The 60,024-nt window shown below is 40.3% G+C and overlaps 4 protein-coding genes across 9 annotated transcripts; 2 read left to right on the forward strand and 2 right to left on the reverse strand.

Annotated features, from left to right (window-relative positions):
• Nucleotides 1-7,902: 7,902 nt before the first annotated feature.
• sele (selectin E) lies at nt 7,903-15,005 on the reverse strand. Its single transcript, XM_072695972.1, has 22 exons — nt 14,948-15,005; nt 14,790-14,850; nt 14,309-14,695; nt 13,861-13,968; nt 13,466-13,657; nt 13,137-13,328; nt 12,845-13,024; nt 12,475-12,654; nt 12,194-12,385; nt 11,902-12,081; nt 11,533-11,712; nt 11,252-11,443; nt 10,903-11,082; nt 10,622-10,813; nt 10,252-10,431; nt 9,971-10,162; nt 9,623-9,802; nt 9,240-9,419; nt 8,995-9,114; nt 8,812-8,830; nt 8,599-8,682; nt 7,903-8,445 (listed from the first exon to the last, which is right to left on the reverse strand). The coding sequence occupies exons 1-21, from the start codon at nt 14,948-14,950 to the stop codon at nt 8,625-8,627; spliced, it is 3,348 nt and encodes a 1,115-aa protein (XP_072552073.1). The 5' UTR covers nt 14,951-15,005; the 3' UTR covers nt 7,903-8,445; nt 8,599-8,624.
• Nucleotides 15,006-21,621: 6,616 nt separating this feature from the next.
• On the forward strand, nt 21,622-23,127 carry LOC140575972 (14 kDa phosphohistidine phosphatase). Its single transcript, XM_072695973.1, has 3 exons — nt 21,622-21,801; nt 22,589-22,713; nt 22,868-23,127. The coding sequence occupies exons 1-3, from the start codon at nt 21,660-21,662 to the stop codon at nt 22,946-22,948; spliced, it is 348 nt and encodes a 115-aa protein (XP_072552074.1). The 5' UTR covers nt 21,622-21,659; the 3' UTR covers nt 22,949-23,127.
• Nucleotides 23,128-34,560: 11,433 nt separating this feature from the next.
• Nucleotides 34,561-49,626, forward strand: firrm (fignl1 interacting regulator of recombination and mitosis). The gene is made up of 23 exons (XM_072695974.1): nt 34,561-34,600; nt 34,787-34,875; nt 34,973-35,077; nt 35,452-35,592; nt 36,519-36,681; nt 37,748-37,832; nt 37,978-38,116; nt 38,753-38,842; nt 38,930-38,994; nt 39,136-39,284; nt 40,278-40,407; nt 41,031-41,217; nt 42,506-42,588; nt 43,140-43,191; nt 44,386-44,475; nt 44,675-44,860; nt 46,944-47,060; nt 47,489-47,584; nt 47,883-47,996; nt 48,077-48,181; nt 48,371-48,451; nt 48,535-48,666; nt 48,877-49,626. Exons 1-23 carry the CDS (start codon nt 34,564-34,566, stop codon nt 49,081-49,083), a joined length of 2,643 nt encoding a protein of 880 aa, XP_072552075.1. The 5' UTR covers nt 34,561-34,563; the 3' UTR covers nt 49,084-49,626.
• A 152-nt stretch (nt 49,627-49,778) lies between these two features.
• scyl3 (SCY1-like, kinase-like 3) lies at nt 49,779-57,777 on the reverse strand. Of its 6 annotated transcripts, none has more exons than XR_011979761.1 (15): nt 57,531-57,777; nt 56,319-56,513; nt 56,002-56,187; nt 55,102-55,215; nt 54,739-54,795; nt 54,526-54,628; nt 53,759-53,870; nt 53,499-53,576; nt 53,240-53,379; nt 52,906-53,093; nt 52,453-52,624; nt 52,165-52,338; nt 51,016-51,969; nt 50,769-50,815; nt 49,779-50,614 (listed from the first exon to the last, which is right to left on the reverse strand). XR_011979761.1 is itself a non-coding variant. In XM_072680847.1 (15 exons), the coding sequence occupies exons 2-14, from the start codon at nt 56,481-56,483 to the stop codon at nt 50,801-50,803; spliced, it is 2,235 nt and encodes a 744-aa protein (XP_072536948.1). In that variant the 5' UTR covers nt 56,484-56,513; nt 57,531-57,777; the 3' UTR covers nt 49,779-50,614; nt 50,769-50,800. The 6 variants fall into 6 exon arrangements, 5 of the variants coding, with proteins under 5 accessions (XP_072536948.1, XP_072536926.1, XP_072536918.1 ...); XM_072680847.1 differs by having other exon boundaries at nt 51,239-51,969; XM_072680825.1 differs by lacking the exon at nt 50,769-50,815 and having other exon boundaries at nt 51,239-51,969; nt 57,637-57,777.
• Between the last annotated feature and the right edge of the window lie 2,247 nt (nt 57,778-60,024).

The following is a 60,024-nucleotide window of genomic DNA, read 5'->3' on the forward strand; positions in this document are numbered from 1 at the left end:
TTATGGATGAGGGGAGAATTAACGTTAGCTTGGTCCCTCCCTTCATGAGGACAAAAGGTTGAATAGTGTAAATGGTATTTCTAGCACCATATTGCTTATATGAGTGGACTGATTGCTTTTATTGATTTCTTATGCACTCTTATATATTACTATATAACTTATACTAAATATACTAATATATATATATATATATATATATATATATATATATATATATATATTTTTTTTTTTTTTTTTTTTTTTTTTTTTTCTTTGTTGTTGACTGTAAGGCTACTTACCTAGCTGCTGAGTAGCACAAATATATATAGGAGGAGACTCAAGGAACTAGGAGGAAAGACCTAGCAGACTTTCACACAGTTCTACACATTTATTGAGTAACATCAGTAAGGAAAGGCTGATTATAGCCAACACCAGAACGATTTCAGTGTAACAGTATTCACATACGACATCAGCTTCTCTAATGAGGGGGATGAGCACAATAAACTAAACATCACACGCTCCTCAGGGGATCCTCCAGCAGTGCTTCATCTCCGCCCTCATAGGCCAGATTCCTCATTACTTCCTGACTTCTGATTAAGGGAAATGAAAAGACATTGTCATTATAGTTTTGATATTCATGATTAGGTAGATTTCACAGAAACTGTACTGAAGACTTCATTTCTTTACCTTGTGACTGCCTTTTTTCCTACATTAAATAACATGGGAGAAAAGTGATTAAGGAGGATACATTATAAGGCAAAAAATATAAATCAGAATAGAACAATTCATATATGCATATAAAGAGATGCAGAAACCACACTCACTCTTTGTACAGTAGGAGCAGCAGAACATACAGTAGCAGACAGCTGAAAGGATGCTGAACATCGTCAAAGCCATTAACAAATGGTCATGACCTGAGGACAGCCAAGCACAGAGCAATGATCAGACACTTTCATTAAGTTCCAGAGGGACTTATATGTCACACACAATTCCCATTCCCAGCACAACTGGGATTTTTTCTACATTTTTGTGTTTCCCCCTAATCTAACACACCTGATTTACCTGCTCCACTAATGTTGAAGGTGCTATATCCATTTCCATCTATATCCAAAGGTGCATGCAATCCGCTCTCTGTGTACCGCATTGAAATGTAATTGTAAAATTTACCACCACGGGGAAACATGAGAACCCTGCTAGAATTATAATTACATTATAACTTACTAGTACTGATACACGCCGATATTTGGGAGCCTTTATTATCAAGAAGAAATCTTTTTTAAAGATTTTATTAAGGATGTGGAGAAAGTCACTCAGAGTGGTCCGGTGTGAAATGCTCTGTTTGTAGAGAAACTCACACAGTCAGTATTGTTCATGGCAGGGGTGATAGGAAGCAATATCTGTACAAGTTACACAATGGTAGACATTTCCTATTGACAGTGTCCTGGCCACAATATTTCACATTTTGACCACTAATAATGCAGAGTCTGTAGCAGGAGTTCCCTACACACTCACATAACATAGTTATCCATCATTAATAACAAAACAACTGCTTTCACCCTTCTCTGCCAGACCCAGAGCCTTGTTGGGTAGCCGGCAATGAGGGCTGGGTTAGAAAAATATGAATTTACTGGCAGTGCTGATAATAATAATAATCGTTTAAAAAAAGCAGTGTACCCTGTTTGAGTGCCAAAAAATAATTACAATCACAAAGTTAATATTGAAGTGAAACAATCTGTGTGGAAGAACACACAAAAGCAGAGCCACAAATTTCAACTTCATGCCTGTTCCAGTTCAGTGATCATCAGCCCTACCGATAAAACGCCTGCAGATGGATAAAAATCTTCAATCTGGATTGACAATATTGTGAAAAATTGCCATCCATTCAATCCATTCACACCCACTCCTGATTAATCTCTCCTAATTTCATATTTGTCTACCCCAGAACCTACGTCCTAAGATGTTACCACGGATACATTGCCTATTGTTTTACAGTACTGTTTATATAACCTGTTTTTTTGTCAAACTTAAATACTTTAATATGCACTACATGCCATCACAAAGTCTGAGCAGTTGGTGGTGTAGGTGTGTTCTTACTTGCACACAGTGGTTGGAAAGGGCTCCATGAGCCATCCGGTTGGCAGCTGTATTCCCGAGGGCCCAGCAGCAGGTGACCTGGGAGGCACTCCACTGTACAGAAAGGGCCATTGTCCTTAGAGCAGTTCACTTTCCCACCGCCAAACACAGAGAGCGGCTTACACGGTGCAGTGACTGAAAAGAGGGCATGAGCTTTAATCCAACAGAAAGGAACCTGATAATAAAATATTGATGACTTGCCATACTGTGTCAGAAAACACATAAGCAAGTTTGAGAATGCTTAACTCAATCCAGTGCAGTTTACATAAATGTTCAACCCTTGCCCAGGGTTGGCTTTAGGTCACAGGAGGCTCTAGGCAAGACTGTATTTTGAAGCCCCACCTCTTGTTTATTTAATCAATTATTTAAACAAGTGTAGCTGTATATGAAAATATTTGAGATACAAGATATGACAAATTGGTACAGTATATGATTATTTTAGTTTATTTAGTTATTTAGTTTAGTTAGTTGTAAGTGTCAGTGTCCTAAATCCTTCATAAAAGACCAGCTAGAAAAGATTGACTAAAGGAGGTTTGAGGTTTATGGTAACTGCATGCATTACAGAAATAAAATGTATAAATATTAGTATTATACAAAATTATGGAGCGATATTAAAAGTTCACTGAGGTAAAGCTGTATAGCTTAGCTGTTCATTAATATAAACATAATCAAACACTTTAAAATGTTGATCCTGCAAACTGCAAGATGCAAGAAAGTTGATTATTAAACCTTTAACCACATATGATAACAACACCAGCTGCGTAAACTATACTCCACAACTGATAAGGAAACGTAACCCTTTTCGGGGGAGGTTGCTAGTGCTTATGATGTGCACAGTGGTGTGGGTAGCTTGCGTGTAGCATGATGTGTGTTTTAACAAATTAAGAGGAGGTATAAAATAACTGAATTTTGGTAGGATGAGGAACATGCATGAGGCCATTCCTCCCTAACATCCTATAAATCCCACCTCCACCTTGTCCATGTATCTATGACAAGTCATAGACCCTCCACCGCCCCGTCACCTACCCTTTAACCTTGTCATCTATCATTCCTGCCTCCACATATCAGAGAGTCTCTGGCCTCCTACCACAAAACAGAAGCCACTTGAACTCCTGCCCAAATTTCTCCCACCTCTCTTACAGTCTTCTCCCAAATATATCATAAGCTGAAGGCATGATCCCATCTAGCCAACTAACAATTCAAAAGAATCTACTGACATTCAGGAGAAAGATGTATGAGTAACGTTGGTGACCTGTTTAAGCTTTTCATTGTAAAACTGCAACATATGAAACTGACAACTGAAAGTTAACACTGCTTTGCAGTCCTCAGTGTGGGTTGAGCAGATCTCTACATTTATTAGAAGGGTGGTAGAATCAGTGGCATTGATTGGCATATATGACCAATGACAGCCAATCAGTTAGAATACTTATTTACACTTGAGGCCCTGACGCACGTATAGCTGGCGTCAGCCCCTGGCCTTGAATTTTGCAGCTTAAGCAGTGTAGCAGTAGATTAGATCAAATCTAGCTATGGTAGATTTAGCATAGCTTCAAAAAGGCTAAACCAACTGAAAGGACCTTTGTTTTAGAGAGAAAACCTTAAAAACAGAGAGTAAACGGGGTAGAGGAGCTCTGATTGGGGACCAAAGTCCAGCTTACAGGTACAGTTGTAGCTGTTGATAGTCTCCTGACATTCTGCTCCATTGACACACGGGTTCGGCTTGCAGTGTGCTGCAATTGAAATGGCAGATTTTGTTGTAAGTTGCACACATGAATATTTCACACTTTACAAAATGTACTTTTACACATCTACAGATCTTGACAAAGGTATTGGCATGCCTGCCCACTCATTGTTTCTTCTGAAATCAAGAGTTTTCAAAAAGTAAGAGTAAGAGGAGCATTGCTGTGAGGTTTGATTGACCACCTCCTCAACTCATCCCAGGAGCACCATGAATTCAGAGAACACAGTTCCACTGCTCCACAGCTCAATGATGCTTCCTCTAGCTCACGCCTGGCATTAGGTAGCATGCTGTCCAATTCTATTGGCAGTACTTCTCTACAGGAATTAGACAAGCTGTGCGTGTGCATGTGCACATCTGTGTCGGCAATGGGTGCGACTTAAAGTAGCTGAATACATTTATTAGAAGGGGTGTCCACAAACATTTGGACATATAGTGTAGCTTATTTATAAGCTATACATACACAAATATAGATCTTGTTACCTGCCCTTACCTGTATAACACAGGGCATACCTCTGTCCATCACATTTTTCGTCATTCCACTTGCCATTTGTCTGAGGACGTTTAGGCCTAATGTACATTTCCACACAGTCCTCATTGTCCTTTATATTGTTGGGTTCATTATCAGCCCATGATTCATTGCTCTCAATTGGCTTTAAAGTTCCCTGCCACATCCATTCGCCAGAGGTCTTTCTGAGTCCAATCCAGTATTTCTCCTCTTTGAGGTTAAGCCTAAGATAATCGTGCTGCTCTTTGTTCTGAATGACCATCAGGCCTGTGTATTTCTCAATACACCAGGTGTTGGCTTTGAACCAGTCCATCGTCTTATTGGAGACTGAGTAGCTCCAGCACGTGACAGCCACTGTCGAGTTATGCAAGGACACAAAAACAGAGTCTGATGTCAAATAATGCTGGAGGTTTTCAAAATGTGGTAAATGTGAGAATATTGGACACACAGGACACTCACCTGATGTCAGTCTGAGATACAGCAGAAGATGCATGTGCACACCCATCATACCTCCAGCCTGAACATCAAACAGTGTTCAGTAGCCTGACTTTGTACGTTATGAAGAAAACATAATAAGCGCTAGTCCAGATCAGTCTAGCCTCTGTTCACTACAGCCCAACACAGCCCAGAAATCTGCACAGTCAGTACCTACCAGGATCTGATGACTGCCCCGTTGGATGAACTGGTTCTTTGCTTTCCCAGCAGGTTTCATATAAGCACAGAGTCACCCGTACTAGAAAATGGCAGGATGTGTTTTTATGACACTTTTATACATGAGCACAATGTTATTGTCAAATGACCTCTGGCCTAGCGATAAACGCTCATTCCTGGCAGGAGCGACAAAATGCATTAAATGCCATTTTCATTTCCTTTGTTTTTCTATTCCACTGAAGTATGTTGTTGGGAATTAGTGTTATACTAATAGATAACTTCTTAGACTATTCAAATTTATTACAACATTATTAACAAATGACTGCATGCATAACATTTCTTTTATATGTTTGAAATAAAGCTGTTTATATTCATTTTCGGTCCGGGAAGACCACTAGTGTCCAGCACACTTTGGTAATTTGTCTGTTTTAACAAATGTGATTCAACTTTCATTGTTGGTGGATGTTTAAAGCTGGAAACAGTTCATGTCAAATATTTAGAAAATATATTCTATGTATTTTTATATTCCATGTTTTTATATTTAATCCTGTGTACTTTTGACCTCTTTTTGTAAAACAGTAGGCAAAACATTCACAACACTCAATACTAGCAAATGGTATTGAAGGCCCATGCTTTATTTAGGTCATTCATTTTCTGGAAAAAAATTTCTTTTATCATAAATAAACTTTATTTATGATTATGACCTGCCTGTTTTTATATTTATCTTTAAATCATGAAATATTGGTACATTCATCATGAAAGTCACACAGTGTAAGTGCATTTTTGTTTATGCATGACAGCAATGATGTGCTACATGTTATATATATATATTATTTATTTATTTATTTATTTTAAAATTTTCGCTCTTTCCTATAGAATGTTGGTGAGATGTTTTAGGCAGTGTGTGATACTGGTGTTAGCATTTACTCTTTCATGCATGTTGGACTATTTCTGTTTTTGCATGAAAGGAGAAAAACTCATGATTGAAATCTTAAACAAAAGTCCTCTTTTAAACACAAAAAGCACAAACTGATATGATGTCATCACAAATATTGCGCATTAATGTGGCTAATTTTGCTTATTTTTTAGATTAAATAATCAAGTCACCACCACTGTGAACTGTGACTGTATTCTGACTCTATTCAAGGATTCAAGAAGACTTTATTGTCATTCGCATTGCATGTGGTAAATTACGCAATTATGAATAAATAATAATTATAATAATAATAAAATTTTAAATATAAGAGGGATAGACATAAACAGGAAAAGAAAATGTAAAAAGTAGCAGCAATTACAATATGAGTTGAAGCAGTAGCATAATAAAGTGGCCAGGTGTGGGTAAAGAGTCTCACTGTCCTCAAAAGTGTCAGTGCAGTGTTTTCTGAATTCTGTACATTTCTACAGAAGGGCTTGTGGAATTCCACTTTTCCCACAGGTCTGAAGGGGGAACACAACGGTGCATTAGATTAATGTTTCATAATGAATAAACTGCTTTATACAATAACCAACATGATGTGAGTTGTCTTTTAGAACAGAAAGTATTGCCAGAACCTTCCCACTGTCGCTGATTAACACACTGGAAACATTTTGTGTAACATTGCCTGGAGCTCAGTATTCTAGGGTCACAACCTGTCCATCAGTGGCAGCAACAGTTGCAGGAAAAGGCCAGGTCTGAGCAGATAGGTCATCTAAACAGTAACTCAGTGCATTCAACACTCTGACACAAAGATGAGGGGAAGCGGGACAATAAATAAATACCTCTATAAGATTGGTTTTGATTCTAATCAATATGTGGCCTTAGGCATTTTCACCTTTTGGCAAATCCTCAGTGCAGGGAAAAACGAGAGCTTTAGTATATGTTGTATAGTAGTAGTAGTATATGTTTGTATTTGTGTTACATTAAAATGTGTTTTATGTATTTATTAAATGTATTTTGTTGTAAAGTTAGTTTATAGTCATTTCTGTTGAGAGTATAATGTTTGATTGCCCCCCTCCCTGTTACACAATAGCTCTCTCTCTCTCATTGTTGATTAGTTTAGACTAGTAAAAACCCTATTCATCCACACCCACGCTACCCACACAACTGCAAACGATAACAACTAATTACATCACATTAGACAGTAAAAATGAAAACTCTGCACACCCACAGCTTAGATCACCTCAAGGGGAAGTGGTAGAAAGAACTGAGGGAGGGTTTTAGTGTTAAATCTGTTGTTTTGATTTCATTTTGATTTAAAATTCAACTTAAAACTTTCACATAGAGCAGTGTTTCTTAAACCTGCCCTTTGAAGTATTACCTGACACCTGATGCAGCTCACAATGAGTTGGATTGGAATACTTGAATCCAAGCAGTTGAGCTGAGTAGTTATAATGACTTGGATTTCTCATATAGACTGAGCACATTATGGATAAAAACCACTTGTTCAAATTCCATATATATATCTCCGTCAAGTAAGCATTTATTTGTCCAGGAAAATCACTAATATAATGAATATACATTATATGAACACAACAAGTTTGTTTATCAGTGTGTTATTTCAGCCAATTTTTAAAAATCGTCCCATGGCTACTCTTTTCCGACATATTTGCAGGTGTTTTTTTATATTACACATAACACTTACACTATTGAATATCTTAAGCAGTCTGCTTAAGACTTCCCCGCATGTACAGAAATGTATACCTTTGTATATCCACTATAAATTTTAAAAAGTATCTTTGTTCATCACTTCTTCATGCATCCATTGCAGGTGTTCAAGTATACTTACATACACTTGATCTCTGAGGAAATGTGGAATGAGCAGGTGTTCATTCAGGTGTATTTGATTTCATTTCTGTTTTGTTATGAAATAGAAAACTAGGCATGGATTGCATGATATATGTTTATTATTGTCATTTCAAGCATTTAATGCCCTATTTATTACCAAAAATCTAAAAACACACAAAACAATAATATATATTATAGTTATTATGTTTATAGTTACATATGCATGCAGTGTCAATACATTATCCAGAATGTACTGATAAGGCCTGCTTTTAAATGGTTGAATCACATTAGCTTAAAAAAAAGACACTTCACAATTCTCGGGATAAGGCACAGTAACCATAGTAACCAGTGTAAATATATTCAGAAACACTACAGTCCTTCATAATGCACAACAAAAACAGGCATAAAACTATACATCTCTTCTCAGACTCTTCTTCAAGTCTACTCACAAACGACACAGAACAATATGTTCAATAAATAACACAATAAATACTTCCGCTGGGAAGATAATATAATAAATAGTTAAAAATGTCCAGTACAGTCAATTCATTCACGCACAGTACAGAGTACCAAGGATCAACCTCAATTCATTCCCCCCCGATTCTGACTATATTTATTCCTTCCGAAGACGATATCCATGTGCAACAGCCAGAGTGACATTGGTAGAGGCCACTGTCAAGAGAAATATGAAAAAGATTAACTTAATACTTTACCCAATACCTTTAATCTGTTTTAATAAGCAGTAACAACTCAATTTAACTGTAGCAACTCAATTTACATACTTGTATGTTTTAGGCTTTGTCATTATTATATTCATGTACTCACATAGATGCTGTTGTCATCATTGATCTCTAAATTAGACTGTCAATGCTCTTGTATACTTGGGGGGGCACATCGATGTCTGAGTTACTGTAAAAATAAACACACGCACAACAATATTAGTCGGTTTCAAACCCCAGCACAGTACCCATGTAGTCAGTACATATAAGGACATCATGCAGAAGAAAAGTTAAGGTTGTAACAGAGGACATAACTCACCTTACATCAAACTTTTCAGCTGTAAGCAAGACACAAATGAACATAACATTAGCTTTACATTCAAACACAATAACAAACAATATGATATATATGATATAAATGAGCAATTTATGAATATATTTAGGCGTACTGACTAAGAACTTGCAAAGCGATGCTGTGAAATTACAGCGTTGATCTGCTCACCTTTCTGTTTGAGTTTCCTTAGTATCCAGAAGGCCAGAGCGAAACTGGAAAAAGCAGTCGCGGCTCCTGCTACGGTCAGGCCAGTCACCACAGGTGGACTCAACAAGGGCTCCGAATGTGCTGGATAACATAAGCAACAAAAATTTAGATATCAACTATGGGCTGTTCTTCATTTTGTGCTATATGTCAATATTTACTTTTTTTGTCAAATAAGAAGTCAAATAGCATTGCTCTGACTGCTTTACCTTGGCACTCAGCTACCTCCCCAGACCAGTTGCCATTGAGGTTGCACTTCACCACATCATCTCCATATAGATGGTAGCCACTAAAACAGCTGAAAGAACAGGTGGTGCCGAAGACGGTCTCTTCAGAGGAACAGGTCATGAGGCCGTTTTCTGGCTCCTGTAGGAACGGGCATGTGACTGCTGTGGAGCGCAAAGAGAGAGTGAAACTTCATGAAGAAAGTGTTGTACTGACTTTACTTGTGGTTTTCTTTAATAGGCCATAATTGTGTTGATATAATGTCTTATTTGATCATATTAAATCAAGTAAGTTCACTTTGGAAATGTTGTATGTATGTAATTATGTATATCAACCTCTAAGGTGTAAGCTAAGTATAGCTTCTTACCTTCACAGTAAGGCATCTCCTGGCTCCACTGTGCAGATTCAGTGCAGCTCATTTCTGGTGCCCCCTTAAGGTAGAAACCATCATCACAGCTGAAGCTGCAGCTGCTGCTGTAACTGGGACTATCTCCACTGCAGACCATTCTGCCATTCGCTGGACCCTCAGGAGTTGGGCAACGGATGGCTAGGAGGAATTAGAGATTAAGTCAAGATGATGTGCATCTAGCTTGAACCAGTAATGTCTCGTAGTAATCTGAGGATGTCATCAAATGAGGGTGTCACCTTCAGATTTATAGTAAACGTAGAAGGACACAGTGTATCTCTAAGGTGTAAGCTAAGTATAGCTTCTTACCTTCACAGGTGGGCTTTGAGTCATTCCACTGTCCAGTGGCTTCACACGTCAGCTTGCTGGAGCTTGAGCTGGTTAGTGTGTATCCCTTCTCACACGAAAACTCACAGGTGGACTGATAGCTGAAGCCTCCTAGCGGATGATCACACTGCATGGTGGCATGGAGAGGCTCGACCAGCTCAGAGCACTGGACAGCTGTGACAACAACAACATAACAGAGGTGTATGAGCTGAGGTTTCAGTCTCAAAATATAAAATGAATCTTGTAAAGGATCTGCCTCTTACCTTCACAGTAAGGCATCTCCTGGCTCCACTGTGCGGACTCAGTGCAGCTCATTTCTGGTTCCCCCTTAAGGTAGAAACCATCATCGCAGCTAAAGCTGCAGCTGCTGCCATAACTGACACTGTCTCCACTGCAGGTCATTCTGCCATTTACAGGGCTCTCAAGAGTTGGGCAACGGACGGCTAGGAGACAGAAATGACAGATTTAGTCAAGTTGATGTACATCTAGCTTAAAAACAGTAGTTTTTTTGGGATCTAGCTGTTTGTTTGTCATTTAGAAATCGGAGGGTATCATCATAGCACCTTCAGCTTCATAACAAATTAAAGAACACACAGTGTAGCTCTAAGGTGTAAGCTAAATATAGCTTCTTACCTTCACAGGTGGGCTTTGAGTCATTCCACTGTCCAGTGGCTTCACACGTCAGCTTGCTGGAGATTGAGCTGGTTAGTGTGTATCCCTTCTCACAGGAAAACTCACAGGTGGACTGATAGCTGAAGCCTCCTAGCGGATGATCACACTGCATGGTGGCATGGAGAGGCTCGACCAGCTCAGAGCACTGGACAGCTGTGAAAACAACAACATAACAGAGGTGTATGAGCTGAGGTTTCAGTCTCAAAATATAAAATGAATCTTGTAAAGGATCTGCCTCTTACCTTCACAGTAAGGCATCTCCTGGCTCCACTGTGCAGATTCAGTGCAGCTCATTTCTGGTGCCCCCTTAAGGTAGAAGCCATCATCACAGCTGAAGCTGCAGCTGCTGCTGTAACTGGGACTATCTTCACTGCAGGCCATTCTGCCATTCACTGGACCCTCAGGAGTTGGGCAACGGACGGCTGGGAGGAATCAGAGATTAAGTCAAGATGATGTGCATCTAGCTTGAACCAGTAATGTCTCGTAGTAATCTGAGGATGTCATCAAAGTGAGGGTGTCACCTTCAGATTTATAGTAAACGTAGAAGCACACAGTGTCCCTCTAAGGTGTAAGCTAAGTATAGCTTCTTACCTTCACAGGTGGGCTTTGAGTCATTCCACTGTCCAGTGGCTTCACACGTCAGCTTGCTGGAGCTTGAGCTGGTTAGTGTGTATCCCTTCTCACACGAAAACTCACAGGTGGACTGATAGCTGAAGCCTCCTAGCGGATGATCACACTGCATGGTGGCATGGAGAGGCTCGACCAGCTCAGAGCACTGGACAGCTGTGACAACAACAACATAACAGAGGTGTATGAGCTGAGGTTTCAGTCTCAAAATATAAAATGAATCTTGTAAAGGATCTGCCTCTTACCTTCACAGTAAGGCATCTCCTGGCTCCACTGTGCGGACTCAGTGCAGCTCATTTCTGGTTCCCCCTTAAGGTAGAAACCATCATCACAGCTGAAGCTGCAGCTGCTGCCATAACTGACACTGTCTCCACTGCAGGTCATTCTGCCATTTACAGGGCCCTCAAGAGTTGGGCAACGGATGGCTAGGAGACAGAAATGACAGATTTAGTCAAGTTGATGTACATCTAGCTTAAAAACAGTAGTTTTTTGGGATCTAGCTGTTTGTTTGTCATTTAGGAATCGGAGGGTATCATCATAGCACCTTCAGCTTCATAACAAATTAAAGAACACACAGTGTAGCTCTAAGGTGTAAGCTAAATATAGCTTCTTACCTTCACAGTAAGGCATCTCCTGGCTCCACTGTGCAGACTCAGTGCAGCTCATTTCTGGTGCCCCATTAAGTTGGAAACCATCATCACAGCTGAAGCTGCAGCTGCTGCTGTAATTGGGACTATCTCCACTGCAGACCATTCTGCCATTCACTGGACCCTCAGGAGTTGGGCAACGGACGGCTGGGAGGAATCAGAGATTAAGTCAAGATGATGTGCATCTAGCTTGAACCAGTAATGTCTCGTAGTAATCTGAGGTGTATCTCTAGGGTGTAAGCTAAGTATAGCTTCTTACCTTCACAGGTGGGCTTTGAGTCATTCCACTGTCCAGTGGCTTCACACGTCAGCTTGCTGGAGCTTGAGCTGGTTAGTGTGTATCCCTTCTCACACGAAAACTCACAGGTGGACTGATAGCTGAAGCCTCCTAGCGGATGATCACACTGCATGGTGGCATGGAGAGGCTCGACCAGCTCAGAGCACTGGACAGCTGTGACAACAACAACATAACAGAGGTGTATGAGCTGAGGTTTCAGTCTCAAAATATAAAATGAATCTTGTAAAGGATCTGCCTCTTACCTTCACAGTAAGGCATCTCCTGGCTCCACTGTGCGGACTCAGTGCAGCTCATTTCTGGTTCCCCCTTAAGGTAGAAACCATCATCACAGCTGAAGCTGCAGCTGCTGCCATAACTGACACTGTCTCCACTGCAGGTCATTCTGCCATTTACAGGGCCCTCAAGAGTTGGGCAACGGATGGCTAGGAGACAGAAATGACAGATTTAGTCAAGTTGATGTACATCTAGCTTAAAAACAGTAGTTTTTTTGGGATCTAGCTGTTTGTTTGTCATTTAGGAATCGGAGGGTATCATCATAGCACCTTCAGCTTCATAACAAATTAAAGAACACACAGTGTAGCTCTAAGGTGTAAGCTAAATATAGCTTCTTACCTTCACAGTAAGGCATCTCCTGGCTCCACTGTGCAGACTCAGTGCAGCTCATTTCTGGTGCCCCATTAAGTTGGAAACCATCATCACAGCTGAAGCTGCAGCTGCTGCTGTAATTGGGACTATCTCCACTGCAGACCATTCTGCCATTCACTGGACCCTCAGGAGTTGGGCAACGGACGGCTAGGAGGAATCAGAGATTAAGTCAAGATGATGTGCATCTAGCTTGAACCAGTAATGTCTCGTAGTAATCTGAGGTGTATCTCTAGGGTGTAAGCTAAGTACAGCTTCTTACCTTCACAGGTGGGCTTTGAGTCATTCCACTGTCCAGTGGCTTCACACGTCAGCTTGCTGGAGATTGAGCTGGTTAGTGTGTATCCCTTCTCACAGGAAAACTCACAGGTGGACTGATAGCTGAAGCCTCCTAGCGGATGATCACACTGCATGGTAGCATGGAGAGGCTTGACCAGCTCAGAGCACTGGACAGCTGTGACAACAACAACAAACTTATAGTCATTTAATTATAGACTTTCAAATTCAAGGTACTATTAAAGGTAATATCTACGACAAGCATCTTTAAATGTCTTTTTAAGCTTAAATAGGGATCATACTAAATATACTCACGTTCACAGGTTGGTGGCCTGCTTGACCAAGTTGCCGAACCATTGCACTGTGTTGTTTGTGAGCCAGCTACCTGGTAGCCCTCATCACAGGTGTACCTGCACTGAGACTTGTAGGAGAACTCTCCATTAGGGTGGACGCAGTCCACTCTGCCGTTTTCCGGATTCGCTATGTTCTCCGCTTGGCATTTGACAACTGCAGATAAAAAATGATCAGTTAAAATTTTGCTGTATTAGATTCCAGGTGTGTTGTCATTCAGTTTGTTTCTATGATTAGGATCACAGGTATCTCTAAGATTATCAGGCAGTTATGACTAATAACACTTTGGATAAAAATGTTGGGTCAATGTAGAATCAATGAGAAGGATCCACAGTATAGTTCGGACCGATCCCACGTACCGTGCTCACACTTTTCACCATAGAAGCCCTCAAAGCAGTCACATCTGTGGCTGTTGATGGTCTCCACACACTCTCCATGATGGCTGCAGGAGTCTGTCTGGCATGATGCTAAAGAACAGAATGACTCTGTTATTTATTTTTCATACTTTTTTCTTCTTTGCTAACACACACATATCGCACACACATAGCTAGGCAAGTTCAGCAAAGTATGTCTTAAAATCCTGAAGCTGACAAATATCATAGAAGCAGGTAAATCATTATTTAGTCATGTAAGTCATAAATAAATATGCCAAAAATGGTTCCTAGAGAGATGCCACAAAAGAAACAACTTAATTGAAACAAATAAAAAGTTTTTTTATGGAACCAAATGTGCTTCTTTTATGTCTCTGCCTTAGATTCTCTTTTTAGCACTTTTCATTTTAGTCCGGTATATCCACATGTCACATACCAGTGTAGCAAAGTGCAGTCTTCGACTTTTTGCAAGATTCGTCATTCCATTTCCCCTCGTCCTTATCTCTCTTAATGTAGATCTCCACACAGTCCTCATTGTTTCGCCCATTATTGGGCTCCCCCTCTGCCCAGTTCTCAGCCTCAGCTGTCAGCTTCTTGTTGGTGCCCACCCAGGTCCAGCTGTTGTTGATCTTGCGGATGCCGATCCAGTAGTATCCCTTCACTCGGGGAAGGATGCTGTTGAGATGCTTGATTTCTCCATGGTTTTGGATCGCCACCATGTCTGTGAAGTGGTTTCGACACCATTTTCGAGCAGTATCCCAGTTCATGGTGGAGTTAGAGTAACTGTAGGACCAGCTTTCTACTGTGGCCCACTCAGACAGCACTGTTACAGGAAGAAAAGACATTTGCATTAAGGTTCATTAACAACATTGTAATTCCAACACTGTAATCTTTCCATGGTTAAATTTATAGCTTACTTGAAATCAGAAGGAACAGTGAAAACTGCAAAGTCTTGGAGCTAAGTGTCTTGTGAAAGTCCTGTAAAAATGAGACAGAGTTTCAATGATCGTTCTATTAACCTTGAATGTTCTGAACGTCCTGCAAACATGATCAAAAAGACATTCCATGTACTTACCATTGTAAGTGAAGTGATCCCTTTAGTTTAATATAAGAGTACAGGGGATGTGTCTTTATCAGAGGATCGAATGATACTGAGGTTAGAGCTGTTGTGATGCTGTATTTAAATAGGCGGTCCACCTACAGACAGGCCTGCGTCCATTTTTCCCGGAATCAGAGGTGATGGAGTCCACTAAGAGTTCTGGAATTCCACCCACTGGAAATACCCTCCTCTGGTGCCTTCTCTACTTCTCACTTTCATTTTTTTTCCTTTGCGGGCTAAGCAGAGGAAGCAAGCAGCATGTCAGGAAGCTTGCATCCCCCCCTTCTCCCATGTTTTTCAAGCTGATACGCCAAAGGCCACAAAGGTTTCCAGACGCTTTTTTTTATTTTTTTTCTGTCTTATACTCAAGCAGGGAATTTTTCCTTCTAGAAATACGGTTTGATAAAATGATGATGGTTTATATATAACAACGCCCACACAATACATTTTATCCAGTAGTGAATTCCATTTCTTTTGGAGTGTAGAAAAAAATCTCATTTGCTGGTTTTTATTAATGTATACAATATTGTGTGAAAGCCTAAAGCAGACAATGAAATGAACATAAATCCAGCAGTCAGAATTAGATGTTTTCAGTAGTTCTAGATATGTTGGGTAGAAAAAGAAGACACTGTATGGTCAACTATGGTTTCACCAGCAGCTCACCTGATTGACCTTAACAAAGGCCTAGGTAAATAAAACAGTACAGTAACAACACACACACACACACACACACACACATATATATATATATATATATATATATATATATATATATATATATAGAATAATGTACATTATGTTCTTAAAAGGTAGAACGTTTATAAAACTCCAGCACTTGGTTATTCATGTGCAGTGAATTACTCAATAAAATAAAAAACACAGGCCAGAACTCCCAGGATTTGCATAACCTTGACAAACAATACCGCTCGTTTTTCTAATTTTTGCACTTGTGCTAACTGACACCGCCTGACCTTGGCTTCCTGTCAGGTTAACCTAAGGAGCCTCTAGGGGGACGTGGAGCAAGTCTAGGATGTGACACATGAACACTACTACGGCGCCAGTGCTGCTGCATCCATTTGGCAGACAGCGTTTCTCCCCACACTTCCCTATGCCTGAATATCTGTAGTTTCCACATGCTTTCTCAGAATACTAACATGGCTAAATGAAAGGGTTGATGGACCCCTGAAGCACTACTGGGATTTGTGAATATTAGTAATATTAATAATATAGTCTGTTGTGAATATTAGAATTACGCTGGCTTTGGTTAATTGTGATGAATTCAAGTAAATCAAGTAAAAATGTTAAATAGCTGTTTTACTGACAAAATTGAGCTTTTTAGCCCTAGAAATGTCATGCAATTTCCTCTACTGCTTGGTAAACAAGGGGAACTGTGTAGAAATGATATTATTTTCCCATGCAGAGTTTTTGTTAATTGTTATTTTTTTCATTTTGTTATTGAAAGATGGCAGTATTATACTTTTCTAATCCACATTATTGAGCACTAACAAGATTTGATCATTTTGCTAATTATTTGGCTTTTTAAAAGTCATTTATTTTCTTTTTTTATTAGTGTTAATTGACATATTTAATTAGGTCTTTGTTACCATTTTACTATAAATCTAAATGTTTTACACTGTGAATAGAACCTTAGCACCCCTACTACTGCTACTACTAATGAATCTGAATAGGGCAACACTGTTATGCTCTCAGACTGCAGCTTTAAGACCGGAAGCACTCTACTGAAAGTGTGTTATATGCTGGGAAGCACAACAGGATATTGGTGTTATTGGAGAGATTTAGGTAGTGCTGCTCCTGGAAGGAAACCTGGATGCTTCAATGGGAACAAGCACGCTAGGAAGCTGGGCCTACCATAACAACTTTCAACCAGAGCTCTGTAGAATAGAATTCAAATAGAAATCATGTGTGGGCAGGCTGCTGAGCTGGCATGATCAGGATCAAGTGTTTTACCGTGGCCTTTGTGTTCTCTTGTGTCTCTTGAGAGACTTGCGTACTTGATGGCAATGGTCAAAAGCCGATCCGCACCAAGAGCCCTTTGAGCTTCAAGTACAGCTCGGCTCGACCCGCCATCCCTCAAAATCCACGGAAGACAAGCGTCCAGGCTTTTTTCTGTCCTGCACCAAAGTGGTGGAACGAGCTTCCCCTGGGTGTCTGAACAGCAGACTTGCTCGCTATCTTCAAACACAGACTGAAGACCCACCTCTTCAGAGAATACTTGGGCGAATGACTTGTGTTTAGTAGAGTCTAAACTTAGAGGTATCTTTGAATTATTAGCATATTCAAACTAGCTGAGATTATTCTTAAGTAAATAGCGAAGCACTTTTGTAAGTCGCTCTGGAGAAGAGCGTCTGCTAAATGCCTTACATGTAAATGTAAATGTACTTGCAGAAATGCTGCTGGAGATAGCATTGGAAATCTGTGCATGTCAAGCTGCCTCCCTACAACCTATTTCACAAGAAAAGAAAATAATATGAAAATAAAATCAAGCCATAAGAAAAGACATAATTAATATAATAAGATGACATGCATCTTAACAAACCACTGTACAAACACATAGCACTTTAGCAAGTCTTTAGCAAGCCTTTGATTGCAATGCTCTTGACTGTTTGTGTGTGTGTGTCTGGGGGGGTTGTGGGTTATCGTACCTCTTTATTTGACACATCATCAGTTTTCACACTTTAAATTGGCAGAGCATGGTCTTTGTCTTTTTATCTGACCTTTGCTTCAGGGTGTTTGCACAGAGCCACACCAGCTTCCTCTTATTCAGAAAGAGTCCTAACATCACCTTTGACAAAAGACAATAGACTCTCCATCACACACATCTATTTCAATGTACATTGGTATCGAAGAAGAATCCAAAATATGTGGGCACTACATGCAGTTTAGCATTTTACATTGGACCTTCAGTCACAAATTGACCAATGGCCGTATTTGGTGCCTTTTAGGTAACATTTTTCTTTATCTGTTGTTGACCTGGATACCTGGCAGATTTGAAACATCATTTACCAGGATTAAGGGGATTTTAATGATTATCTTTTTAATGAACTGTAAATCTAAAACAATATCATATGTAGAAGGAGCCTGTTAGGTACTGATTGACTTCCTGAGTGGGAAAGTCCACAATTCCATTTCTCCGGGGAAAGTTTGCAGAGGAAATGAGAAAGGAGGAGGGAAGGCAGGAAAGAGACAGAGCGAAGACATGCTCACTTAAATAGTATTAGGTTGAAAATGCATCATGACTAAGTGTAACCTCTTAGTATAATTTCCCCTGAAATGCCAAAACTGAGCTTTACTAGGCCTAACCAAGGCTTAAAATAATCCTTTATTACTCTCTGAATAAACTCACACACAATACCAGAGGACTGAGAACTTTCATGAGACAGGTTTTTAAATGAAAAACGGTAAGCCTGCTTTATGGAAATTCCAACAGTCTTAGGGTAGATATAATGTCCAAATATGGATGAAAAAATACGATTTTAATAATAATGTTTGTCACTACAGACCATGCTGATGTTATGTATGCTACACGTTTAAAAGTTTGTGGACATCGCCTCTTACCCAACATTTCTTATAAAATCAAGTGTATTAATTGGGAATATTCCTGTATTTTCCAAGGAGCCTGAGGTCCTTCAGTATGGGCACACATTCTTTATGGATATTTTAGCAGTCTGTTGTAGCAGGCAAGGGCGTAGAATTGTGTAGGGACATTACCCAGCAACTACTGATTGGTACAGCGGCCCATCAGTGTCTGGTCACTGTACTTGGGACACAAGCGGTTAACAGACTTGGTTGTTTAGTAGAAGTCCAGGCTCTGTATCCCACATTGCTAACAGGATTGGCTTTGTCGTTTCCTGCTGAAGTGTGAAAGGCTGTGGTTGTAAGAAATGCCACAGCTCTGTCATCTAAATGAGAGACAACATCCAGCTAACAGTTATGTGCTCACAACGTGCGTCTCGTATTGATTCAGTAAAGGCCAGTGCATTTTGTTACTGAGTCAGGATGACAGCCAGAAATAGAAAAGTGAATATTATGAACTATTTTACATCAAAGTGTAAAACATTCAAGTCAAAGTGTGTTATCAAAAATAATGGTAATAAAACTTTTTTGTCAGGTGACAGAAACAAGCCCACTGTGTAGCAGCTCAGACAGTGGACAGACAGGGTCACACAGGTGCCACAAGTGCAACGATGGCTGAATGCAGTATAGACTAAAAACGTAAATGTCAATCCCTGGATAGTGTTGTTTTTGTCAGTGAATGCTTACTTGTCTAGATCAGGAAATACATAAAGCTAGCTGTGATGTTTGCAGTTAACATAATCAATGATGTATTTATTGTCACAGGAACATACCGACAAGAATATATATAAATAAAGGCTCTAGAAGGCATGAAACTGTGGTTACAAGTCTATCATGAATCCAAAAAGGCACAGCTTCCAAGGGCCCCCCTAGGGACTGCTTTTATGTCCCCACCAATGTCAAAATCAAATGTACTCCCTTGGTAGCAGGTGTTATCTTCCAACACTTTTCTGCGCTCTGCTCTTCTCTACTGTACTTTACACTGGGTGTTGGAACAGTGCTGTAAGGATTCGATTGCTTTCAGCCACAAAGAATCGTCCCAAAGATACCGGGTGGAGCTCCATCACTCCAGAGACAAATGACTCCTTCAAAAGTACTGTGACGACAAGGCAAATTCTTGCATTTAAAGAGATGAGGAATGCAACGGTTTGCTGATATCAGTGGGTCACTGATTTTATGCAGTTATTGCTTGCAAGAATATGCAACCTGACTTTAATTTACTTTAAAACTGTAGATCTGTTGTTATACTTTTGTTCATTTAAACATTGGGTAATTTACCACAAAAGGTTTAATACAGCTAGACGTAAATATCAAGAAATATAAACTAAAATTCAAATATATCGGCTCATTTTCATCTTTTTATCTCAAACCCAAATGTTGTCATATTGTGTATTGTGTCTCGGAGGAGGAGACTGTATCATGTCATATGGAGATGAGAGAGATCAACTATGGGCCTGGACTAAATAACAAGGACACTAAGACTTCCTAAACTATATCCAGTAATGTCACAGATATGTTCTGTAGTTTACATCAATGTAGTCCAGAACGCAAAAATAAACAATTACTTAAGCCTCATATTTTACACACTGAGAATGAGATTGATAAACTGAAAGTGGGAGAGGTTGATGAAGCATTTTTATTGCACTGATGTATGGAAGTATTAATGCAGTTTTTAAGTACAGCTTATTACTTATCAGTTTTTACTGTATTTACAGTAATTACTTGGTTTCCTGGATAGGAGTCAAAGCAGTATTATGCATGAACTGGCATTTGAATCAGGTAAGACATCGTGCAGCATTTTTGCTGTAAAATAACAGCTTTAAATCATGTTGATGCTCCACTGACAGTAATATGGCAAATGTCTATATAATCCCTACAGCAGAAATATAGAGACAGGAGTAGGGATTATGGAGACATTCTTCATATAACTGTCAGTGGAGCATCAACATGATTTTGTTATTTTAGGGGCAAAATGCTACATAATGTTTTAACTGATTCAAATGTATTGTTAATCTTCATAGGCTTTAAATGAAATATAAGGCTCTAAATTAAGAAACTAATATTTTATTATTATTATTATTTTAAGTTTATCTGGTACTGAATATGCCACATCGAACAGTGTGCATTTTTACCTAAACGCCTATGAAGGTACCATGAAATGTGTGTGGAGTGGAGAACTTTTTTTTTCAAAAGTTCGTACTTTTCAGACTAAAAAAAAATATTCTGTATAAATATCTGAGGCAAACACAGCTGCCATATACACAGTTTTGTTCATCATTAATCTCACACTCCAGATGAGTGTGGGTACAGTCAAACCTGAACATCGCTGTGTGGAATCGAAAATGAATCTTTGGAGTCGACTCTGCATTCTTAAACACCTGGAATTAAAGAATCGACTCAGCCCTAATGCGCTAGCTACCCTTTGATACCGATCCTTCTTAAAGTATAAGTATGGATCCTTGGCATTTCTAAAGTAGGTTGCTAGTGAGTAGCTGGAAGTTAATGAAGAGTCAAGTCTCTGTTTCCAGAAACTTGTAAATTGAGAATTGAATCTTTCCACTCGATTCCAAATCGTGATGTTCAGGTATTCTAAGGTGAGTGATCAGATACTCTGATGGCACTGTCTGCAGCCGCAACACACATTAATCGTATTTATCGTACACACATTTATGTAAAACGTAAATATTGTAATAAAAATGGCTTCATACAGTTACCCTGTATTTATCTGCCCTCCCAATTTTGACAGAGGAGCATCACGCAGCTACAGTTTAGCGAGCCCAACTGAGTTAGCTCTCCAAATCACCCTTCTTCTTATTTATCGTATAAAATTAATGTCTTGTGTCCCTGAAGGTACATCACATGATGTTAACACCAAACCCATACCCTACCATCAATACGTATCATGTACTAAATGAAGGGTACTCTGTATTTTCACCACATCTCTCTGTCTTAATATTTGGATTCGAGAACCGAGCAGTTTGTTTCGGATCTGAATCGGAGTCGACTCGGGACTGTTTTGGAATCAACGAGTCGAAGGGAGCCGTTAAGGTAGCTGACTGAAATAGCACCAGGCAGCTGCGAGTCCAGAGAAAACATGGCAGACAGTTTGAGCAAGGTTCCAGACGTTGAGATTGATCCCGAGGGGAAGTTTAAATACATTTTAGTGAGGACTAAGGTTAAAGGTGGGACGGACCACAAAGACATAGTGAGGGGCACGAAGAGTGCCGAGTATCACAGTAAGTCCGCAAGGCGCGTGCCCGTGCTCCGTCGCTCTGCCCTCGGCTAACTGGTTAGCCTCGCTTCCTTCTCCGAGTCTCGCACCAGCGCCTCTGTTTTATTCAAGTAAACCCCACAAACAACGAGCGTATGTGTGTTAGAGCTGTGGAGATTTGCTGCTGAGCACGTTTGGCTGCTTTGTGGCTTGAACGCTTTGGGTAAATCACTCCTCCCCCCCTCAGTCCTGCGGGCTGAGGAAGCTGAGGCTACCGCAGAAACAGGCGGCAGACAGGGAGGACAACAGGGCTGACACTCGACTCCATAAGCAGAGGCTGCCGCTATTTTCAGATTTACAGTTTTCGCCGTCAAACAGTCTCTTCATGCTGAGCTGCTACTAAAATAACATTTCTGTGTAGATTTTCCATTAGTTTGCAGTGTTGCTGATTACTTATATAGGTATAGGGCCTACACACGTAGTGCTGTTTCTTATTTCTGTTCATGGCTGAATAATAGGGATGGCGATATACCAGGATTCAGTTTTTCTTCTTGTAGCACTATCAAGCTTTGAAATGAGCTATGATGCTCATTAACCCTTCAATTAATCTCTTCATAATTAAATGGCTAAAATGTAAACAAAGTCTTTCAGGGTGGTTTGGTGTGAAGTCCCTGAAACCAACACCTGGTGTCGGGTTGGTAATGTCTCTCTTTAAATTAAGGAGACAGTTTTACTGTAGCAATTCAGTTGGGACTTACCGGTTAAATACATAGCTGTTTAATCCTCTCATAAGCTTTTCTCTCCCACTTTAGACCATATTTTTGAAAAGGTCAACCCTGCTTTGGAGGCTCTAGGACTGGAGAGTAATGTCCTCGGTGGTGGCAAGATAGAGCATGACAGCAAAGAGAAGAAACTGCGGGTGTTTGGAGAGTCTACGGTAACATAACATTTGGCTACTCTCAATAACTTGTCTTTGCCTTTTCTTTATTCTTTGGATGTCTCAGCTAGAGCTATCAGGGATTTAGCCTCAGTGCTTCAGGTGTAGATTTAGTTTTAAGGATTTCTGTCCTCAACTTGTTCTTGTTTTTTAGGGCTATGGGAAGGCAGACCATGCTGTCACAGTGGAAAAGCTGAAAACTGTCTTCAAAGACTATGATATCACTATGGAATAAAAAGGAAACAAATGGAGACCCGGACTTTTCAGATATCATGGCCTGTTTGTCACCCAAGAGTAAATGTGACTTATCTTGTCACTTCATGACCACTCATAATATTCAGTTTGCACAGGAATGTTTGCCCCTACTCTGACAACAGCATTATCATACAACTTCAATAAAGACGCTGATCTGTCTGCAGGTATTGCTGCTGGCTTTAATCAACAGTTCTCTTCTGAACTGATGTTTTAACAATGTGAGAAGAAGTTCATACAGGAAGTGAGTGTGTGCTGTGAAAAACATCCTGTCTCCATTACAGAATGTGTCTGTCTGTTTGGAGGCCAAGAATAGAGACAGCTTTAGCGCAGAGAGAGGGATTCCTCTGCTTTTTTTATTGTTAGGAGGTAAAGTCATTTTTGTGTTTGGATGGGATGGGATGTGTTGATTTCTTTAAATTGGTGGCCATTGTAACCAAGGTTCTTGATGTCCTCAACTTAAATATGAGTTTTCTGAGATTACAGGCTTTACACTAGATGTTGGAACAGTGCTGTTGGGATTTTGAACAGCATTACTGAGGTCAGACACTGATGTTTGATGAGTAGTTCTGGATCATGAACAACACTCCAACTCATCCCAAATATACTGGAGGTAGAAAGCATTTCCACTGCTCCACAGCCCAATTTCATGGGGCTTTTTAATCTGTTTAGCTAATGCCTGGCACCGGTTATGGTGACCATAGGCAGATGAGGAGCTCTGTGTGCTCTATATTATATTGCCATTGTTTCTGTGGAGATCACACAAGCAGTGCATGTTGACTGGTGGGTCATCATTGGGTGCATCAACTGTACTTGTTTCCTACGGTATATTTTTCAGGGTCCAGATTCCTCTTTGCACACATTTGGGCATCTAATCTGAACACAAACACTGAATCATAAAAACACTGCAGGCTCACTCCTTGAAAAAACACACTTTAGCAAACAGTAGCTACATTTGTCACATGTCCTGGCCTGCAGCTGAATTCCCAAGCTTATCAGCTGGGAATTATGCAACCCTATTATAAGTACTAAGTATTACTTAATACTAAGTATTTAAAACTCTGTATTGTTGAAAATTTTGCGGAAATATTGTGAATCCCCATAGTGAGATGTTTAACACTTACAGGTTGAGGTTAACTGCAAAATCTTTCTTTTAACTGAAGTTTCTGGCATATTACTTTATCACAGTGATAACAGAACCTGACTAACATCCTGTAAACCACACAGAATAGGAGAAAAAAGGTTAAAGGTTCTATGGTTAAAGACAATAATGACCAGTGGGTCCAGTTGAAAAAATAACTGCGGTCCCCTTTGCTCTCGGCACTCAGTTTTAGTTTCACTTTTAAGAAAAAAATACTTATGCTTAGTACCTCCCCCACTCCCCCACATGTAACCAGCCAGCCAGGATGTGTTGGGTTTGCTTCTTTAGTTTGGCACTGGAGAACTGGAGGATCCAAAATCATCACTCATTACCCTTAAACACTTGTCAAGCACTATGTTTTCTGTGCATTTGCATCTCTACATCCTATCAGAAAATGCTTCTTGGGCCCATAATATTTGGAAAACTTTGGATGCATGGAACCCATGAAGGCAAGGCATCTTTTCCAAGTGTGTAGTATTAACATCCTGAAAGGTTCTCAAACTGGTCCACAGACACTCCAGATGGACCACTTTTTTGACCTTTCCCTGTGTGTTACAAGCTAGGTTGGAGAAAATGCGGACCATCTGAAAACCACTACATAAAAAAACATCTATCGGAGGTTTTCCAGTATAGAGAAGCATTTGAACATGCAAGGAACCATTTAAGCATGCTGAGCCAGTTACCCTGGCAAAGGCCATGCCAGCATAAGCATTCTCATGATTCTTTGTGTTGATCGTGGTTTGTGTAGAATTGCTGTCCGTGATAAAGAACCCTGGAAGAGCTTCCTTTTTGAGAGTGGTATTTACCTGAACTTCTCTTAACACTCATGGACATTAGGAGGTGCAGAGATGGCTGCAACCAGTCATATTAGATCTACTTATACGTAGGAAATTAATTGCACTGCCACCAGTATTGCAGTCCTTCAGTAGAAGACTTAACATCTTGTAGGAATGTTATGGGTCAGGCAATGGCAGACAAAGAGTTTTCATAGTTTTCTTCAGAAGGATTAATGCACATTTATTTTGCTATTTAAATTTGATGATATGGCTGAAGAATCACTGCTATTCTGGAGGTTACCCATATGTAAACTACTATATACAGTAATATTCCATTTGTGCTTGAAGCTGAAGTAATGTGCAGAAAAATAAGAACCTTTATTTCATTGCATTGATTTTAGCACAGAAGCTACATTCTTCCCTCATATATCACCCACATAATTAATACTGATGTCATACAATACTGTACTACATACTGATGAATCACAAAACACAAACTGATATCTAGCTCAACTGCAAAAGATGTAGAAACGTGTTCTTAATGGAGTCTTGGCTTCCTTTCCCTTCTTCCTGCAACATGCCTCATGCTTACTGGGAACAATAAAAAAGTGTTTTAGAGGCGATGTCCGCCAGCTTTCATTGATGTTATCAGCTTTATGACCTTTTCCACTACCTTCCTTTCCCGTAGCATGAAGACCACACTAACCCGTTCGCTTGTAATACCTTTAAAGCAAGTTGTAAAGGGGAAAGACACTGTATGGAAGAACAAAAGAAATGTTAGATCAGTAAGTGTAGCATTCTGAGGAATAAGGCGAGAGCTGGGAATTATGCAACCCTATTATAAGTACTAAGTATTACTTAATACTAAGTATTTAAAACTCTGTATTGTTGAAAATTTTGCGGAAATATTGTGAATCCCCATAGTGAGATGTTTAACACTTACAGGTTGAGGTTAACTGCAAAATCTTTCTTTTAACTGAAGTTTCTGGCATATTACTTCATCACAGTGATAACAGAACCTGACTAACATCCTGTAAACCACACAGAATAGGAGAAAAAAGGTTAAAGGTTCTATGGTTAAAGACAATAATGACCAGTGGGTCCAGTTGAAAAAATAACTGCGGTCCCCTTTGCTCTCGGCACTCAGTTTTAGTTTCACTTTTAAGAAAAAAATACTTATGCTTAGTACCTCCCCCACTCCCCCACATGTAACTAGCCATCCAGGATGTGTTGGGTTTGCTTCTTTAGTTTGGCACTGGAGAACTGGAGGATCCAAAATCATCACTCATTACCCTTAAACACTTGTCAAGCACTATGTTTTCTGTGCATTTGCATCTCTACATCCTATCAGAAAATGCTTCTTGGGCCCATAATATTTGGAAAACTTTGGATGCATGGAACCCATGAAGACAAGGCATCTTTTCCAAGTGTGTAGTATTAACATCCTGAAAGGTTCTCAAACTGGTCCACAGACACTCCAGATGGACCACTTTTTTGACCTTTCCCTGTGTGTTACAAGCTAGGTTGGAGAAAATGCGGACCATCTGAAAACCACTACATAAAAAAACATCTATCGGAGGTTTTCCAGTATAGAGAAGCATTTGAACATGCAAGGAACCATTTAAGCATGCTGAGCCAGTTATCCTGGCAAAGGCCATGCCAGCATAAGCATTCTCATGATTCTTTGTGTTGATCGTGGTTTGTGTAGAATTGCTGTCCGTGATAAAGAACCCTGGAAGAGCTTCCTTTTTGAGAGTGGTATTTACCTGAACTTCTCTTAACACTCATGGACATTAGGAGGTGCAGAGATGGCTGCAACCAGTCATATTAGATCTACTTATACGTAGGAAATTAATTGCACTGCCACCAGTATTGCAGTCCTTCAGTAGAAGACTTAACATCTTGTAGGAATGTTATGGGTCAGGCAATGGCAGACAAAGAGTTTTTATAGTTTTCTTCAGAAGGATTAATGCACATTTATTTTGCTATTTAAATTTGATGATATGGCTGAAGAATCACTGCTATTCTGGAGGTTACCCATATGTAAACTACTATATACAGTAATATTCCATTTGTGCTTGAAGCTGAAGTAATGTGCAGAAAAATAAGAACCTTTATTTCATTGCATTGATTTTAGCACAGAAGCTACATTCTTCCCTCATATATCACCCACATAATTAATACTGATGTCATACAATACTGTACTACATACTGATGAATCACAAAACACAAACTGATATCTAGCTCAACTGCAAAAGATGTAGAAACGTGTTCTTAATGGAGTCTTGGCTTCCTTTCCCTTCTTCCTGCAACATGCCTCATGCTTACTGGGAACAATAAAAAAGTGTTTTAGAGGCGATGTCTGCCAGCTTTCATTGATGTTATCAGCTTTATGACCTTTTCCACTACCTTCCTTTCCCGTAGCATGAAGACCACACTAACCCGTTCGCTTGTAATACCTTTAAAGCAAGTTGTAAAGGGGAAAGACACTGTATGGAAGAACAAAAGAAATGTTAGATCAGTAAGTGTAGCATTCTGAGGAATAAGGCGAGAGCTAGGAATTATGCAACCCTATTATAAGTACTAAGTATTACTTAATACTAAGTATTTAAAACTCTGTATTGTTGAAAATTTTGCGGAAATATTGTGAATCCCCATAGTGAGATGTTTAACACTTACAGGTTGAGGTTAACTGCAAAATCTTTCTTTTAACTGAAGTTTCTGGCATATTACTTTATCACAGTGATAACAGAACCTGACTAACATCCTGTAAACCACACAGAATAGGAGAAAAAAGGTTAAAGGTTCTATGGTTAAAGACAATAATGACCAGTGGGTCCAGTTGAAAAAATAACTGCGGTCCCCTTTGCTCTCGGCACTCAGTTTTAGTTTCACTTTTAAGAAAAAAATACTTATGCTTAGTACCTCCCCCACTCCCCCACATGTAACCAGCCAGCCAGGATGTGTTGGGTTTGCTTCTTTAGTTTGGCACTGGAGAACTGGAGGATCCAAAATCATCACTCATTACCCTTAAACACTTGTCAAGCACTATGTTTTCTGTGCATTTGCATCTCTACATCCTATCAGAAAATGCTTCTTGGGCCCATAATATTTGGAAAACTTTGGATGCATGGAACCCATGAAGGCAAGGCATCTTTTCCAAGTGTGTAGTATTAACATCCTGAAAGGTTCTCAAACTGGTCCACAGACACTCCAGATGGACCACTTTTTTGACCTTTCCCTGTGTGTTACAAGCTAGGTTGGAGAAAATGCGGACCATCTGAAAACCACTACATAAAAAAACATCTATCGGAGGTTTTCCAGTATAGAGAAGCATTTGAACATGCAAGGAACCATTTAAGCATGCTGAGCCAGTTATCCTGGCAAAGGCCATGCCAGCATAAGCATTCTCATGATTCTTTGTGTTGATCGTGGTTTGTGTAGAATTGCTGTCCGTGATAAAGAACCCTGGAAGAGCTTCCTTTTTGAGAGTGGTATTTACCTGAACTTCTCTTAACACTCATGGACATTAGGAGGTGCAGAGATGGCTGCAACCAGTCATATTAGATCTACTTATACGTAGGAAATTAATTGCACTGCCACCAGTATTGCAGTCCTTCAGTAGAAGACTTAACATCTTGTAGGAATGTTATGGGTCAGGCAATGGCAGACAAAGAGTTTTTATAGTTTTCTTCAGAAGGATTAATGCACATTTATTTTGCTATTTAAATTTGATGATATGGCTGAAGAATCACTGCTATTCTGGAGGTTACCCATATGTAAACTACTATATACAGTAATATTCCATTTGTGCTTGAAGCTGAAGTAATGTGCAGAAAAATAAGAACCTTTATTTCATTGCATTGATTTTAGCACAGAAGCTACATTCTTCCCTCATATATCACCCACATAATTAATACTGATGTCATACAATACTGTACTACATACTGATGAATCACAAAACACAAACTGATATCTAGCTCAACTGCAAAAGATGTAGAAACGTGTTCTTAATGGAGTCTTGGCTTCCTTTCCCTTCTTCCTGCAACATGCCTCATGCTTACTGGGAACAATAAAAAAGTGTTTTAGAGGCGATGTCTGCCAGCTTTCATTGATGTTATCAGCTTTATGACCTTTTCCACTACCTTCCTTTCCCGTAGCATGAAGACCACACTAACCCGTTCGCTTGTAATACCTTTAAAGCAAGTTGTAAAGGGGAAAGACACTGTATGGAAGAACAAAAGAAATGTTAGATCAGTAAGTGTAGCATTCTGAGGAATAAGGCGAGAGCCAGTGTGCTTTAGCCAAGATCAGGAGTGCAGAGACAGCTGGGGGTCACATTTGAAGTATTAACTATTCCGAAATTAACTGCACTTCCAGAAAACCTCACTAGAAGACTTTTGTGGAAAGGTCATGAAGATACTGAGAAACGTTTCGATACATTCAGTGGGCCCTTGAACCATCCTGGACCAGATTAGACCCGGATTAGGCCTATGCAGAGTCAAAATAGGATTTATAAGGTTAGGGTTAGGGTTTTCTAGCTCCAAATTACGCCTAAGACTAGACCACCCCGAGGTAATGACTGCCCACTTGACTGGCCTGACACAGATGGAAAACTGACCGCTGGGCTCCCCTGCTACCCGCAACAGATCAGCTGCCCACCTACCTTCTACAGCTACCTGCCTACCAACTATATTTGAGTTAGCATGGACTCTATTCACTACTATTATTATTGCCACCACTAACCATCATTACTTTCATTATTCTTACCATTCTCTACTACAACCTGAACAGTAGAACAGCCTTGTGTGGTGGTGCAGTGATGTTTTTCAAAGGCAGGCCCAGAGGATGTCCTTCATGAATGAAGGCTCTTCACACGCTCCTCCAAGAAGAGCTTTTACTGAGGCCTATTCTGTTTTAACAGTACCATACCTGGCTCTGGTGTACATGTACATATTTATTCTGCAAACAATGTAAATGTACCCTTAAAATAATAACATGGGTCTTTATGGTCCAGTTGGGTAAAATAGTATAGGCTATTGACACAGGGTTTTCACTCATGAGCCTCGTAGTATGACTGTTGTTTCTGCTGCTTAGTTTTTTTTGCTTTAGTTTCCCAGTAACATGGTAACTAGGGTAGTTGAAGTGAATATAAGCACACCCTATAGGCCTTATTATATTGGAACTAGGATTTAAAGATTTACTGTAATGATGTACCTTTTTTTGCACGTTTCTTGTCTGCCTTGTTTCTTACCAAACACAAAACCACCTTTTTTACAGTATTGTTCAATTTATTTAAGAAAACAAGGTATTCAACATGCAAATGGCCAATGTGAAAGAGGAACAATCCCCTTAAAATAAGTAATTGTTGCATGAACTTTAGCAGCAGTAACTGCAGCTAGCATTGTCCATAATTTCTTATCAGCTTTTACATTGTCGTGAACCAATCAGAGTACACGCTTCTTCGCCGAACTGCTTTATGCAGATATGCTGGTAGGCTATCATGCATCACCTGCTTGTTTGAGGCACTTCCACAGCATCTCTGCTGTACCCCGGGCAGCACTTGATTAGGCCGTTCCAAAACATTTCTTTTGTTTATTTTGGTTTTCCTTTCTGTGTAAAAAAGAAAAAAAAAGGCCACATGGCCACAAATCACTTTCATTGACATTTGCTCCCTCCTTGCTACAGAAGAACAGACTCCCTTGTCTTTAAGCCAAGCTGATTACTGTACTGCACTGACTGTATTCTGGTAAACCCACTGATAGTCACAGGAAGTCTTAATGATGCATTCCAGCGCAGCAGGGGAAACCACTGTTTAACTTTACATGCAAGCTTCCAGTTCATCTCCTCCCTCGTCTACGGGAATCATCAAGAAGTCTTCTTTAATCACAGAGCACAAAAAAGGTTCATTCTTTCGACCTCAGAAATAACCCTACCTGATGATCTGCAGTAAAATGAGAAGACTAAGTGGCAGACTTGCTCAAGGTTAATATCTTTGATTAGTACACAATTCAAACTGATGTAGCTGAGGGAAAGCTGTAGTCATGCTTTAAGTTTAAGGAAAGATTTAGAGCAAATCTGAAACATGATTTTTTTTTTGTTTGGAAAACTTAACACATGTAAGGAGGAGAAGAACAATGTAGCAAATAACAGATTTCACTGTTGTGCACAAAGCACTGGTCAGTTGTTGCCAAGTAACGAAGTACAAATACTTCGTTACCTTAAGTAGAAATTTTGGTTATTTATACTTTACTGGAGTAATTAATTACTCCTCACATCTTCACACAATTATCTGTACTTTCTACTCCTACATTTAAAAATAGCCTCAAAACGCAACAAAAAAGTCCTATCCAGATAAATCACTCTATCTGGAAAGTGTGAATCTGATCGTGGTTGAATGAAAAGTATAAACATTCACACTCCCTGTTGGTTTGTAAGCGATCCCTCGCACTTGCACACGTCACAGCACACTCTAGCAAGCACACAGCAGACATCTGTAGTCTAGTATGAAGACTGTGTCCGTGGCAGAGACTCAAAAGAACTGCAGTGCCCCACATTTACATTCCAATAAGGCTTGTTGACCACACGCCTCTGAAGTTTGACTTTCTGCAGCTTTACAAAACTTCTAGACAACGACTCCTCATATTTCCCTCCATGAAAACTGTTAATGCACAGAGATGCTCCTTTAATAGATCTGATATTACTAAAATGCTTCATTTTCAATGGGCAGATCTGCAGCTGAAACAGGCAGCCTAGTGCATTTTAATATAACATTATAGTCATTATGGCTTTTAGAGAAATGTGTTTTGTTTTTTTTTGTTTTTTTGTTTTGTTTTTTTTTTGTTTTTTTTTTTGGGGGGGGGGGGTAGTGCATTACTTTTCCTTTTCTACTTGCAGTAGTTTTGAAACCAGTACTTTTACACTTTTACTGGAGTAAAAAGCTCAAGTTGATACTTCAGCTTATATAGAAGTCTTTTGAAACCTTAGTATCTCCACTCACTTCTACCTGAGTAATAAATGTCAATACTTTTGACACCTTTGTTGCCTGTTGTCCACAACACTGAATGAAACACCTGAAACTGTAGTAGGGGATATCAGTAAGAGATAAAAAGATCTTTAAATTTTCCAGATAGTAAATTAGCTAGTAGCTTTGAATTAGCCCATAAATACTGCTGCCCATAAATAAGTGCAAACAATGTAAATGAAAACATGGGTTTTGAAGGTCCAATTGAGTGTCTTAAATGAGGGTTAAATGTACACTACATTCACTTTCCCAGCATTTTATAGAGTGCATGTAGACAATTCATAATAAAAAGAATAACTGCAAAAATGGTTATTTTATTTTGATCCTGTGTTGATTTCATTCCGATGCAAAAAACAAAAAAATAGTTCAAAGAAATTATGAAAGCTCAGCATTACCATGACATGTATGTCTAAGGTGAGCATATTGGGGATGACCCACCATATTTGGGATATTTCTGCCTGTGTACGTGTTACAGCAGGGGTTCCCAATCACAGTCCTAGGAACCTCACTATATGCTATTTCCCATGTAGCATATCTGACTCTTTAACTAAGTAGCAAGTTAATTTAGCCTGGCTCGCAGTCTCCTCTCTAATTCACCCCAAACGTGTTCAGTTGGGTTAAGGTCAGGACTCTGTGTAGGCCAGTCAACTTCTTCTACACCAAACTCGCTCATCCATACCTTTATGGACCTTGCTTTGTGCACTGGAGCACAGTCATGTTGGAACAGCAAGAGGCCATCTCCAGACTGTTCCCGCAAAGTTGGGAGCATGAAATTAACCAAAATCTCTTGGTATGCTGAAGCATTAAGAGTTCCTTTCACTGGAACTAAGGGGCCGAACCCAACTGCTGAAAAACAACCCGACACTATGATCCCTCCTCCACCAAACAAGTACTTCTCTCCTGGCAACCGCTTTCTATGCACTGTACTTGAGCTAATCTAAAGGCCACATGAAGTTTAGAGGTCTGTAGCGATTATCTCTGCGCACAATGCACCTTAGCATCGGCTAAGGAGTTGCTGTCGTTCCCAAATGCTTCCACTTTCTTATAATACCACTGACAGTTGACTGTGGAATATTTAGTAGCGAGGAAATTTCACAATTGGAATTGGCATCCTATCACGGTACCACGCTGGAATTCACTGAACTGCTGAGAGCGACCTTTTCTTTCACAAATGTTTGTAGAAGCAGTCTGCAGGCCTAGGTGCTTGGTTTTATACACATGTGGCCATGGAATTGATTGGAACACCTGAATTCAATGATTTGGATGAGTGAGTGAATACTTTTGGCAATACAGTGTATATGCCTTTTAGCCTTGTATATTTGATCAGTAACACAATAAAAACACCAGCCCCCATAATATTATACATATATAAATTATATTATATTATATTACATCATAATATAATATTATATAATTTATAAATAAATTGTAAATTATGCTGAAGTCTCACTCTGATCCACTCGCACACCGCAGCAGTGTGCAAACTTTCTGACCAATCACAGACGGGCATGCGTCCGCCGTCATCGTGGCTGCCCCAGTGGACGCGCGAGTTTTTTGACCGTACCATTTATTTTATTTATTATTTTTGTAAAAACAAATACCAACGAACCCACATTGAATAATTGTAAAAAATACAGTTTTGTATGAAATTATACACAATTTCGCGGCACACTTAATGCGAATTTAAACAGTTTAAACATGTAATGTGGTACAACCCCCCCGCAGACTGAATGGAATCGTCCTCGTGTAGTGTTGAGGAAGAGGAGGCAAATTCAAAACACAAGACCGAAATAAGTTTATTTTGTGTTCAAACTACTGTAGGTGGCTTTCCCACCTTATTCCCCAACGTGTCATTTATTTATTAAGTTGTATGTTTGATGAATATGACCGGTAAGTGTAACCATTAGTGATATCGTGTTGATATTAAAGGGAGTTTGGCTACGAGCTAGCGTTAGCCGCTGTGCATCCTAACTAACGAGCTGGTGCTAGCTAGTTTACAGCACTGTAAACACACAGCTTTCAGTTAGCCATACATACAGCAAGAGAGCCACCAACGTCCGAGAGTTCAAAAGTATTCATTTATTTAATAAATACAGTCTCTGCGTCCTTATCCATTGAAGATGCGTGGGCTAACCTACTCTTACTGGGTGGCATGGGGATATGAGACTGGAATACGATGCTAGCTGCATCTGATGGTCGATGACTGAGTGACCCAGACGTTGCCCACCCTGTATTTCCCGAGAGCTAGCACTATATATGTAAGATGTACAAACGAATCAGGTCTGATGGCGTGATCTTGCCAGTCAGTAACAATAACAGTTGTTCTGTTTTCTCATGTGTTTATTTTTTCACAGGACAGCTGTAGAAGCTCTGGCAATGTCTCAAACTACTCTTTTGGAGGAGGTTGTTCAGTGGAGTCCGGAGACATGCCGGCGAGAAGTCAAAGTGGTGCTGCCCAAACTTGTCATATCCTCTGGTCCTCTGTTTAGTATAGTTATTTAGAGTAGTTATTGTATATGGATAGATATATTACGATCTGTAATTAGTATTTGGTATAGTACATGCACACTAGTCTATGGATGCTCTGAATTGCACGAGCATATGCATTATGTCCTACATTGCAGCTATACGCCCAACTCCTTGACTCTTTACACTCCATGCATCACAACACTAATGGCTGGGAGGAACACATCAGTAAGTCTGTCTTTCTCTGCTTATAGTAAAGATATGGTGTACATCTTTAAATGGCATTGCAATGTGCTTTCATTTTCCACCCTGTCTAATTGCCATGATAAATAAATGTCTCTAATTAGTTTGCTTTGGTAATTTTATATATAAATGTAATGTTATATGTTGTGCCTTTGTGATTTCTGTTCACAGATGTCTTGCGAATTATTGTAGACATGTTTCTCCCTCATCTACGTTTGGCAGAGCTGGAGGAAGAGTGTTTCTCCAAAGTCCTACCTAAAGTATGGTATATTACTGCAGCACTGTTTTCACAAATGCTTAAAGATGACTGGTTTTGTCTTTATAAATAGACAAATTGTCATGCATTGTTGGCAATAGGTGATGGTAGTGTTCACTGGCTATTTGGAAGAGATCTCCAAGCAAATCGGAGGCCTGTCTAGCCAAAACACAGAGTTGCAAGCATCCCTCAGGAGCATATTACAGGTGAGGTAACCAGTTCAGTGTGATTTCATTAAACTGGAGTCAGCCCCCTTTTTTTGGGAAATAGAAGCACAATTCAAATGTGTTAGTAATTTTTAGTAATTATTTATTATTTATTAGTTTAATTATTTAGAGTCAGTGTAAAAGGAGGGGGGGGGGCGTTATTGCCTTTTTTTAGAGTTCACATTGTAACTTGGCAGATTCACTCTGGTTCCTATGGGGAAATTCTGCCATAACCAGACATCACTGTTGGACTGCATTGACAGATTCGAGACCATGTCACATGTGAATGCTTTAAAACAGCACTACCTTGAATGAAGGGACTTATATAGCAGTTTGATTATTGTTTTAATTATTAATTATGTATATTTGTCCAGATGATGGTACAGACCCTGGAAGCTCTGTCAGGATGTGTGCGTCATGTGTGCTCTTTTGAGGAGGCTGCCTCTTTGGACTCCATCCGTACTCTGCCCTCCTGTGTTCTCCATGTCCTCAAGGACACCTTTCAGCACTGCAAGGTATAGCTTTTGTGTCTTTCAGCATGTACCATGCATTATAAGGCAAATTACACAAACAAGACAAAGTTTATGCAGAATGCATAACAGAGCCACTGAACCCTTTCAGTGTGGGAGTGAAGACCTATAACGTTCTCTTGGTGCATGACAAACATCCCTACCTTTGGAGAATATGGTGAACTCAACGCTTATCACCCTCTGTAGTTGTTCCTGTGCTGCAGCCCGACTATTAAATGAATCTTTTTGTAGTTGTGGACAGACTGTTCTTGCCGATCACATCATATTCTGATGTTCCCAGTCACCTGTAGAACAGATTTACTGATATATTTCGCATACATCTAAAAGCATAATGCTTGAGTCACTATTCTGTTTGAAACATTGGCCACTTGAGAGTTCAGTGTTTGTGAGTGAACCTCCTGCATTCCATGCCCTTATAATGAACCCTATTTTAAAGTCAGTAAAAGGGGACACGTTATGAAAACATGGAATTTAACACAAGAGGACACAATAGAATTATACTGCCCCCATTTGAGTGTCTCCACCCATGGCTTGAGAAACTTAACAAACATTGTGTGGTGAGAACACAAGAGCTGAGTGTTTTTTTTTTTGGCTCCGTATCATTTAAAGGAACAGACAGGCCATTCTAAACCAGGCTGTTTGGAGGGGTGCTGATGATACTGAATCCTTGATGCATTTTGTCACTAAAACTCTAGGGGGCTACAAAATCAAGCATATCTGGTCCTGATTGTAGATTAGACACATAGCACAGTAAAAGGATAATTGTTCATTTGTTCTATACTGTGTATCTGCACTCTTTGCTTCTCCACTCACATTTTTTTCCTTGTAATTTGTCCCCCATCACTTGTTTTCTGTTGCTAGTTCTGTCATTGCTTTAATGAGTCTATATGTGTTTATAATATTATGTGCAGGAGAGTGAGGTCATGTATAGTGGAAAACTGTCCCTCGTAGGGGATCTGCTTCAGGGCCTGTTTAAGGAAGCCTACTCACTACAGAAAAGCCTGATGGAGCTGTTGGATAAGATCAGCCTGGAGACCAGTGCGTCCAGAGAGGAAGTATCTGATATAGTGACAGGTGGGTCTCTGATTAACTTGATCAAGAGTGTGATATTTGTGAAAGTCTGCACACCCCTTTGGTTTTCTATTTTCTGTACGCACCCTTAGACTAACAATTACAGCTTCAAGGCTCTTAGGAAAGAAGGTACAAGCTTGGCACACTTGTTTCTGGACATTTTTGCACAGTAATTTTGGCATATCCTTGCAAGCTTTATCAGGTTCATCAGTATGAGGAGTGTACACATCCATTTTCAGGTCTGGCCTCTGGCTTGACCACTCAAGGACATTCACAGACTTTCTCTGAAGCCAATCCTTTGTTCTCTTGGCTGTGTGCTTTGGGTCGTTGTCATGTTAGAAGGTAAACCTTTATCCCAGTCCAGAGGTCCAGAGTGCCTTGGTGCAGGTTTTCTTTAGGGATCTTGGTAAATATATCTTTTCCTTTATCAGGACTAGTTGCCTAGGTCCCGCTGTTTAAAAAAACGTCCATCCACAGGGATGGCATTAGCCAGGGATGAGTAGTGCCTGGTTTCCTCTAGACTGGCGCTTGGTATTAATGGCAAAAAGTTCAGAGAATCTTGTTTTTTATGGTTTGAGAGTCTTCTAGGTGCCCCTTGGCAAACTCCACTGGATGGTTGATGGTTGGTCTTCTGAAAAGTTTTCCCATCTGCCAAGGCCCCTCTTACCCAGTTGCTCAGTTTGCCTGGACGGCCAGGTCTATGAAGATTCTTAGTGATTCCAAACTTCTTCCATTTATTAATGATGGTTGACACTCTACTCTTTGGGACCTGTATCTGCACCCTTTTCCAGATCTGTAACTTGACTCCATCCTGTTTCTGAGGTCTGCAGATAATTCCTTTGACCCCATGGCTTGTTGCACTGCCAACTGTGAGACCTTATATAGGCAGGTGTTGACAGTCCCCAATGATGTCCAGTTAATTGAATTTACCAGATGTGGACTCCAGTTAAGTTGTAGAAACTACATGCGCCTTACTTTTGGGTGTCATATCAAGGGGTGTGCACACTTGTGTACATAAGAAATTGGGTGTTTCTTACAAGAAAACTAAAGTTTTTGTTTTCATATGCAGTGATTCACAGCCTTCTGGGCATATGCTCAGTCATATCCACCTTGGACATTGCCCTGCATGCCAACACGTGGAAGTTCATCATAAAGTGAGTATAACATACTGTACCTCAGGAAACGTTTTAGTTGCACATTATTTAAACATGTAACACCTCTTGTTTTTCACCATCATATTGAGTAATTTGAAATGAAGATGAATAGTGATCTACAATTCATTACCAATTTTGCTTGCAGGCAGAGCATGAAGTATCAATCCATGGTAGAAGAGCACTTGCGGCACACTGACATCGCTTCCTCTTTGTGTGAGGGCCTGCTATCGTCTATGAGCAGTTCTCTGGAGCTTGCAGAGCAGGTGCAGCGGGCCGGTCTGCAGGTACAGTACTTTTGGAGTGTCCACCAGCATTAACCCGACCGTCCAAAATCACAGAGACATGGAAGAAGTCAACAACAACCTCTTTAAAATTAAAATTGAAAGTGCAGATTGCAGTGAAAGCTAGTGAAAGTCTGACCGTCTGCTGCTGAAATTGCTAAATCCTCCAGCGTCCTTGTCCTTATTTGATAAAATGGATCATGAGCAAGTCTCATATGCTTTAGCTACAATATGATACATGGTCTACACCAGTGGTTCCCAGCCCGAGACTTGGAAGACACCCTGTCCTGCATATGTTTGTGTGTACGCTGCTCCTAGCACACCTGAGCCAGCTAATTAGCTAAGTCCTATTTGAGTGGAAGGTAGACTGTTTGAGCAGGAAATCTCTAAAATGTGTATGGGAGGGAGTTCTCCAAGACCAAGGTTGGTAACCATGAGTCTACACTGTAAATTACAATACACTTTTTTGTTTGGATGCAACATGTGCTAGAATGTACGATCAGTGATATGTTAAGTTCAGTGAACCTTGTGGTATTGTGACTATATTTGTGTCTTTATAATATAAGGTGTAAGACTTATATCCTGGTATAAAAGTAATAGTAACTCTATCTAAGATGCTTTCTCTCTTTTAACTGTTAGGAGGTGGCGCAGTGTGCCGAATACAAGCTTTTTCAGAAGACCACAAAGATGTGCAGGTTTTTTGCCAACACATTAGTTCACTACATAAAGGTACCTGCAGACAGCATGAGATTTCTTACAGAGACCTGGAAATTACACGATTACAAGGGCTAAGCTTTTTGCTTTATTCTCTGATAGGAATTTAAACCATTCCTTTCCAAGTCCTGCAGCCGTTTTCACCAGCTTTACCTTGAAATTCTCAGGTAATCTCATGGATGAAACATGACCTGGACTGTATACCTTGCTGTTTGTGTACTAGTGTTTAATTATTTTATTGAAAATTGTACTTTCTTTTTTAATATGAATAGTCTTTAATCTTGATCATTATCTCCTTTTGTCCGTAGTAAATTTCCACCAAGTCCCGCTGCCCCTTCTATGCCCCCGGGTCTGGCTGCAGAGCTCAGTGCTGCTGTGTTGGTTCCCATGGATGCCGTGCTGACCCAGCTCCTACCTCTGAGACCTTTTGCTGAGTGCGTCCTGGCCCCGGCTCAGAGTAAGTCTGCGTCAGTACATGGTGTCCCTTGCAACCTCACCATCACCTTTCAGCACTCACCTCAGCTATGCGACACTGGGCCCCCATTGTACAGATGAGTTATTTTGTCTCATTCCGTTTGGATCAGGAAATGTAGTGGATGCCAGTGGATAATTATTTGCTGACTGCCATTCTTTAACCCAGGACACTGAAATGAGAAATTAATCTGATGGTCTGTCCCTTGAGACAAGGGCACACTTACATAACCCTGTCTCTGTGTGTTTGGGGGATGGGGGCATGCATTTTAGCCCCTTATTAGGACAAGTTGTTCTCTTGATAGAAACACATAATAGTTTGGTAGAATTTGCTGGTCTTTGCAAGAAAAACTGCAGCTTGTTTTGGAAAACATAGAGACCCTTTAAGTTATTGAGGTTATGGGGTTAAGATTGAAGATTACATTAATTTCCTACAATAAGACAGAAGTCATTGTGTGTGTAAAATAGTTTTGTGAGAGTGAGACTGATTAGAGGACCCCGAACTCCAATATACAACACCCTGTTCTCTCTTAGCTCACAATGTTTCTGTTTGTGCCAGGCCACTTAGTGTTTTGGGGATGTCTGTAGAATACTGTGTAAGGTCAGGGTTGGGTGGTGGGATGCAGGACCTTATAACCACTAGTCATTGTCTACTAAATTTTAGCCTTTTACATAGATGTGATGTTTTTTATTTTCCAATGAAATGTTAACACATGCATTGTTCTTTTAATGTTCTCCTGGAACTCAACCTTTTTGCCAAATGTATCTCACAGTCTGACACTCAACATTCAGCTGAAAAACTTTTAGTATTCAGAACAACTGTGGTTTATTAGGGTTGGAACTGATCTATGTGTCAAGGAAGATCTTCTGCAGGCAGGTTGACAAGTGTGTTGATGTGATGTATAATTTATTTTGGATATAAAGTAGGGATTTGTCATCAGTCTTGTAGCTAACGCTTGATGTTTTGGTTTGTGTTTAGAGTGCAGTCCAGAGCTTGCTCTCCCTCAGTGTTTGCTGCTGGTGGACGCGTTAGGGAAGCTGTCCTCTCAGCCGGCGGAAACACTGTGTCTCTGGTGTGATGGCAGTCAGTTCTCGGAGGAAATGCCCAGGTGTGCCGCCTAAACCATGATGACCCATGATGATCATGACCCATGATGTTCAGTTAAAGATATCTTTGATATGATATGAAAAACAGATGGTAACAATATGCCAGTCCAACAGATTTGGTTTATTGTATCGTGACCATTCTTGACTGTTTCAGATATGTTCTCTAGGTATTCTGATCATATTTGAGATATTTTGCTTTGCAGCCCTACATGTAGCTATGTATGCATGTTATATTTGTTCTGTGTGGTACAGGCAAGTGGTACATTAATTTGTTTGTCATTCATTGTGTGCTTTGTGACAGACTTCCTTTTTTGTACTGAATCGTCTAAGCGCCGCAGATCTTTAACTTTAGGATTTTTTTTTGTCAAAACGCAATTGTTCTTTAATTACTAGAAGCTTGCCGAGCTGTTCTACTAGCAAAATAACCTTTTTCCTTTCTTTGGTTCTAAACCACATTGCCACATTCAGACATCCCCAATTTTGCCGTAATTGTAAAGCTTCTTATGCACACCCAGCATCAAGGGTCATTAAGAGAGCATGCGTTAGCCTTAACCTTCACAACCTTGACAGCAGAAAGAGGAGTTGTTTGACTTTTCCCTGCATCCTTCCTTCCTGTTCTCTACAGGCTGTCTGTCTTTGAGGCCGTGTTTGTGAATTTTTGCCGGTGCCCTGTGGAGCGGGCCATGCCGGTGCGGTTGCCGGGGGTGATGCTGCGTGGTCAGGCTCAGGGCAAGGTCGGCCTACACCAGCATGTTTGTGTGCACCTGTGTGGCTGTGTGGCAGCCCTGCCTGCTCAACACTTTCCTCTATTGGTCAGTACGCAGCACTACAAGATTTCAGTTCTGAGATTGTACTGCATATTGTGTTTGTAATAATCAGGCACACAAAGGAGAAGAGTGTGACAGCTCTGTAAAATCACATTCTTACCAGGGGTGGGAATCGCTCCATGGTATAATAGTATTACAGTAGTTACAGTATAGTTCTTTTGTGATTTTTAATAAGTTATAAACTAAAGTGTTCAGTCCATGCAATGCTTGTTTAGATCTATGCCATTGATGCTGAAGATGTTGGACTATATGTCAAAATTTGTTTGTAATAGTTTTAGTAATTAGTTTGTGGACACCCCTCCTAAACATTACACTCAGCTACTTTAAGTTGCCCCCATGGCTGAACAAAGATGTGCAAATGGACACACACAGCTTGTCTAGTTCCTGTAGAGAAGTACTGCCTGGCACCATGCCTAATGCCAGATGTGGGCTAGAGGGGTATAAAGCCCCCCAGCATTGAGCTGTGGAACAGGGGAACTGTGTTCTCTGGAATGGTGGGGCTCCATCCAATACTTTTGGGATGATTTCGGAAGTTGGAGATGAGGTCCTGACTTCACTAATGGTCTGATCACTCAATGCAATCAAATCATTGCAGGAGTGCTCCAAACTCTTTTAGAAAGCATTACCTAGACAGTAGAGTGTCTCCTCTTGGTTTTTAGATGCAAAGGTGAATGAGCAGGTCTCCCAATACTTGTGTCCATAAGAGGTTTTTGACTTGGACTGCCTATGGAGGCACAATACAAGGTAGCCTAGTAAAACAGAGGAATGAATCTGGGTTTTAAAGCCACAGTTGTAAAAACAAAAAGTCTTTTGAATTCTAAGGGATGAAGAGATGTGGCATATATATATACACACACACACACACACACTCCTCTAAAATAAACCTATGTTTGTACTTTGTAGTCAAAAATGAATCTCAAATGAAGTAAAACAGAATTTTGAAATGGAAAAATTTCACAATTCAGAAAAACTGGACAAAATAAATATATTTAAAATATACACCCTAGTATAGAACCGGATCATAGTTTGAGTAGATGTGTTAGACACCAAAATATCAACTCCATAATTAGTTTTTTACAGGGTTACTGCACTTCAGGATTATGACTGGGCATCTAGAGTTTCTCTCTGTAGAGAAATGGAAAGTGTTTGTGAGGACTGAATTAGTGTCTGAATCATTTGTCAAAGCCATTTCATATCAAATATTGAAACTCCCTCGTCACCACCTATCCCCACCTTCCTCTGTCCCTCCCTTCGTCTTTCTCTATGTTCTCAGGAGCGCGCCCTGTTAGGCGCTGTGCTCCAGTCGGACATCCAGACGGCTCTCTTGGCCACAGACGTCTGGTGCTTCCTGGCACGGTGAGTGTGCACACACCCATCAGTGACTACAAAATTTCCACAGCACTTATTGAGTTATTGAAAGCAAACATGAACAATCAAAGGATAGTCCACATTTTTCACACAAAAAAAAACATTTCCTGTATGGGAAAGTATGTGAGGGGGCATAGTCAACATAGAATAGCTGTATGACCAAAACCTTAACCCACAACCCATGTTTTCCATTGGACTGGAATCAGTGGGTTTGACTGTGACTGGTGTAACCGACACAGTAGAGCGAGAAACACAGTATCGCCTTTTTACTACACATTAGGTATCTTTGTACAGCATGCATCATTTGTACATACATTGATTTCCAAGTTACACAAAAATGACTTACAATGGATTTGTTTGACAAGTTTGTAACTTGATTTAAAGATTTAATCAAGCCTGTAGCAGTTTTAAGTCACGGGACATAGGAGTGAACAAAAATGAGTTGCATAAATGTACGTGTTTGTGTAAAAAGGTACATAAGTTTGTAAGTGTAGGAAGTTTGAGTGTATTTTTAGTTTTTTTGCTCTTTTTATGCACAGGTATGGCACAGCCGAGTTGTGTTTACATCATGTTCTTCTCACGGCTCATCTGGTGAGTGCAGTCAGTTGGAAATGTGACCTTTGTGTTCATGCTGTTGTGCCATTCGTTTTGTAGCTGACACCCCAGTAGAGGTGACAATTGGTGTCAAATCTTCCGTGGGAACTGGACACCTGTCTGTAACATCATGCCACTCTTGCTGATAGAGCTCGACCTGACACCTGACTTTCACTGTTACTTGGAGCGATATTGTCTGTAACTAAACATCAAATGCAAGCATAATTCAGCAAAAAAAGTCTCACAAAAACTTTGTATCTCCAAAATGGCAGCTTAAAAAAAAAGGGGGGGGGGGGGGGTTCTTTACTTTCAATTGAAGTAAATTGAAAATGGTAAGTCACTTTGGATAATTTTTATTAGTCTATTTATCATGAAATTTTAAACACAATGTAAAGAACAATGACTATTTTAAAATTGTCACAAAAAGAAGATTCAAGGTTTTTGTTTGACAGTGACGATATAGTATTATTGTAGTACAGTACGGTACAGGATTCTGAATATACTTGCACATGGACATTTTTGTGCCCGTGACACACAGTTGATGGTTGAACACAAAATGACCAGTTTATTTGTTACCCTCCCTTTGGGTAATCACTGAAAATGCAGGGTAAAACTAATGAAATAATACAATGTCTGGTCAGATAAAGTGATGTCAGTCGAGGCCAAGGGTGACGTTGTGCTGCTTGTAAAAGTACTATGCAGACTATTGGCCTAGTAAATAATCCATTTACGTTCACCTTACATTTCCTACAATGGGGTTTGAACCTTTGGCACTCACAATGTGAGACCTTAGAGCTTTGTCAAGGAAACCATGCATTGTAATGCTCATGCTTTAGTTTCCGCTCTGTTGTAGTTGTAATATATTAAATAAAACTGGAAAGGTGCCTGTAGTCACTTGTTAGAACATCCGATTGGGAAGTCCAATATTGACACAGCTCGTATTGAACATAAAAGCATTTATGGCCAGCCATGACACTTGCATGCCAAAATATGCTCGTATTTATAAATAACAATATAAATATAGAAAGCTTTTTTTTCTGAACTTTTCCAAAAATGAAGACTGGATGTCCATTGCAGTGCACTCTCCTTGTATAAGCAGGTCATGTTTTGTTCTTTACGTGCCTGATGAGCTGAAGAGCTGCAATGTTGACTTCTAAACACTTCCTCGCTGACCTGTATTGTCTGCAATAGATAAAGTCGTGTCCAAGTGAGGGTTATCAACTGGCCCACCTCGGCCTTCTTCTGAGACGCCTACTCTTCCTCATGACTCCAAACCATCAGGTCAGATGCTTTTCTCGTCTAATAAAGCTTATTTGTCCAGCTGTATAGTTACATTGACCATGAATCATAATTGATTTATAATTGTTTGACAGCCCTAATAATTGCATTAAAATAGAAAGAAAATTTTAACATTGACTTCAAAGAGCTACACTTACAGCTTGTTCATAGGTGGTGTCTAATAGCTGTGTGTTTCTCTCAGATGGAGTTTATTGAGCGCTTCTCTCCCTCTGAGGAGGCCAATCTATGCGTGTGGCGTTTGACTCTGCTTAGAAGTCTTTGCTCTGAGGTGCGTGTACGTGTGGAGAGAGAAGTGCTAAATAGAGCACAATCTGCGCTGGAAACATGGCAGGACACAGGCTACAGACTGGGGAAAGTTCACACACTGGTGAGGAGTCCATCTGTGGCTTTCATTGCACTGTATACATTTCCCCTGTTAATTTGGCATTACTAGGTTATTTATTGTTCTATCAGAAAAGTCTTGTCCGTGTCAAATTTTTCAGTTAAATAACCACTGATGTGGATATAGGTGTTTTAACTCTGGGACACTTGAAAAGTTATTGACCCTCATGCTGATGGAATAATTAGCCTGGGAATGTTTGGGGAAATGCTTTGACAGGAGGAAAGATACACAAGAGCTTCCTGTCCCTATCGCTGTCCACACAGACGCAGCATGAATCATTTCATTTCGGTACGGTTCCACAGAAGTGCTTGACTGAAGAGCAGTGTGAAAATTGGTCCGGTGTTAATGATTCACTTGGGTATTCCATAAAACTTTATTACATTGGCTTAAAGGTCCAGTATGAGTAGGCCACACATTGCTGGCAGCAGTAAGCAAGCTGTCATGTGTTTATTTAAAATAAAGAAAAAGCATAGATGCAAATCTAGGGCAAGGCAACTGTATTGTGCTTAGTCTTCCCCAAGCTGAGCCTGAATAAACTTTGATAAAGGTAATAAAAACAGCACCCACATAGTTGAGGGGCTGTAAAAGAATACTTGCTATTGTAAGTTAATGACCATGAGAAAATCAGGGACATTTATTTTTTTACTGGACTATATATGGATAGGAGTTTTGTAGTTGTACATATTGAAATATCACAAGTGCTTTTTCTTTTTTTTTTTTTTTTTTTTATGTACCTCCCTCCAGTGTCTCCTCCTGTGCCTCTTCCAAAATGTTCTAATGCACTGCGTAGTCTAGAACACCTAAAAGCTAACTGGCAAACTGCTAACGTGGTAGTAATCAATCATCACATATCATGACTAGGGATGCACCAATCCAGACTTTTTCAGTTCTGATACCGATACATAAACGTTGCATATCGGACAATACTCAATATCAGTCCATACCATTGCTGAATTAATAAACCATATACCTCACCATGTGGGAGAGACTTAAGGCATCAGAATTGACTTAAGCATTACTTAATATAATAAATTAACACATAGATATAAATGTACTGAATTGCCATTTGTCATTTATTTATTTGCACATTTAGTGCAGTCTTACACCACCAAATTAAAGTGAAAGGATCAGTATCATGGATCGGCCTAATTATCCGATACCCAGTCCAGCTAATTTTTTTAATATCGTGACCGATACCCGATCCTAATATCAGGTCGGTGCATCCCTAATCATGACATGACAATACAAGAATACCGGAGGCAGCTCCCAATTGCTCCGCAGGTTCTATGGTGGCTGCCCACCACTCTGGGTGTGTTTTCTAAGTGAACCAGTCACTAGTGTAAGTGTATATGTTCACTGTTAAATGCTGGGGTTGAATTCCATTATAATGGCGGTAATGTGTGTTTAATTAAATGAGTAACTTTAGCTGACACAAGCAAGCTACCTAATGTTACCTTTGTCGCCTAAAAAGCCCTTGGTTTTAGATGAGCAAAATAATATTACTTATCCATCAGTTTTAGAGCAAGGTCAGTATCTCTTTTCATGGCCTTTAACTCCTACTGAGCTGTTCAGTGTTGGGCAGCCACACCAGTTGTCACTGAACTTTAATTTAGATGGGTCAATTTCTGTGTTTTTTGTATTTCAGTACTTGGTAGTAGAGTTCCGGTGGTATTTTTTCTGTAATGGGTCTTTTTCAGAATGCCTTCCTTTATTGACCACACTGTATTCTTCCATCACCCTGAATCTGATAAATTTATAGTTTTTTGGCCCTTTGCAGGCTTTTAAGGAGTTTCATTCTTTCATGATCTACTGCTATGGTCAGATTGTAGATATGGCTGGAGGTGTTACTGTTCTTTTTGATTTCTAAGCCTCATAAATCCACATTGGTACTTTCTTGTCCATCATGATGAGAGACAACAGCTCCCCTGAAAAGTTCACTTAAATTAGACAAATTGTGAAAAAACATGGGAAGCTAATTTTACTAGAGTTAAACCTCAAAACTTAGAAACCTTTTCTTCTTCTTTTTTTTTTTTTTCTTCCTTTTAATTTCTCTCCTGCTCCGGCATAGAACAAGGTACTGGGCTGTGTACTAGTGGTGGTCCGAGGGGAGCCCCTGCAGGCTGAATGTTTAGGCTCTTCACTGAAGATTATTCACCAGCTCTGGAGTCGTATGTGTGCTGTCCAGGTGAGAGAAGTAAATGCAGTAGAGAAGCTGGCACAGATACCAAAGATTACAGCATATGTTTTACTAGCAGTATATTGTATTGTAATGCGCTGCATTGCCCTCGCAAGTGCCTCGCAATTCATATATCCACACTAAATGCATTTAACAGACCTGAATAATAATAGTGCTCATGTACTGAAGACAATTCTGCTTCCTCTAAAATGAGTACAGGGAGCATGTATTAGCTCTTTGCCTCTGCTAACTTATTAGCTTGTAGCTAGAGCATTATTTAAAAATACTGTACTTTTATTATCAAATAATCCACATCCTGAAAATAGTAACATTTTGTTGAAAATGCAACATGTTTAACTTCCGATTCGTCTGACTGTGCATCATTTAACCCTTGTGGATTAACCAATTCACCATAACATGGTCTCTGTGTTGTGCAGGTTCAGGCCCATACCTGTCTTCAGCATACCTTGAGGCTGCTTCTGTCAATTTCAGCTGTCTTGATTAAAAATGTAGAACCACATGCCATAATTCAGGTAACAAAGCCTTTGCTTTTTGCCTTTTAGGTAGTGTTTTGTGTTCCTTTTTTGTTTTGAAATGGATGGATCATGCAATGCTTAGGTGCTGTTTATGACCACCCCTGGTTTGGAATGAACTCAGCACATCATCTCAGATCCACTTCCCCTATAGGAGCACTGTAACTGTAATACTGAAGTGTAATTCTATAATTACAGACTCTAGTCCATCAGTTTCTCTGCATACTTTATTGGCCTCATCCCCCTAGAAATAAATACATGATTCCATACTGTTTAGTAACCGTTGTTCTATTTGTAGGCATTTTCCTGCCTGAGTGTCCTGGAATTACAGAAGTGCCCTGATGACCTGGTCCTGGCTGCTTTGGAGTTTCTGGCCTCCATGGGAAAAGTGTTTGTTCCCTCTGCTATTCAGGTAACTGAATGTGTAGGCCTTTAACTCCTTCAGTTTGTGTAATTGTGTTACCCTTGGTCATAAGGCCCTGCTGTGTGTAGTCTCAGGTACTGCCCAGACTCAGTTCCCTGTTCAGCACTCTGTTGGCTTGTGAATCCTGGTTGATCCATCAGCACGCCCTGGAGGCCTTCGCCATCTTTGCTGAGGTCAGCTCTTTCTCCACAATAAACTCATTTGTGAAAGTCAATAGGGCACTCTACTGGTACAAGTTCTAAAACAATGGGAAGGTCTTATAGCCTTGACACTTGTGTTTTCACATCCTCACATGGAGTACTTTTTATTTATAATATTTGTGGTCAGCCCTGATGTGAAGCTGCCTTTTCCTCAATTGAAAGGTCACCAATCATGAGGAGGTCATCTCTCAAAGTCTGACGTCAGAGGAGACAAAAAACCAAGTTGTGAATTTCCTCAGTAAGGTATGTGCCTCAGTCTGCCAGCTGAAGAACCATGTTATGTAGTAAATGTATACACGCATACAATCTCATGCGTTTCTCTGTAGACCATCACAGCACAGGAGGCTGAAGGGGTCCGTGTGGCGAGGCTGAGGGCCGAAGCAAGTGTGATGGAAACGCATACTGAGAGGCTGGAGATGGAAGAAAAGACACCTGTACACATACCTGTTGATGGGGAGGTAAGACATGCACACCGTTCTTTGTATTTGGGCACCTGAGAGCCATCAAGATTAGCTGTAAGCATTTCTCATTTACACAAATGTTGACCTTCAATCTTATATGATAAAAGTAGATTAATTATTCATCATTTTTATCAGTTGTGATTGTGTTATCTTGCTGAATAAAGGCAAATGTGATCATCTCTAAAACTGGTTCCATCTGTTCTTTAGCCATGTGCAAAGCGGCCACGCCAGGAGACCAGCAGGGAGGAGGAGTATGAGCGTTACCTGCAGACAGCAGAAAGTGCCCTTAAAGCACTCCTTTCAATGGAAACACCCAACACAGCTACCCGGCCACAGTGGGTAATAACCAGGCTCCAGGCCCTGCAGACACTCATCAGCAACCAAATTGCCACTCCTACTACCTCCAAACCCTGATGCACAGGATTTCTATTCTGCTTTCAACACAATGCAAAAACATTTGAACTGGCTTCCTGGTTGGGTTTTGATCAGGTTTGCAGGAGCACTTTTTCCCCACCCCAAAAAAGCGTACTTTGTTACTGTTCTCTCTTCTGTGCACATCTTTTGATGATGCTGCATTATCTTTGGTTCATGTAAGAGAATGTTAATGTGACGCAGGTTCTTTTGGTAACCTTGTTAACTCCTGAAGCTTTTATTGGATCCTAAGGATTATAATTTAGATTATTACAATAATCACACTGTTGGAAGCAAACTGGATGCAAATCTAGAACTGTCCTACTCATAACAGCTCATCAACACATGGGGAAAAATCATCATTGTTGGATGTGACTGATCTACAACTCAACATAAGTGATTATGAAGATTAAGTGACCTTGAGCTTGGTAAAGATGTTAAATAAATAACTCATTTATTATTATTGCTGTTATGCAATTACTAGGGGTGATACAAAATTGACAACTGGCTCCATGTTAATTAATAATGTCCTAGTTAGACTTGAGGTGGGAGGTCTTGACGTTTCCTATTTATAAAAAATATATAATAATTAAACTCCAGGTTTAAATGAATTGTACATGGACTGTCCAGTTACTCTCTGTGTGCAGGTTTGGTGGTACAAATTATGTGGCTAGAACATTCATAACAAAAGCCAAATATACCATAAAACTTTTTATTCCATCAGTAGCTGACAATACAAATAAATTATGGCATTCTCTCTTTCATGTGCTCACTCTCTCACATAACCCTGCCCCAAAACTAATTTTTATTTCAATATATTCTCTATATGCTTATTTGAGACTGGCTATTCTATAAGGCTTCTTCTTGTTATAGGTAGAACATGTATGTGAGGTTTATGGCACACAAAAAAAACCCAGACTAAAACAGAAGACAAATGTAACATATGTACTTCCACTGAAACAAGATTGGTTCTATCGCAACTTGGCAAAGAGCTTTTGAAGTTCCAACATAAAGTGAAAGAACTAATTAAAAACATTGTCACTTCAAGTCACACAGGTATGTCTTGGTTCAGGAAATCAGAAAATCTGTTGTTTTTTTTTATGCCTGCTCCTAACCTATCCATTATGTTTTCGGAGATTTCACAGCTCTTTATTAAACTGAGGCAAATTAGCAAGAGAAGTAGCCCTGATATAGCAATACAATTTGAAATGCTTGAAGTTTGAATAATCATGAACCAATCACCATATATGTTGGCAAAGCTAACCCCTTTAATGCTTCTACATTAGTAGAACTAAAGCTACACTCCTGCACCAACAAAAAAATAGTGAAATAGTGTAGGGAAGTGTTTCATTTGCTGACACCTCGAGACTGAAGTTTTAAACCCAGTTTTGCTTCACATAGTTGCACTGTCTTGGTAAACTGATTTGTCTTTGCACCGCCTTCCATGGCTTTACGATAAAAGAGCAGTTCATCACCAGACGTTTTCATCCTCCCAGCTGATGTCATCACCATCTCCCCAGCCCTCGGCTTCAGTCTGTAAGAGATGAGTCATTACAAATCACCTGTCAGAAAACATTTAGCTTTTCATTCAACAGAACTGCATGTTCGCTTTAAGATGTATACTTTGCTGCTTGATTGCAAAGTATACATTAATGTAAAATTGGATATTAAGAGAGTGAATTACATACAGTTTGAATGCCCCCCCAAGGCAGGGCTGAGTTTACAGCAGCAGCAGCTACATGAATACATAAAGTGCATAAAAGTATTCACCGCTAGGATGTTTTCTTTTATAAGTGGAATCAGTCAATAATTTGGCTTCACCAAAAAAAGTGAACAGCTTTCTACAAAGTAATGTCAATTACATAAAAATATGGAATGTGAAATAATTAATTAATAGCACCTGGAATTCAAAACTAAAGTGTTACAGTAAACTACCTAAAGCCTCCACAGGAGGATTTTGTACCACCAGATTCAGCAGAGAGATATCAGACTGGTGTTCATCTAAACGGTCTATTATTCACCTGCGTTGTTAGAGAAAAATACATAAGTCACACATCTAGGTGTATGCATCAGACTTTTTGCGATTCAGTGCCACTCTCATATCAACTTATGATAACTCTCAACAGTTTGACAGTGTTCTGAATCACAATCTTCTCACCTCTGTCAGATCCACTGCAGCAAACTTGGCAGTGAGGTGCAGTGTGTTTACTGAGAGTGTACTGTCTAGCTCAGTGTGAGCTACTGGTGCAGCTGGAAGTCCTGTTGGCTTGTTGAACATGGAAGAAGAAGAGGACAGCTTTATGTCTGGTACCATGTCAGCGAAGAAGTCCATCTCTGGGTCCCTCTCCTGTTTCCTTTTCACCTCAATAGTAAACTCCTCTCCCAGTCCTCCAACTCCTGTACTCTTCTGTGCTGTTTTGGGCTTGGGCTGCGTAGCTAAACTTGGCTTGCTCTGGTCCCAGCCAGTATCCCATGATGTGTTCTGCTCTGGAGCAGGTTTCACAGAAGAGCTCAACTGGAGTGCTTTAGACACTTTTTGAGGTCCAGAACTAGGTGTAGATACAGATATAGCAGCACTGTTGCTTGAGGCCTTTGGGACTGGGACAGGTGTAGGTGTGGTAGGCGATTGGTCCGAAATAACCTCTGAATCTTCAAAATCATCCCAAGGTTCCTCTATATTGTCTGCAGTTGTGGTTGGTAATTCAGAGGCAGCGTTTGGGTGCCATATGCTTATTTGGACAGGTTGGCCATCGTCTCTGTCCGATTTATCCTCTGTGTCGCTCCAGTCAGGCCAGTTCTCATCCTCAACCCTTGTTATTCTGCTTACATTCTCGCTCTGCTTTCCTCTGTTGAAGCCATTCAGAGGAAGGGCCATGTCTCTGCTCACCACTGCACAAATTGTAGAAAAGCATGCATTTTAGACATCGCTCCGACAGGTTAAAACAGTACTCCGTGCACAATTAACAAAAATCTGATTGAGATATAACAATGAGACCTGCATCACAGTGTAAAGCACTAGATCCCATTGCCCAAAATCTATTAGCATGTTGAGACACACCTCTTCACTGCCATCTTTTATCTTACCTGTCTTTGATGCTGAAGGGTGCTGGACAGCTGAATTTTCTCCAACTGTCTGGATGGAGCTTAGGTTCTCCAGAACCAGTGACTTGCCTTCAGCAGGCTTAGGGAACAGACTCATAATCTTTGAGGGCTGCGACACGTGGGGCAGTGACCGTCCAACAACATGAACCGGTGAGGCTGCACAGGAGAGTGAGAAGTAAATTTTTTTTATAACCATTAAATTACATAATCCACCCAGGCCAAAAAATGAAGGAGGGGAAGTATTCCATGTACTGATACTAAACAACATACTTTCTGGGGTGACCTCTGTTGACTTAGTGAAGTTTGGTGTGGTCCGTTTGAAGACCTTCGCCCGCTCTCCACCTACCACCACTTGCGCACCCAGCAGTGGAACCAGCACTGCCAGGCTCTGTAATGTCATGGCAACCAGTGTATCACTTGTGTCCCTCATTCCCAGCAACACCTGCGAAATGTTATATTTTTTTTAATTAACTTAATGAGAAGCATTGTCAAACAGCTCAATTACAACACAAACATTTCAAAGAATATCAACAGAATAGTCCTTCTAAAATCCTTGAGTAATGTGTTTCTTAATGCTCTGGCGTCTTCCTGAAGTACACACTACTTTGTTTTAAATAAGGTCATGTTATGGTGTCACTGAAAAAGTACAATAGTATGGCGATTTTTGGCAAACCACTGCAGTCCAATAGCAGTTCAGGTATAGCCCCTTGATTCGACATTCACCTGAGGTAGGATCTGGTTCTTCAGCTCATCATGTGAAAAGAACTCAGCATAGACATGGATATGTGAGAGAAGCACCATCCGCACATGCTCCTCATTAACTTTGAAGAGCTTCAGAAGCTGTGGGACCACATGCCTCCGATACAGTGGCATAGACAGCAGACACTCCTCAACAACACCCCCTCCAGAGTCTGTAATAAAACCACAGAACACAAGCACAATTCTACATTTAACTAGTTTAGACTATCCACACATGTAAAACTTACAGTAAGAGTCATTAGAGGTAACTTTCACCTACACTTGTAATGCAGGTCATAAAAACAAAATGTTACAATACCCTTCTTTGGCTGTAACAGGTGAGGCAGGAAGCTTTTCACAGCTGTAGGTTCAGCGAACACAAGGGAATTCAACAGCTTAGGAGCCAAACGAACACCAATTAGTTCCTCTGGAAGGCTATGAACTCGATCCAGCAGAAACCTGGAAAAAAAAGAAACCCACACGCTTAAGTACACAGCCAATGACTAAAATGGATTATATTTCAACCAACAATAATCCTACAAATAAATAAACTAAATAAAAGCAACACAAGAGCATACTTAAAGAACTCATGCTTTTCCTCTTCAGATTTCAACGTCAAGCTCTTCAGAAAGTTCATGATATCCAAAAAGTCATTCCTATTAGGGAAACGTCAGCATAACTTATTTTATATTTACAAGTAAAAATAGCAAAGCAGATGTAACTCAATTACACATTTCACTGATGTTAACTAGTCTTTGTAACAAATTAAATATCAGTTTATTTAAAAAGGGAAAAAGACAAAAAAAAAAAAGACTATTTATTTTTATTAAATTTATACCTGAAAAACTCGTGAGTAAGTAGACTGCTGAGTGGCGATCGTGCCACAGGGTCAGGAGTCAGCAGGCTGACCTGCAGCGTGCTCCTTAGACTCTCTGCCAGCTCCTCAGAAACTGGAAGAGATATCAGCAAAAGGAGTCAGATTTAAAAACAACAGGGAAATAGGCAAATAGAATGGAATGGGAGATGTAAGTAAGTACTGAATGTTGAACTGTTGAAGCATTACAGAGGCAATGGTAACTTATTCAAAATAAAAAGACCTCAATGAAAGCATCCCTAGTGCTCTGTATAATATGCATGATTTTTATTGAGATGTAGTCAACGCATTAAAATGTATTAGACAATTGGTTGATATGCCTTAAATTAGCTGTGCTAGCAAGATGATTAAAGAACATCTTTTGGCCGACTACAAAAAGCATTGGCCAGCTGTTTTCTGCCAAAATGTTTTTTTTTTTGTTTTTTTTTTACTGATTTTTTTGTTACATTTTTTATGTTATGATAAACAGAGAAACTGTACTATTAGGATTTTCTAAAAATATTGTTTTATGTAGGAGTAGCAACAGAGGCTGCGTTTGATACTACTTAATTAAAAACAAAAATGACAATGCGTCATTTGGCCTTGGGTGCCCAAACTTTTGCATAAGATGTATAACGAAGAGTGATAATTCATATTGAGCTGTGGAGGCATAATGTCTGCCACAACAGGATGTTTCTCAGACGCACACAGCTCACTTGGCATCTGACTGTCGAACAGAGAGCATTACTAACCATATCCATTCAGTAGGGGAATAAGGGCCTCCACCAGCACGCCGAAAGAGAAGGCGTCGCGCGAGTGGGCGTGCTTGTCGGGAAGAGTTTTGAACCCGTCCAGCTATAAAGAACAAACTGTTTTTGTTATTGAGTCATTGAACTGTAACTGCTAATGTGCTCATGGAAAATTCTACAGCCTGCTTTATGATGTACTTGTAGGATGTAATTCACCTTCTCCTCGGGAGGAACAGCGCTGCTTTCTCGTACTGTCTCAACGCTGGCGAGAAACTGGCAAGACAAAGTCACAAAGAACGAAGACTGTGTTCAGGGCTTCCCAAAAGCATCTTAGCACAACCATAATTCTTAACTGGTAGGGTGAGCATCAGACTGAACACAATCCCTACACCTTAAGATGATCCCAACACCAAAATGGAAACTAGGCCCAATCCTCTAATACAGTTCATTTTTGCACCATAACAATTCACACTTTGATGTTGGTGACAACAACCATTTTCAATTCATTTGTACTGTTTAAAGGCATACAGTCAGGTTTGAGCAGCACTGAGAAAGCAGAAATGTTAGTGGGTTCCCCACCTCTGGTGTGGCCTCTGCAAACTTGCAAACAGTCTCCATTCCCCCAAGCTTCCAGTGTCCATCCTCACTGACAAACACGGAGGACATACACACATTGTTGTGGCTTGATTTGCCCTTTAAAAGACAGAAGCAACCAAATAAAAATGCAAAGCTCTGAACATAATGAACTTGCTGTTAACCTTTAATCAGTAGTTCCCAGCCCTGGAGAACTCATGTTAATACACCCTTCTACTCAGGTGTGTTAGACAAATCTATAATAGGGTTGGTAATCAAGGCTGTCACAATAAACCTGTATCAAGATAAAGATATATCATCTATATGGTTTGCTCCACTTACCATAAAGGAGAACATTGTAGTTTTATTATTATAGTTACAGACTGAAGTCCTGCAGCACTCAGACCAGCGCAACACACACTAACACACCACCTCCATGTCACTGCAGTACTGAGAATGACCTACCACCCAAATAATACTTGCTCTGTGGTGGTACTATGTAGAACAGGGGGGCAAATGAGGCTAATAAAGTATTTAGAGAAACAGATGGACTAGAGTCTGTAATTATAGAATTACACAGTGCTCCTATATGGTAAGTGGATCTGATATGATGGGCCGAGTTTATTCCAAACCAGGGGGTGGTCACAGTATTCTGATGTGAATAGTATAGGTTTTAGGTATAGTGTATAATAGATATGTGTTTATGCATATTTGAAGACTTATACAGGTAATGTTGACCTTTAGAGCTTTATGTAGGCATTGCATTACTGTTATTTATGTAAAAGAGAAGTCCCATCATTTAGTTAATGAACAGCAGGTAAAATTAATCTTGGATATACACATGAATACTCTTATTAGTGTGACCATATTATGCTGCCCCAACCTAAAAGACTCCATGGATCTTACCCGGTCATGGAGGAAGACGAGGGCCTGCAACAGGTCATAGATGCCTGCGCAGATCTCTTCTGGTGTGAGACTGTCCAGCAGCAACTCCAGCGGCTGAACTCTCTCTGTTACCAAGTGAATGCCCCCATTCTGCACAGAGCATGACAGGAACCGCAGCAGGCATGGGTGCCTCAGAGTCTTCAGGTGCTGGAATACAACAGAGAAATGGCTTGACCTGACTTCTCTCTAGGCAACAATGATGATGACTAACATTGACAAGGAACCCTAAATCTAAGAGTCAACTTCTGTGACGGGTCAGGGTTCCTGACTTAAAATACCTTGGCAGCTTTGTTGACTTTGTCTTCGTTTCCCTGCTTGTAGACAAACACAGACGCAGCCTTGCCATCCTGGAGGACGGCGGAGTACATTGTGAGGCCTGAGGGCAGGGTCAGCAACAGCTCTTCCAAGATGCAGCTCCGCAGGGCACTGCTCTCTGCTCCCATGGTTGCGAGCAGTGAGAGCAGCCAACTGCTCTGTCAGGAGGAGAAGAATAACAATCTGTTCAGTATGACTTACCAGATCTCCACAGATCATGTCAAGGCGTGATTAACCAACACAGAATTTCACCAGTTATTTCATTTCATTAGACAGGCTAGGATGTAAACAAAGTCATTTGGAGTGATTTGGTGGAAAAAGCTCTGTTCTAGAGAAAATAATGCTACAGACCAGGACCAGATGTCCAAAGAGTTTTAATGCTTTTACAAACTTCACCACAGAAAGCTATTACATGAAACTGTTATGATATATACTGTCTGATGTCAGTACTGAGGGGGGAAATGGTGTAACAACAGAAAGGTAGGTGCAAGGCAAAACTAAGGTCACCACTAATGTGCCTTGATCAACATCTACAAATAAAATCCACCAACCCAAACCACTCTGATCACATCTCAACGTAGGAGATGCACAGAAACACTGAATATCAGCTGTGTGCGAATGAGTGGCGTTTTCTCTAATTCAACTAGCTAACTCTGTATTGAACAGTAGAGGAGTTAGCCAGTTAGCTAGTTGAGTTCTGGGACGTTAGCTCTAAAACACCTCATCTACACGTTTAGCCCCACTGTGGTGACCAAAATATTAGTTAGCTAGCTAGATAATGAGTGGTTAACAAGCGTCAGGCCCACGAATGTCTAATAAGAGACATCTTGCCTCTCACTAGACATGAGGCAGGTTATCCCTCCAACGTGAAGACGACTGTTTACAGTGACAGCTTAGTTAACCCAGCAAAGCAAAGTTAGCTAGTTAGCACTGATGACACACACTCGCACACACAAGCGACTCACACAAGAAGCTAGCTACACAGTCTCATCTCTCCTGGGTGATTTCTATCGTGCGACACGTCGTTTAAAATAAGCCTACACACCGTATCTAGCTAGCTAGCACTAGCTACCAAAACACAGCTGACTGACTGGCTGGCTGGCTGGCTAAGCTTAGCTAAGCTAGGCTATGCTATGCTAGTCTAAGCTACGTAAGCCATCTAGCTAGCTAGCTACCTGTGCGGCTGTATCACTTCCCCAGCTCAGTGAAAATCAGTCAACGTGAGTCTTTCCGGAGGCTCCCGTGTCGGCATGACCAGCGTGTACTTAGCTATCTAGCTACCTCCGACTTCGGTCAAGTCATTTGGACTCTCCTCAAACTGTTATCGAGAACAAACAGCCAGTTGTTTCAAACAGCTGCAGTTTTACATGTAACGTTAGGCTGCTCTCCCCACAGCTCAGCGCACATCCTGTTCCCCAATCATAAACACCGGCCAACGGCTGGGACGAAACCATTTCGTAACCATTAGCTAGCTATTTCCGCTTCTCACACACACACACACGGCTCACACTTTGTTCCTCAAACACACAAGTCTAAACTATATTATTTATACTGTGTTTTTTGTTTTGGACATGTCACACAAGAGCTGGACTGCTGGCCGCTTTCCTCCAGCATGACCGTAATGGTTCAGGCCTCGGTGGGCTGAGTGAGTGAGTGAGTGAGTGAGTAAGTGAGGCTACAGGTTGGACAAGACGGAGGACTTCGTGAATGCTGCAGTCAGACACAAGCAGAGCTGTGAAAACTCACACGCCCTCTGGAAGCAGTGTTTTCCCTCTTACTGAGACACTGCTTCACTTCTGGTAGTCGGCTGAATGGTTGAGGTAGCTGTATCTGTATCTGAATGCTAGCTAACCTGCCCTATAAGACTAGAGCAGACCTCTACTACAGGTCACTGCACAGCGAGTCACCCCCCCCCCAGCCTTCCCCAGCTGAGGGGAGTTCTGAGGAGCTGCTCCAGGGCGCAGGGCATGTATCTGGCACCACTGCGACAGTGATGCTTAATATAGGGAAAAATATGTATAAACATATAGTGATTAGGAAGATGAGCTTCAACCAATAAACGAGGTTGCATGTATAATAGCTTTTCCACTGGATTCTGAGGTTCATCAGACTTTCAAGATAAAATAAAAATAGTTGCATTCACTGTAATACAATTAGTAGTTTATTACATGTTTTAGAAGACCCTGCACATGTGTACATATCCACATATTCTTATTTCATGTCTACTCATGTCTTCTTTTTTATTGTCTCAATATTTGATAACGGTCTGTGTGCAGTGGTATAACTAGGATCTCATGGTCCATATATATATATATATATATATATATATATATATATATATATATATATATATATATATATATATATATATACAGTCATGCCCGAAAGTATTCATACCCCTGTCAAAGTTTGACTTAAATTTACTTTTATTTAACCAGAAATTATATTTTTGCCTGGAAATGACACAGGCATCTCCCAGGAGATAACACGATGATGTACAAGAGGCATCATTGTGGGAAAAAATATTTCTCAGCTTTTATACACATTTGAACAAAAAGTGGCATGTCCAAAATTATTCATACCCTTCTCAATAATTAATAGAAAAGCCTTTATTGGCTATTACAGCAATCAAACGCTTCCTGTAATTGCTGACCAGCTTTTTGCATGTCTCCACTGGTATTTTTGCCCATTCATCTTTAGTGATGAGCTCCAACTCTTTGAGGTTCGAGGGTCTCCTTGCCATCACCCTGATCTTTAGCTCCCTCCACAGATTCTCAATTGGATTCAAGTCAGGACTCTGGCTGGGCCACTGCAAAACATTAATGTTTTTGTCTGCTAACCATTTCTTCACCACTTTGGCTGTGTGTTTTGGGTCGTTGTCGTGCTGAAATGTCCACTGGTTCCCAAGGCCAAGTTTCTCTGCAGACTGCCTGATGTTGTTGTTGAGAATCTTGATGTATTGCTCTTTTTTCATGGTGCCATTTACTGCAATCAAGTTCCCTGGTCCATTGGCTGAAAAACACCCCCAAAACATTAGGTTCCCACCACCATGTTTGACAGTGGGGATGGTGTTCTTAGGGTTGAAGGCTTCTCCTTTTTCACGCCAAATGGTGCACACATCATTGTGGCCAAACAATTCAATTTTTGTTTCATCTGACCATAAAACAGCACACCAGAAGTCTTCTTCTTTGTCCAGATGAGCATTTGCAAAGGTCAAGCGGGCTTTTGTGTGCCTTTTCTGGAGAAGTGGTGTCCTCCTTGGCCTGCGTCCGTGGAACCCAGCAGTGTGCAGTGTCCATTGAACTGTCTGCCTTGAGATGTCGCCACCAGCAGAGTCCAGATTCACCAGGATGGCCTTGGTGGTGATCCTTGGATTTTTCTTCACCTCTCTCACTATTCTCCTGGCCAGCACAGGTGTCACTTTTGGCTTCCGACCACATCTTCTGAGATTTTCTACAGTGCGGAACTTCTTGTATTTTTTAATAATACTTTGCACTGTAGCCACTGGAACTTGAAAACATTTTGATATGGCTTTATAGCCCTTTCCTGACTTGTGAGCGGCCACAATGCACAGCCGCAGGTCCTTAGTGAGCTCCTTTGTCTTAGCCATGACTGTCCACAAACCAACTGCAGAGAGCTGCTGTTTTTCTCCTGTTGAGTTGATTAAAA

The sequence above is a fragment of the Salminus brasiliensis genome, chromosome 1 (genome assembly GCF_030463535.1).
Source record: "Salminus brasiliensis chromosome 1, fSalBra1.hap2, whole genome shotgun sequence".
NCBI classification, from domain to species: Eukaryota; Metazoa; Chordata; class Actinopteri; order Characiformes; family Bryconidae; genus Salminus; species Salminus brasiliensis.

What these genes read in the sequence shown, in the direction of transcription:
- scyl3 (XM_072680825.1), bottom strand. Translation starts at nt 56,483, where the DNA reads ATGGGAGCAGAGAGCAGTGCCCTGCGGAGCTGCATCTTGGAAGAGCTG. An exon ending in CTTACTCACGAGTTTTTCAG is followed by an intron (nt 53,577 to 53,758) that starts GTATAAATTTAA and finishes TTTCCCTAATAG; the next exon opens with GAATGACTTTTTGGATATCA. An exon ending in AGAACCAGATCCTACCTCAG is followed by an intron (nt 52,625 to 52,905) that starts GTGAATGTCGAA and finishes AACATTTCGCAG; the next exon opens with GTGTTGCTGGGAATGAGGGA.
- sele (XM_072695972.1), bottom strand. An exon ending in CTCAAAGCCCACCTGTGAAG is followed by an intron (nt 11,083 to 11,251) that starts GTAAGAAGCTAT and finishes GATTCCTCCCAG; the next exon opens with CCGTCCGTTGCCCAACTCCT. An exon ending in GGAGATGCCTTACTGTGAAG is followed by an intron (nt 10,163 to 10,251) that starts GTAAGAGGCAGA and finishes TTGTTGTCACAG; the next exon opens with CTGTCCAGTGCTCTGAGCTG.
- firrm (XM_072695974.1), top strand. Translation starts at nt 34,564, where the DNA reads ATGCATCACAACACTAATGGCTGGGAGGAACACATCA. An exon ending in TGGGGAAAGTTCACACACTG is followed by an intron (nt 44,861 to 46,943) that starts GTGAGGAGTCCA and finishes GCTCCGGCATAG; the next exon opens with AACAAGGTACTGGGCTGTGT. An exon ending in ACATACCTGTTGATGGGGAG is followed by an intron (nt 48,667 to 48,876) that starts GTAAGACATGCA and finishes TCTGTTCTTTAG; the next exon opens with CCATGTGCAAAGCGGCCACG.
- LOC140575972 (XM_072695973.1), top strand. Translation starts at nt 21,660, where the DNA reads ATGGCAGACAGTTTGAGCAAGGTTCCAGACGTTGAGATTGATCCCGAG. An exon ending in GAAGAGTGCCGAGTATCACA is followed by an intron (nt 21,802 to 22,588) that starts GTAAGTCCGCAA and finishes CTCCCACTTTAG; the next exon opens with ACCATATTTTTGAAAAGGTC. An exon ending in GGGTGTTTGGAGAGTCTACG is followed by an intron (nt 22,714 to 22,867) that starts GTAACATAACAT and finishes CTTGTTTTTTAG; the next exon opens with GGCTATGGGAAGGCAGACCA.